Source organism: Glycine soja, chromosome 15 (assembly GCF_004193775.1).
Source record: "Glycine soja cultivar W05 chromosome 15, ASM419377v2, whole genome shotgun sequence".
In the NCBI taxonomy this organism is placed as follows: Eukaryota; Viridiplantae; Streptophyta; class Magnoliopsida; order Fabales; family Fabaceae; genus Glycine; species Glycine soja.
Window position 1 is genome coordinate 3,855,769 of NC_041016.1, and position 65,049 is coordinate 3,920,817.

At 30.2% G+C, this 65,049-nt stretch overlaps 6 protein-coding genes, 1 long non-coding RNA gene, 1 other non-coding gene and 1 pseudogene across 9 annotated transcripts in view; 3 read left to right on the plus strand and 6 right to left on the minus strand.

Annotated features, from left to right (window-relative positions):
* The first annotated feature begins 1,260 nt into the window (after positions 1-1,260).
* On the plus strand, positions 1,261-2,910 carry LOC114387409 (G-box-binding factor 4-like). The gene is made up of 4 exons (XM_028347598.1): positions 1,261-1,609; positions 1,673-1,744; positions 1,818-1,847; positions 2,380-2,910. Exons 1-4 carry the CDS (start codon positions 1,394-1,396, stop codon positions 2,458-2,460), a joined length of 399 nt encoding a protein of 132 aa, XP_028203399.1. The 5' UTR covers positions 1,261-1,393; the 3' UTR covers positions 2,461-2,910.
* A 1,711-nt stretch (positions 2,911-4,621) lies between these two features.
* Positions 4,622-6,092, plus strand: LOC114387321 (BAHD acyltransferase BIA1-like). The gene has a single exon (XM_028347479.1). It carries the CDS (start codon positions 4,639-4,641, stop codon positions 5,953-5,955), a length of 1,317 nt encoding a protein of 438 aa, XP_028203280.1. The 5' UTR covers positions 4,622-4,638; the 3' UTR covers positions 5,956-6,092.
* A 3,914-nt stretch (positions 6,093-10,006) lies between these two features.
* LOC114387602 (bidirectional sugar transporter SWEET15-like) lies at positions 10,007-11,866 on the minus strand. Its single transcript, XM_028347806.1, has 6 exons — positions 11,613-11,866; positions 11,316-11,352; positions 11,015-11,231; positions 10,779-10,937; positions 10,526-10,645; positions 10,007-10,427 (listed from the first exon to the last, which is right to left on the minus strand). Exons 1-6 carry the CDS (start codon positions 11,653-11,655, stop codon positions 10,197-10,199), a joined length of 807 nt encoding a protein of 268 aa, XP_028203607.1. The 5' UTR covers positions 11,656-11,866; the 3' UTR covers positions 10,007-10,196.
* Positions 11,867-22,120: 10,254 nt separating this feature from the next.
* Positions 22,121-28,512, plus strand: LOC114388437 (protein FAM135B-like). 2 transcript variants are annotated; one of them, XM_028348929.1, is made up of 15 exons: positions 22,121-22,618; positions 22,703-22,788; positions 23,561-23,715; positions 23,830-23,891; positions 24,026-24,220; positions 24,343-24,397; positions 24,567-24,782; positions 24,882-25,015; positions 25,393-25,585; positions 25,717-25,776; positions 25,866-26,111; positions 26,574-26,832; positions 26,924-27,129; positions 27,381-27,431; positions 27,922-28,512. In XM_028348929.1, the coding sequence occupies exons 1-15, from the start codon at positions 22,437-22,439 to the stop codon at positions 28,210-28,212; spliced, it is 2,391 nt and encodes a 796-aa protein (XP_028204730.1). In that variant the 5' UTR covers positions 22,121-22,436; the 3' UTR covers positions 28,213-28,512. The 2 variants fall into 2 exon arrangements, with proteins under 2 accessions (XP_028204730.1, XP_028204731.1); XM_028348930.1 differs by lacking the exon at positions 24,343-24,397 and having other exon boundaries at positions 22,123-22,618; positions 24,026-24,212.
* A 1,937-nt stretch (positions 28,513-30,449) lies between these two features.
* LOC114386886 lies at positions 30,450-31,449 on the minus strand. The gene is made up of 3 exons (XR_003661195.1): positions 31,320-31,449; positions 31,012-31,098; positions 30,450-30,881 (listed from the first exon to the last, which is right to left on the minus strand). It is a non-coding gene; the product is annotated as an uncharacterized LOC114386886 (long non-coding RNA).
* Positions 31,450-34,690: 3,241 nt separating this feature from the next.
* LOC114387683 (tubby-like F-box protein 8) lies at positions 34,691-39,139 on the minus strand. Its single transcript, XM_028347891.1, has 6 exons — positions 38,902-39,139; positions 38,521-38,583; positions 37,562-37,993; positions 37,338-37,425; positions 36,281-36,413; positions 34,691-35,821 (listed from the first exon to the last, which is right to left on the minus strand). The coding sequence occupies exons 3-6, from the start codon at positions 37,907-37,909 to the stop codon at positions 35,107-35,109; spliced, it is 1,284 nt and encodes a 427-aa protein (XP_028203692.1). The 5' UTR covers positions 37,910-37,993; positions 38,521-38,583; positions 38,902-39,139; the 3' UTR covers positions 34,691-35,106.
* Positions 39,140-45,051: 5,912 nt separating this feature from the next.
* On the minus strand, positions 45,052-45,125 carry TRNAV-CAC. The gene has a single exon. It is a non-coding gene; the product is annotated as a tRNA-Val (tRNA).
* Positions 45,126-50,966: 5,841 nt separating this feature from the next.
* On the minus strand, positions 50,967-53,405 carry LOC114387525 (annotated as a pseudogene).
* Positions 53,406-62,701: 9,296 nt separating this feature from the next.
* The window catches only part of LOC114386852 (WAT1-related protein At1g68170-like), a 5,704-nt gene continuing 3,356 nt past the window's right edge, over positions 62,702-65,049 (minus strand). The window contains exons 4-7 of the mRNA XM_028346905.1: positions 64,715-64,970; positions 64,352-64,510; positions 63,936-64,087; positions 62,702-63,274 (exon numbers count right to left, since the gene is read on the minus strand). Of these exons, the coding sequence (XP_028202706.1) occupies positions 62,968-63,274; positions 63,936-64,087; positions 64,352-64,510; positions 64,715-64,970 (874 nt within the window). The 3' untranslated portion in view covers positions 62,702-62,967. The remainder of the gene's footprint in view (positions 63,275-63,935; positions 64,088-64,351; positions 64,511-64,714; positions 64,971-65,049) is intronic.

Below are 65,049 nucleotides of genomic sequence, written 5' to 3' on the forward strand. Positions count from 1 at the left end.
TGAAAAAACAAAAAAAAATATGATAGCATCAATTCGCAGCCTTTAAAAGCGCGTCGTGTCGTACGGGAACGACAAAAGGAAAAAGAAGCAACGAAAGAGTGAACACCAAAGTCAAAGAAGAAAGAAGGGTTAAATTCCCCCTTGGCATCGTCTATTCAGCTTTTGGTCGCAACCAAAATGCATTTTCAATTTCATCTACTTTAAATGCACTTTTCATCTACAATATTTTCTTTTCCCTTTACCTTGAATACGACCTAACACTAATAATTTGTTGCATCCCTTTGGACATTTATAAACTAGTAAAATATTAGTTGGTTTCTGCCGACTCTCTTGCTCCACCAAGGATTTATATAGCTATCAAAGTTGTCAAGATTTCAAAAATTAATAGCTTAATTGGACAGGAATCTTTTGTGCTGTCCATGATGCACCTTTTCTTCAGGAGTATTTTGTGAAAAGAAACTTCATTATTCCACCAATCAGCTTAATTAAATGGACCAATTATTGGCTTTAGACAAATAATAGCTCCATGCACCCCCCCCCCCCCCCATTACTCAAATTATACTTTAAATTTTAAATTTTCATCATTATCATAAATATAAATTAAATGCAATTCTTTCTTTTATTACTTAATAGTAAATACTTTATTGACCTTAGAAAATACATTATTATTAGTAAATGATTCTAATCCAATGTTCTTTGATAAATAAATGAGTCCAAATCTAATTGTTTTAGGTAAGTATGAGTATATATAATTAAAGAAATTTAATTGTTTTAGGTAAGTATGAGTATATATAAATTAAATGCAATTCTTTCTTCGTATGGAATTTTATGGATTTAATCAAGTAAATAATTTTTTTGAATTAAACAGTTTAATGAATAAATTTAATGTTTTGTTACACACGCGTATATAATATAAAAACACACGTGCAATCTTTTTTTTTTAATTATCACAATTTTTTTCATTGAATTGATCACAATGACAGTTAGTATTTGGTATTATTTTCTCCCTGAAATTCCTACTGTTTTTAAGGAAATTTTTCTCTCCCCACTCTCTATCTCTCTCTTAAAATTTACATAATTTACATTCATTGGATATATTTTTTTTTCTCTATAGAAACTAATATTCAAGGTTAATTTGAAAAGTAAAATATCTATCAATTTTTTTTTATCATTATCTATCATGGCTTTAAATAACAATATACTGATCAGTGTTAAATTCGAAACAATATAATACTAAATGCATGAATTTAATGAGAAAAGAAAAAAAAAAGTAGATGAATAAAATGAAAGTTTGAAGATAAAAAATTGGTTGTGGTGTGGTTAGGGGAAGTGAAGAGGGTGATGATGTGGTGACTATAATAAGAGGAAGCAGTGAGTGAAATGAGAAGAAGACATGGCAGAGGTTGTGGCAGGCACAGAGTCTGAAGACAACATGAGCATGAGCATGAGCCTCCAGGATTTGTTGGGCTCTCATAGTCATGGAGGAAGAAGGGTAAAGAGAAAGAGCGTAGTGGAAGAACCCCTCGTTGTCGATAAGGTCACTCTTCAGAAACAGAGAAGGATGATCAAAAACAGAGAATCTGCCGCTAGGTCCAGGGAACGCAAGCAGGTTTGTTTTATTTGATTCTCTATTTCCCATTTTTCACAATTCAAACCACTTTCCACTTTGCAGGCATACACAGTTGAGCTAGAATCTTTGGTTACACATCTGGAGGAAGAGAATGCCGTATTGTTACAACTAGCGGTATGTATGTATGTATCTATCTATGCCTTTTCCGTCTTGTCTTGTCTTTATAATATATTTTTTTCTCTTGTAGGCTGATAGGAAAAGGCTGAGGTTGAACCAGGTATGCTCCTTTTCTCATTTTCTCATTCGATCTAACTCAATTCAATAAAATAAAATTTTCCTTTTTAACTGCCATTCATTCAAACAACTGGGTTAGGTTTATCCACCAATCCATATAATTGATCTGGTTAGGTTTTATCTCAACTTTGGGATGAGTTCCTTCGAATACCAACTACCACTTCCTCGTTGCCTTATTCTTGTTCACACTAATAAATTCTCTTCCGTAACCATTAATTCTTGATGGATTATTCAATCTCACTTGCACAATACTTTTATATACTCTTGAATTTGTCACTTATACCATTATCCTTCAAGACCTGTTATATATGATGCATCACTTCAGTACCCAGATTTTATAATTTTTGGTTATATTGGATATGAGGAGTAAATTTTTTTGTTTCTATACTTTAGAGGGTCAAGTGGACTTCCTCTTTTCTTACAATTGTACTGAGCATGACTTCAATAAATGATAATTGTGCACTCTGGCTTTAGCTTATAATTTCATCCCTCTCTCCTATACTCTTTCCCTGCAGCTCATGGAGTGCCTTATTCCAGTTGAGGAGAAGCGTAAACCAAAACGAATGCTTCGGAGAGTGAATTCATCCCAATGGTGATGTAATATGTTCCTTGTCCTAATGGAGGACAAGTTTTCAAGTCCTGGTGTATAGATACCAAACAAATGATGCATGAAATTGTTAAAGGATAATAAATATGAAAAAGAGAGGAAAAGATTTCCAAGGTTTTTTTATATACATATAACTTTGCTGATTATTTTCCAGGATATCACTTGGAGTTACATTGCTGTATAGAGAAATAATGCAGCTAAATAATTCAACTAATTTGATTCAAGCTGAAGCTTATTATTGGTTCACTAGGTGGAGGATCCCTGAATTGATGGATATTGCGGGGATAGGTCTATATTGGGGGAAGGGAGTTGAAATTAGAATGTATGGTTAATGTTAGATTGTCTCCTTTTTTTATATTTCAGGAGGGAACTATGTGTAAGTATCGTTGAGTGTTATATGTGTTATTTTCACTCCAATTTTTATTTTCTTTTTGTTGAATCTTTACTGCTAATTGTCCTGTCCAACTTACGATTTATCTAGAGATAATTAAATTATATAATATCAGCAAGCTTTCGTTTACTATACGGATATTTTTAAACTAATAAAATTTTAAAATTATAAATAAATAAAAATTTCAGTGTTATAAAATAACATTGAAATTAAACATCTTATTGAGGAAATATAAAATATAATAGGAAATATATTTATTGTTAATATTATTTTATTTTACTAGATGTAAATAAATTGCAGATATATTTTTTTTAAAATTAAACAATAATTATAAAAATATTTTTTTAATCAAAATATATCATCATCTCCATACTTTTTAATTTTATATACTGTTAAAAATTAAAAATTAATTTAAAAAGTACTAATTAAGATTATTATATTCATAAAATTCAGTTTTTATATTAAAAATATAAAAATAAAATAAAATGTTTAATACAACAAACTTCATGTATCTTAATAAGGAAAAGAATATTTCTTAAAAATATGTTCTTTTAAAGATAGTTGAATAGTAGAAGTATGATATCGTGGTGAAGTGGTTTTCGTCCTTTTGGACTACATTTAATGCTTGTTATGATAGGTTGACCTGATGCTTAATTGCTTATATATCGACATCAGCCACCGCTTACAAATCAGTTATTATTATTAAAATATTAATACAACGTTCTAGTATTTGATTTTAGCAAATCCTTTATTATCTTACCTTATGGTACATAAATTTTACTAGTGTAATATACACTCTATCAAATTCCACTACTCTTCTTAAAGCTTTTAGAAATCTGTATTAATTTTAACTTTTGAATTAGTCTTTAGAACAGTTAATTTTATTTTATTTTGTAGTGATTCCTATCTTTTAAGAATTAGATAGATAGCGGTTTCTTAGTTAATATTCATGTTAGCAATTTCGTGAAATCGTGGACTCCAACTGTTTTGATATTATTGTAAGATTGGTGAAGTCCAATAAAATTTTCTGCAACTTTTCTTAGTTTGAATTATACAGCTATACCAGTAGTCCAATAAAATTGGTGAAGTATTATTCCGTTACTAGTAAGTAGAGTAACAGATAATAGGTTGGTTTTAGCATAAAGAGGAACTTTTGGTCAGTTGCGTAGCCTGGTTGAAGAGTTTAACTCGGGCAATCATGACTGAGGAGGCATGATGCACACACTAGGGTAACAACCTTTAAGAATGAAAAGATAAAAATTTTACTCGATTTCTCGTATCCAATATAAGATTTTGGAGTACCTTTAATAACCTAGATCAAGATAAAGGATAAGGAAAGATTCTTAAACCGTGCAAAACAAAAGGAAAGATTCATAAACAAGAAAATAAAAATAAAAATAAGTAAAAGCATAATTAGTAAAGTCTGGAACCATGAAGGGCAATTACTCTTACGCTTGTGCTTTAATTAATATGGTGGAGATGAGATTTCGATTGTATTTGTAGGTGTTGGATCTAAAGAAGGTGAGCTGGTATGGGGAAAGAGTTACTGTCTGGGTACGTGGAATTGATGGGGACATATGTCATAAGTCATATGTGATATGTTACCTCAAAGTTATTAACTTATAACTATTGTCTTCTTTTGTTAGTCTCACCTTTCTTTCTAATATGTTTTTAATATTTTACATTTAATTTAGACAATTATTTTCCCACGAGTGTAAAAAGACAAAAATGTCTTATATAATGGGCAGCAAACATTGATGGAAGCAAATTAAGAAGATGAGTAGGGAGATGAAATTTGAGGTGGAAAACAGAACATGCATAAAGCCCTCCACAGCCACAGCCACAGAACTGAAAACATTGAAACTCTCTTTACTAGACCAGCTTTCCCCTAACATCCATGGCAACATGACCCTCTTCTACCCTCACACCAACACTACTACTCTACCTGACTTCTCCACCAAATCCCAACTCCTTCAAACCTCCCTCTCCCAAACCTTGTCCCGCTTCTACCCCATCGCCGGACGCCTCCATGACGCCGCCACCGTCCACTGCAACGACCACGGCGCCCTCTTCATCGAATCCCTTACCAACGCCTCTCTCTCCGACATCCTCACACCCCCAAACTTCGACACCCTCCAATGTCTCCTCCCCTCCGCCGATACCTCCATGCTCCTCCTCGTCCGCTTCACCTCCTTCCGTTGCGGCGCCACCGCCCTCACCATCTCGCTCTCCCACAAGATCGCCGACATAGCTACCGTCATTGCACTCCTCAAAACCTGGACCGCCGCATGCGCCGGAGCCACCCCGCCGGAGCTCCCCGAACTCGCCCTCGGCGCCGCTCTCTTTCCTCCTAGAGAGATTAATCCCGGCATGTCCGCTTCCGTGAACACCGTGTCGTCGGAGAAGTTCACGTCGAGAAGGTTCGTTTTCGACGCGTCCAAGGTTAGAGAGCTTAAGGAAAAAGTAAAGGGCGCACTCGGAGAAGGAGAAGGTTCGGTGGTGTTTGAACCTTCGAGGGTGGAGGTGGTGCTGGCGCTCATATGGAAATGCGCATTGTCGGCTTCTCGCTCGAAAACGGCGGAGTTTAAGCGTTCTGTTTTGTTCCAAGCCGTGAACCTCCGTCCACGGATGGAGCCGGCGGTGCCGGACGTGGCTATGGGGAACTTTGTGTGGGCGTTGGCAGTGACGGCGGAGGAAGAGAGTGACGTGGAGTTGCACGTGCTGGTGAGGAGGATGAGGGAGGGAATGAGGGAGTTTGTGGAGACAAAGGCGGAGAGGTTCAAAGAGGATGGTGCGTTTGGAGTGGTGATGGAAAGTCTGAAGGAGAGGGGTGAAGTAATTAGCAATAGTGTTGTCGTTTATAAGTGCTCGAGTTGGTGTAAGTTTCCACTGCTTAAGGTTGACTTTGGTTGGGGGGAGGCTGTGTGGCTGTGCAGTGTGAATAAGATGGTGAGTAATACCATTGCCTTGATGGATACTAGGGATGGTCATGGGGTTGAAGCTTTTGTCACTCTTGATCATCAAGACATGACTTTTTTTGAACAACATCAGGAGCTCCTACACTATGCTTTGCTTAATCCTACTGTTATATAGTTGGGGGAGATCATTATAAAATCCATAAATAAACTCACATTTGCTTATGTTCCTACCTACGTAGTATCATCATGGATTTCACTTTATTCTTGTATCAATTATTGGTTTGTCAGTGTTATATGTTCCTCTTAAGACAACCTTGCATTTGCTTATATATGTAAATCTTTTTCCACAAACCTTGTAGTATATAACGTATCATGAATTTTATACTTGTTTCAATAAAAAAACTCATGTGTGTGTGTATATATATATATATATATAAATGCAACCAAATGTATACTACATAACTTGTCAACTCTCCAGAAACCCTAATTAAGCAGGGGTAAATCAAGAAAATAAGTCAGCTGGTACATGACAGATTAAGAAGCAGAGTATTAAAGTTCTTAATCTAAAAAATAAGAATAAATGTTTAAATTTAAAACGTAAGAATTGACAATTAAACTAATGGAAATTAATATATATATATATATATATATATAGAATTTGAAAGGAACTTTTGAGGGGGGCGTTGAAGTACTCACTCTTATCCCCAGTTGCGTACGTTCTCGCCTATAAATTTGAAAATGTAGCTGGTTCAAAACTCCAAGCTTACTCACAAGTCACAACTTTGGATGATTAGTTAAATCACACAAGAAACCTATCCACGATATATACTGGTCTGGTAGCTAGCTTGTTTGATTTTCCGTGGTAGGTTATATCTGGATGGATAAGCAAGCACTAAAATATATTTTTTTCCCATTAGTGTAAGTTTCACTGCATTTTATAAAAATAGTTTAGGTAGGATAACAAATAATTGCTCACGAGGAATTGACTTGATAAAGCTGAACAACTTTAACCTACGTATGTTCAACATTTGTATAGGAAATGGAGACGATCTGAACTCCAATTGTTACCAAATATCACTTTATTATCAACATATAATATGAAAATATAATAAATGATTTTGTTTCATGTTTGATCATTAATTCTTTATCGGGGGAAAATTAGGATTCGGTACACACAGTTGTCCTTTAGACAACTTAAAATTTATCTTACCATAAATATTTATTAAAGAAAATAAATAAAAATAAAAGTAAAATAAACTTATTCATAAACTGAAATCAACTTTTACATGAGTTAAAAATAAGCTTTTGAAGAAATTAATATGAGAGAACTTTTACAATATATTTATGAGTTAATTTTAATTTAAAATTAAAATAACCTAATTTTTTTTATTTTTTTCCTATAAATTGTGGAGAAATTTAAAACCAAAACCAGCCTTCAAAGAAGGTCAAAGACTAGCGGACCAAATACGTGCTTACTTTTTGTTTGTTTGATAGGCCGATCCCATACTGAAACTGAAACGGATATGCTTCTATCACACTCTTCTTAATGAATTAGGGTTGCAGAGTGGGTCAATCCTTGGAGCTTTCTCACAGCACAGCACCTGGTGCATTTCCCCAAGGGTGTCCTAAACTTCCTCGATCGGCCAAATTGGAGACAAACTCTTATTCAAACTTTGTATAAGAAAAATTGAGTGGTATAATGTAGATTTTTCTTTTTTATTTTTTTAAACAACAGAAGCTAGATAAATTCTTATAGTTAGGGTGGAAGGTCCAGAGTTCACACAAAGTTGCTAACTCAATTTAATCAAACCCAAACTTAACCCGCCGTTTGAAAATCTAACCCACTCCTAATATGTTATGGGTTAAGCTAGATTGACTCACTAAAAATATATAAGAAAAAGTTATAAAAAATATGACATGAGTTAACCTACCAAATAAATAAAATGTATATGAATTGATCAAACATAAAACATAATTCCACAATAGAAAAAGGGGCATAATGTATTTTTAGTCCTCTATATTTTAGATTGTATTGGTCATTTATGTTTTAAATTTTTTTATTTAGTCCTTTAAATTTATAAAATAAGTTAAAATGATCTTTTGGAAGTAATGGTCATTTTTATTTTGGAACACAATTTTCAATCTTATTGTGACTAATTCTAAAGGTGAAACTTGTCTCATTTAATTCACTTATATGAAAACTATAGAACTTAACTAATATTTGAATTTAAAAAGGTGATAAGCATAGTAAAAATCGTGTGAAAAGTAAATTCAATGAGCAATTGAAAAATTAAAAAAATTAATATTGATTTTTTTTAATTATTACCGCCCAGACTCATTTTCATGGATTGGTTTTGATTTGAGTAATATTGAAAAATTAAAAAAATTAATATAGAATTCAATGAGTAATTATCATGTTTTGTCCTTTTTGATTTGAACATCAATTGGGTCCAATAATATTCATGCAAGTGATAAGTTTTATGTTTTGAATTAGTAAAAAAAGTATTTAAATAAAATACTTTTTTTTTCTAAAATATCTTTTCTTAGAACTTAGTATCATAAATAAATAAAATCATTAAACATAAAATCTCAATTAAAAAAATGATTTTTTAGTTATAATTTTAGAATAAAACTAGTTAGATTATTTTAAGTTTGTTGTATACAACAATTTTTTCACTGATACTAATATTATTGGAACAACTTTAGCAGTAGGATTATTCTTGGATTCTTGAATAACTTGTGTGTCTCATTATGTCACATATGACACTTTGGATTCTTGAATTACTTTCGTGAATCTCAATTAAATTTAAGTAAATAATTTTTTAGAGTTCCTGATGATAAAAAATAATTTTTTTTGAAAAAAAGAAATTTTTTTGATAGTTCATCCCTTAAAATCCAATCTCTATGCTAGAGCTCTTTGGTGACAGTCTAATGATGAAACTGGTATAGAGGAGTTCTTGAACTTAGGATCTAGCTCAAAAACTCTGGTTAAAGATACTCTTAGATTTGAGAAGTTCATGAATTGACACTAATAAAAGAAGAAGAAAAAGCAGCATCGGCGGAAACACATGCATTCTCTTTTTCTTGCACAATCCACCTTTTGGGTGGTAACGGCGACCATAAAAGGTTAGTAAAGTATGTACGATAATAAAAAGTGCTTTAGTAATGACAAAAATGTTTGCTCTGTTTCTGTTTTGCTCCATCCTTTAATTTTGCATATAACGCCAACTCTTGGGAGTAATGAATTTTGAAGTTCGAATTGCGTTCATAAGGCTAACCAGAATATCTGGGCCAAAGTGGTTTTTTCTAACAATAAATGTCAGCTTTTTCTTCTTTTATAATGTGTTTTGGACTATGTGTGTTGTATATATCGGGAAGTTCTTTTCACGATTTAGCCTATGTTTAAATTAACGTTCTGAGCTGCTCAATGTACTTTTATATACGGCGATTCTTTGTGTATATATTTCGTTTCAAACATATTTTTAGGTGCTTTTAAACGGTAGTCCAAATATGCTATTAATAGTTGAAAATTTAGTTATTGGTGGTATTTTTAAGTATAATTATTTGTAAAAGCAATTATATAAAATCAACAAATTCATTATATACAATATAACGATTTAGTTCAATTAAATTAACTTTTTGGTTTTATGAAAAATATTACAATCATAAAAAGGAAATTCAATTAACAAAAATTATCTTAATTAAAAGTGTGCATATATAATTAAGTTAACGATTGACATATATACATTTGGATGACTTTCTTTTCATACACACACAAAAAAAATATTTCTTAGTTTTTGTGATGAATGAATGTTTTGATGTTTTATAAGACATTTCCGTAAATTAATTTACTTTCTTTTCACTAATATTTCTTAATTTTTTAGACAAAGGAAGTAAAGTAATGCATTTAGAGATGATGGTAGGTTTGATGCCAAACCATCTCCAATGTTTTTTAAGTTAATTATTTTTTTTTTTGTTTTCACGGTATTTTTTCCAATGTTTTTTAAATGAATTTTTTAAGTTAATTATTTTCTTTTTGTAATTTCTGCAGTATCTTATTGTTATAATTATAAAAAAATTATATATAATTTTACTTTAATGTTACTGGTATGTGTAAGATAAATATTATTTTTTATTATTAAAAAATAATTTCTTTCAAAAGATATAAATCTTATTTCTAAGAAATTCTGTGAATTTGTTCCAATGAAAAAAACATTTTTTTTTTCACAAAGTCTTGGAGAAACCCATGTTGAAAATGGTCTTATAGATAACAATTAAATAATTGATACTCCATTGAGGTAGTAACTGACACACACAATGATGGCTAACTTAGGCAGCAAGCAACAAACATAGAGGAAAAGCAGAGTATGATCTGGCGGCCTTAAGCAATTAAAATATGACAATGACACTTGGCAATTAATCCTTGGCATCCTTCTCTTGATCAACTACAAGCCCTTCTTTGACTTTGTCATCATCCACTTCCACTGCGATTGGGAAGACTTCAGCAGGTCCCAAGGGGTTCACAACAACAATGTTTATCACTCCTTCAGCTAAAGCTTGCTCCTTCTCACTCTCACCGCCGTTCCTGTAAATGCCATATAGCACCATCTGAACTAGCCCCAGTCCAAACCCCCCCACATTTGGAACCTGCAGGCAATATTAATCAAAGTCTCATCATTTAATTAATTGATATATATCATGCTAGCTAGTATAGTAGTAGATGGTATAAATGATTGAGTACTTACATAAATGCATTTGTCTTGGATAGATAAACCATATACAAACCACGTTATGGCATTCAGTGTGAGGAAAAATGACAAATAGAAGGGCATAAACTGTACACTCTTTGTTCTAATAACTTTTGCCTGCAAACAAGGTGAGAGTTAGCTTGCTAGTGACACAATATATATATATATATATATATATATATATATATGTGCATGAGAATTTGGGATCGATAGATAGATAATTAATTAAGGAATGGAATTTTTGACTCACCATAATGCTTAGAGGTGATGCAAAGACACTGAGCGAAACGGCGTCACAAATCCATCCAATGACTTTGACACGGTGGGAACCATGTAGAGCAAAATGCGAGGAAAGGACCAAGGTCAAGAAGGCAATATTCATGGCCGCGAATAGCGTATAGGTTAAGTTCTGTAATTAAATTAAGTTAATTTGATGATCGAAGTAGTAGGTTAGAATTTATATATTATTCATAGAAATATTTATACCCTTGCATCCTTGTGCGCATACTTAATGTAGGTGAGAATGTAGATGAGCTCTATGACACATCCGATCGAGTTGATCGTAATAAGGGGAACAACGCCGTCATGAATTTTGAGGAAGGCGTAGTATAACCAAAGCATAGAACTCATTAATGACAACAAGTATGGCAGCGAGTGGAAACCGTCCGTGCATTTCTTTTTGTATATCTGGTAAAACGTTGGCCTGCAATTAATTAATTAATTAATCATCAACTTCATTTTAATAATTTAAACCAAATTAGTTAAGGAAAATTTATATAGAACTTACACCGGAGCCAAGTACACCATCACAGAAATCATGTTACCTGACCATATCAAAAGGAAATAAATATTAGCTAGTAAGAAATGAACATTGAACACACAAAAAAATCATGAATTAAAATTGCATGACCCGAGAATTGCAAATGCACAGGAGTGCGCTGAGAGGAGATAAGGCAGCACATGCACATGAACATGAAGGAACATTTACTTAATTAGAGTAAAGTGGTGCATGCATATATATATGCTAGCTAGAAATGAAGAAGCAAAGAAACAAGAAGATGAGCATGTGTCGTTAATTAATTACCTATAATACCAAAAATGGCGGCGGAAGCATGGTGAGTGGGCATGATGGATCCTCTGAAGCTATTAGGTTTGGTTAGGGGCCCCCTCAATCTTGTGAATGAATGGGGGATGTGATGAGCAACTCCCTCCTCCTATTTATACACAAACGGGAATGTACTGCGTAATCAACTCATTCAGCCTTCGTGAGGGATTAATCTTTTTTAGTAGGTAGCGTAGCGAAAACCCATTTTGCCTAGTTGCAACTCAGGGCTCTCCACGTCCCCACTTCATTTCTCTATATGTAAGAATTTTTTGAATGCCAATCTCTAGTACTGGAATATTGCAACGTCTCTTGCCATGTGTCTAATTGCTTTCATTTATTTCTGTTGTGACCAGAAATCAAAAAGAAACAAGGTAAAGTTAAAATGGAATTAAACAGTTTAGTTTTATCATGTTATTTGTGTAATTTTTTTAAAAATTGTACCAATTATTTTTAAGTACATAGAAACTTTTCATTTTTTTAGGAGGATAAGTTTGAGAACTTTAAGAATATATGTAATTAGGATTAGGATTCATAGCATTTGCATGCAATTCTTGCCATTAATTGTACAACTTGGTAAGATAATTTTTACGTTATTGAGATACGGGGAATGTGTTAGAGGTAGGGGTAGGGATCGATTCACGTGACCCTTGCAAACATCCCCTCGGAAGCAGGGTTGTTTATCCAATCTAACGTGGCTTAATAAAGTCGATCCCAAAAATTAATAATCAAATAAATTGAAAATTAAACGGATCAAAAAATTGAAAAATTAAATTTTATTAGACTGGATTTTGGATTTGAATTTCAAAATCAATTCAATCTAATTCAAATAAAATTTATGCACATGCATATATTTTTATTCATAAATTTATAATATACTTATATTTTATTTTTATTTCCTATATATATGTTTGTAAAATTATCATATAATTTATCCTTATTTATCAAAAATACATTTAGTTAGAAAAAAATTTTATTACCTATTTGAGTTAAGATGTGTAAATATATTATCATTAATTATATAATGACATAAAAATAAAATATTTGATGTTTTGAATTATTTTTATTATATATATCTTATTTCTTATTTAAGATTTTCTAAAAAAATAAAATAAAACTGAAAATCGAAATAGTTTTAAATTAGATTGAATTTGATCGAATTATATTAAAATTTAAAATTAATGATTTTTCATTTTAAAATAGACTGAATCACCAACTTTAGTGGAAAGGTCTATGCATGGAATCCCAAAAGGCCATGATGATGGTGCGTCTTGGTGTGAATGTGACACACTTTCTATGCCGTTCTGTTACTCGTTTGTCTCATAGTGTGAGCTAGTTGATTTTTTGTGTGCAAATTGAAGGTTTTTCGTGCGTCAAAGGCATCTCGTTTTTTCCATTTCTTCTAGTTATGCAATAGGTAGGAGTAGGAGTACGACAAGATAAGATACACCATCAACAATATTTGTTATTATTTGAATTTGTTCTTCTTTATGTACCGCCACCTCCTGCTGTAATTCGTTTATTGCTGGAGTCCAAAGCCAGACCACGCCGTATTCCTTTGCCATTTTCATCCAATCCCTTTTTTCTCAATGATTGGGATTGCTTTCATTACTTGAGCTCGTCTACTATTTCCATTTCAGGATCCTATATGTCATGTTGGGTAACTGTATACTATGGTACTATATTCAAATTTTAGTTATAAAAGTTAATTAGATGGTAACAAAATAATATTCTCTTAACAAATGTATTCTCATAGTTTTAATGCGAATAATTTACCTTTTGACTAAATCAATAAAAAAGTTTGTCAAAATATGTGTAGCATCATCACCATCCGTTACATAGATGGAAGTGAAAAGTTAGCTTTGTTTTAGACTAATTTTTGGATGATAATGGAAACAAAATTAAAGAAAGAACCTTTTTGATGGATTCATATTATACATGAACAGTATAAACATGAGGGTGTAATAGCCTTCTTATTATTATCTTGGTCGAAATAATTCAGTCAAACCTGTCTTGACGCTTAATTAAAGAACAAATAAAATATGGGGTCACAAATTAATGTATCCGATCTCGTGACACTAGTAAGAAAAAGTGTCCACAAAAAATTGCAAAGGTTTAGCTTTCGGGGAATCTTGCATCGAGCACTGTCCCACAGGGTTCCACTAACACGGATTTTCAATTAATCAATATCTAACCTCGTACAAATTGACATATCCTGAAGTGAGCGAAAGTCCATTGCATTTGTATATCTAAGTTATGTTTTATTAGCACTGGATGGTGTTACTTAGTACGTACCCCCATGGCCCAGACTCTAATAATTATTTGAATGGATTGGATAACTTTCGCACTGAAGATTGTACATTAATGCTATAATCAATTAACTGGATTAGCTTACAAATGTACAACATCATGAACCATCCAATCCATTGGCGGAACTGATTGGGAGCTTGCTATTTGTGTTATGTGCATGAGATTTGAATGCAATATGTGTTAATTTTAATATAGACTCATCTCTCTTGTATAATTGTGAATACTGTTTTAATGATAAGAGATAAAAGATGAGTGATTGGATTCAAACGTTACTCTCCCTGTTGCAGAGTACTGTTCTTGATCGCCAATGCAATATTAAATTTGTGTCCTTTTGATGAATTGCTTAAGAGACAAAACAATTCTGTAACCGTGGCAAAATCTCTCAGAAGAAGGTATCAAGAAGCAGTTTTGAAGATTTATATGAGCTTAGTTTAGTTTTCTTCACTGAGGTATAATTAGCACACATTCATTCAATTGCATTGCAGGATGAAGTAAATATATCCTGATGTACGTTGTGGTTTGTTTCACGATGATACAAGTGGAAGTGGCTTTCAGTGTTTTGGTTCTCATCCCTCTTTGTTAATTGTTGGTGGAAGAAAGAAAGAAAGAAACTATTCTGATCTTCTTTTTGGTGGAAAACTTCAAATGGTGGGACCGTGGGAGGAATATCCCGCCGCGTATATAATTGTTTCTATAGGTCAATTTTTATCATTTTCCCAGGATATGCACACGTTTTAAAAATACACTCAAAATCAAAGAAACAACTTTTTACTAAAGCAAATTACATTCGTCCTGTGTGTTTTTTTTTTTAATTACATTCCATATCCTCTTTTTCTCCTTTCTAAAAACTCCTTAATTATTTAATATTATAAGTAGATTCATTTTTCTTAAACACCGTTTAATAATTTAACATAAAATATACACATATTGATCACATGACTTTTAATGAAAATTTATGTCTAAAATACTCTTATTTTATTTCTCTTAAATCCATAAAAAATATCACATCATTTTTAACCATAAATTATTTTAACACTTTTCCTTTTTTTATCTAATTGAAAGTGAACTTAGTTTTTTTTTATACATAAATCCACATTTTTTATACGCATCTGTTAATATCTTTTTTCTTTTTCTTTCTTTTGGTTCACTTTTTGTGTGTGGGTTGGATCATTTGGTTGCTTGTGTTTTTGTTAAACATGTAATGTGTATTGATTAAATATGATCATTTGTTTCAAATTTTAGTGTTTTGCTCCTGCATTTATGTTTTTAACTCTCTTTTTTGAAATATTTATTTTTTATGATTAGGAATTTGATATAATATCCCAGTCAAGAACTACATCTTCAAGTATTATCAACAATGAAACAAGAGTCAAATATTAAAGGAGAAACCGTTAGTGCCTTAAGAAAATTCTATTCACAGGATCAATTATTAATTTGTTATTGAGTATTTAACAAAGATATTAGGATAATTTCACCTGCTTATATATTTCAACTGACATTAATTAATGATGTTAGCAAAAAGGAATAAAAGTAATGTAAAAAAATAGAGGGACATCAAATACAATTTAAGAAAAACATAGGAGTGCGAGTATAATTTACTCTTTTTACTATCCTATTTTTGTTTTCAAAAAACATTTTGCTACTTACAATTACAAAATAAAATGTCATTTCTCTTAGAAAAATGTTTTAACATTAATATTTTGTCATAAGGCCCTCTTTAAAATGGTAACAGAGCTGCTTAATGTTCGGCATACAGTATCTAGCGCTGAGGCAAAATATTTAAGAATCCCCCATTAGAATCGTATTGTAATAAGGTTCAAGCAAATAATTGAGTTAGTCTTTTTTCTTAAAAAAATATTAAGCTATTGTCATAGATATTGCTATGAGACTTACATATCAATTGCTATCATTATTAAGAAACCTTGCCAAGCCGTTTCGGAAAAGAAAAAAAACAAAAACGTTGCCAACATTATCTCATTAAGTATTCTAACTTTTGGCCCTATTGTCTTCTTTCCCTCGAAGAGTGTAACTTACTAATCAAATATCCTTGGTGATCGTCTGAGTCAGTCTTAGTTTGTATTTACTTTATAGTCTTAAAAAACAAAAAGTTGAAGAATCCCCATATTGATTATGAAAATCCATGGCATTTTAGGTTTCAAGTATATGGTAGGCATAGGGTAGGTTTAATCGTGTAAGCTTCAAACAAATATCGCTATTTTTTTCCTAAGCATATTGATTTTATTATTAATTGATAAACAAATATTGCTAATTAATAAAATTACTTTGATTTTCGTTTCGTAGAAGTGCATGATGCCTTGATTAAACATTGAGAGCTTATCGTGTAAATTATAAGTAAAACCACTTATATATGTTATTTCGTTATATTGCATTTGACTGAGTTGATATGGGAACTATGGTTAATTATTCTAGTCAATGGTGCATACTACCTTCACTAGATGGAGCCAAACAAACATGCCATGGAGAGAAGGGGTAAAGATATACTGATAAAAGACATTTTGATGGTCTGGTCTAATGATTTTAGTGTGATTAAGATTGAAGGAATGTATCTAATTAAAAGGAGCTCTTTATATAAGATTTAAACAAAACTCATTCACAGCACAAGTGAGGTTGGAGCAATTGGAAGTAACAAATGGGTTTGAGGATGTGGGAGATTTAACTTTGTATTGTGTGATCTCAAATCTTTTTACGCTGTGAAATCCATTATATATATATATATAAAGAGTTGTTTATACAATGTGTTGTTATTGGGATTTTAACATACGAATAAAAAAATTGTCATTAATTTTATAATAATTGAAAATATTTTTTACTAGTATTTTAGAAAGAATTATTTGAGAAGTAGGAGTATATTCTATAGCTAATTAAAGACAACCATGCCACCTTAATTCAATACATTAACGGTATTCATTGAAGATAGATAATGCTACCTTAATTAATACATTAATGTTATTTTAATATAATATATTAATGGTATGCGTTAAAGATAGATAATTCCACCTTAATTAATACTACATTAATGTTATGCATTGAAGACAAACAATTAATTACTACGATTGATACTGTATTCAGTTTTTTAGAATTGGTTTCTTCTTAGAAATATTATTTTATTATTCATTGTAACTAGGATGGAAATGAGTTAAGTTAAGCAAAGTTTTAACCGGTTTGAGTTCGACTTGAGTTGGATACGCAAGCTTCAACTTGACTCATTATCTATTATAGGCTTTTCTAAAGGCTCGGCTCGACTTATATTTAGTCTACTAACCTATTTAAAAGTATGTTTAAAATGTCTTTGACCAATTAATTATTTCAAAACCTAGTGAAATACTAACTAAAAAAAGAAACTTATAAAATTTCGTATAAGTAATGTACAAATTCAAAAATAATTGATAAACAAAATCATATTGAATTCAAGTTGTTAAAACACAAAGTATATAAAAAATGAAAAAAAAATATAATATTAAAAAATATATGAATTAAAGATGATTTATACTAATATAGTCAAATAAAAATATTTAAATTGTCTGAAAATGTCTTTACAAAACATTTTTTTTCTTTGGAAGTATTAATCTATTTGTTTTATCCTTTTAACTTAAGTTTTTTTCTTTTGAAAATTTTCAACATGCAACTGAACTCTCCAAGTATTTTATGTCACTTCATCTTGTCATTCATAATGTCATAAAAATGGTATAGATAATAGTTATTATTATTATTATCTAAACAAATCGGTTTAACAACCTTTTTTTATAGTTTGACTTTGGTCTTTTTATCTAAAAAAACTTTTTAAAAAATTTGAGTTTGACATTTATGATAAACAAGCCGAGTCAAGCCTTGAATAGGCCGAGTTAAAGGCTTTGACAAGCAACTCGACTCATTTTTATCCTAAATTATAATGTGACACTATTAATTGAGTGCTAATTGAAACTTTAAATTTTAAAATTTTAAAATCCCGTATTCAAATATTATACTCCACAATGACAAATTTAATATTATGATATTACAATTTATATTGAATAAAGAACATATAAATATAAAGTCATATTATTTAACTATTTAAACTTTAAATTGAAATTTTCAAATATATTCATTTTAATAAAAATAATCTTGCATTATGTTTCCTCCCGATTATTTTTTATTATTATTTGAGACATTATCCCATCTCCAATAGTACTTCCATACAATTCCTTTTTGTGTTTTTTTTATTATAATCTACAATTTTGAGATAGTATAAGAAGAATTGTTTTTTGAAATCATTTCAATTTTAATATGCTTATTTTATTTATTTATTTGTTGTTTAAAAAAATATCATCGGGTTAATTTTATTTCTCATTTTTTGTTATTTTTATTTTTTGTTATATCACATTAAATTAATTTAAATATATAAAGCATAACTTATGATCTAATAAAAATGTTAATATTGATATTTAAACATAAAATCTGTTTAGTTTAATTTATTATCAATTAAAGAATTTATGATCTCAAAATGAATAATTTAATAAATATATTACGATTTATATTAAAAAAAAGTTAGTTTACTTCCTTATTTAATTTTTAAAATTTTTATTTTTAAAATATCATGTTACAGGCTCTAGGTGAAAAAAATCCAATAACTTTGATTTGTTTAGACATGATTTTTTTAATAATTGTGTTTTATAACGGATAATACTCTTATGTTTTTCTTCCAAAAAAAATTAGATTCATTTATTAATATATAAATTTATGAAAACATGTTTTTATATTATATATTTGATTAATTTTATTTTTAAAAAATATTATTGATTCAAATGTTTTATATTTTTAATTTAGTTTAGCCGTACACGGATGTTATACTAGTGGGCAATAATCAGAATTGCTTAGGTAACGGAGAGGCAATCTTAGAGCCTAAATTGATTAAAAAGCCCGCGGTTAGTTTGTTAGGACATTACATAGCTTCGAAACGAAATTTGTTAATAAAATTCTATATGTGCTAGCTAGTTACCATAATTGCCCATTCGACGTCAATGGCATAGATAATTAAAAAGAAACCTAATCCAACTTGGAACCATTTTCATCTTAAAAAGGATGTTTTGTGCACGTTGAGTGTGTTTTTCTCCCACCCCGTCCCATCCTATATACAAGACAAAATTCTATGAGATCCTTGTACATTTTTGGTTTAACAAACTTTATAGTCTACCTTTTATTTTAAGATTATGATGATAGCCTACGTTCATTTTTTTTTATTTTATACATCAATACATCACGTTCTGTTTGGCATTTATATACTTTATATGAGAGTTTCACAAGCAATAAAAGAAATGGCAGTGTACGTATAAATCAAAATGAAATTTCGTCTCTAATGTTGTTAATACGTTTATATATGTTTCTAGTACTCTAAAATAATAGAAAATTAATTTTAGTCATTTAAGAAATTGTTGGTATGATTAATAGAATGGCATCCCCTGACAAGTGACTTGACATCTATGTCATCCTGTGACAAGTGAATTTTTCTTTTGTCTAAAAAAAATAAAAGTTCAATGTTTTTTTTATAAAATTAAAAATCTTAATTTTAGTATAAAGTTTAATTTTATTCCTTATAGAATTAAAAAACTTAATTTTTGTTATCGTAAAATATCATATTTTCATTTTTAATATAATATATTAGGCATAACTAAACAAAAATAACATAAGAAGATTTAATTTAATTGATTGAATAAGAAGCATAATTTGATATAATTATTCTAGTACTCAATTTATACGAATTGGCAAAACAAAAAAATCATGTAATATTTATAACCTAATAACTGTGACATGTTTGTTTATTTTTTAAGCATAGTTTTAATAAAATAAGCACTTTTTTTTAATCTTTTTATGTGTTTGTTTAAGTTATTTTTAAAGAAGCACTTTGTTTTAAAATTATTTTGTTAAGAAATAAAGTCGATTAAAAGGGTTCCAATTAGGCAAATATCCACTCTCCTTTTTTTTTTTTCTCTATTTTATCTTGGCTATAACTTAAATGACATTTTTTCAAATCTTATTCTTTCTCTCACATGGTCACACATTCTTCTTCTTTTTTATTAGAATTGTTGCTCTCTTTTACTTCCTTTATAACCTCCAATTCAATATCTTGTTCCCGTCTTTCTTGTTTGATTGGTATCTTTGTCTAACATTAGGATTTTTTTATCTTTCAAACGCTCAACACATGATAGGTTTTGTTCTTTTTTCTGAAATGTTGTTCCATATTTGCATTCCGAAAATTACTTTTTGAAATTGAATAAATTAAAACATCATTTTAAAAATTACTTTTCGAAATATTAATGGTAGTAAAAAATTTAAATTAAAATAAAATGGAAGTGTACTTAAAAAAAAAATAGAGTGAATATAACATTTGTCTTCCAATTATTGGTGTAAACCAAGTTGTGATACTCCCTTGCGGTGGAATTTGAGTCATTACTTAGTTCTTGGCCCCAAATAGAAGGACAAAAAGCCTCAACTTAATTGCCCGAAGGCAAATTTCATGGATCCGTTCATCTAAGAGATTCTCTCACATTATTGCGTAGCAATATGAAATCCTTAGCAAAAGATATTTGTTTTAAATTAGGTTCAAAGTGAATCATCCTCACATGATGATATTTAACTTTCAAATTAGGTCCGTAGAAAGAAAACTTCTTAGACTATTGTAAATATTGATATTTTACATTACTAAAACGAGTTAACCCAATATTGTTCCATATATCAATGTCTTGATTGAAATGTGTTTGGATCCACATAAATTATCATAAATAAAATTCGGGTAGAAACAAAGATAAATCTACTGGAACACGTCCCATGTTCTTTCCTACTAATAATATTATTAAGTTATGAATATTATATTATTTTTTAAATATTACTTAATATATTAAATTCAAAATGAAAATAGTATATTACTTTATGATGAACAAAATTAAACTTTTGAATTTTACTACAATTGGAATCAAACAAATAAATTTTATAGGGATGAGCATCAATTTTTTTTTATTTTTTTAGAAACAAAAAAGATTCACTTGACGTGTAACAATCATGTAAGTGACATAGATAACACGTCATTAATTTGCTAACTGTGTTAGTTGAAAAGAGAAAAATTAAAATATTGTTTTTTAAATTATGTATTTTAATTTACAAGTATAAAATAGCCAAATAAATTAAATATTTGTTGAAAAAAAAGAAGAAAGAAAGCCTTCAGCACAGCAATGGGAAGCCAGAGCAAAGTAACAGGGTAAGTAAAAATGGGTACATAAAAAAAGTAACGGGGTATACCAAAATGAACACTAACCTCACTCAACGACCAACGTTATTAATATCAAAACATGAACTCTTTCCGCCTCCGTAACAACTAGAAGTCCCTTAAGAATAGGAACAGAATAAAAACTACTTTTCCAAGTTCAGGGAATATAGATACTGAATTAGTTGAAAGAATGAGGAAAATAAGAATCCTATTTTTTTAAAACTGCGTATTATAATGCATATGTATTAAAATAGATTAAATAAATTAAAGATACATTTAAAGTTATCGATATGACACTTTAGTCTTTTTTAGATGTCAATTCTTTTCTAAATCTAAAAATTTCAACATAAAAAAATATTCAAATACCATTACTATGAAAAGAAAGCCCATATATAAAAATTTAGTTTAGATACATTAACACAATAAAATTTTATACTATTAACATATATAATACGATTATTAATTTTTATAATAATTACTTAAATAGTCAAGATAATTTTTAATTAATTAAAAATATAGGAGGCTTTACAATACATAAAAAAAAATCAAATCCATTTACAATATCATAATAAATTCAATGACCATCATGCAACAAATAACAAATAACAAATAATAGAGGTTCAAATAATGAAATGAAGCAGAAATGTTGTAGTATGATTTTTCCTAGAAAAAGGGAAAAAAATAGAGGATTTTGGTTTTGCACAAGTAACAGAGTACTACAAAATGGGAAGAGTAAACGGCCCGTGAATTTCGATCTACAGAGTTGAATTGAAGCGAAAAGTAGAAAACAGAAACATGCCATGCCCTGGTACCATTTTCAAAGTTGCCTTTTTTCAATCGTTTTTGGGATTAAAAAACCACCTGCGAATTACGATAAAGGGTTGACGAAAATGATGCTCTTTGCCTTTGCCTCTGGGGCCCTCCTTTGTGCCAACCGAAACCATCAATTATTAATTATTAATCCAAAAACAAAAACAAAACTATTACTTACTACTATGCCTTTCTTCTTGTTGTTTCCACGCCTACACTCCATTATTTCCCTTTTCCATTTTCCTCCCAACTTTTCCTAACTCCGCCCACATTGCTATTCTCTTCTCAACCTTTACATTTTCCATGTGGGGATGACAAAGTCGCTTCCTTTCTTTGTTCTGAACTTGTGGGCTTTTGCTCAATGCTAAGGGATGATCATTTGGGCATTCATTCATTATTTCTGTGTCTTCTAGCACTACACACTACATATGTTTCGGAGATTAGGATGGTTCGTGGGTCTGAATCAAAACAATTTAGCAACCAAAAGGTTGCTCAATGCCGACCAAACTGCCTCTGCTAGGCCAAATCACCAACTTCCTATGCTCGATGCTGTTCACGAAGTTGCCGTTTACATTCATAGGTTTCACAATCTCGACCTTTTTGAACAAGGGTAAGCTTTCATTTCTGCTGTTCGGGTGGTTTTATTTTTTATACATTTTAAAACTTCTTTTTTATTCTCGTTATTGCTGTGCAGATGGTACAGAATCAAGGTTACCTTGAGATGGGAGGACGGTGAAGACTCCTATCCCGGGATTCCTGCACGGGTTGTTCAGTATGAAGGTGAAATTAGTATATTCCTAATATTTTGATGTGTTAGTGTTTCATGTAACTGACCTTACCTTTTGTTGTTGTTGACTTTATGTTTGCTGGAATAACCTAATTTAGTTTACTGAAACATTAAATTTTTTGGTTCTGAGATCCTGTTAAGGGCTCTCTGCCGTGAGTGTGTTTGGGACTTCCGCGCAAGCATATATCATTCATCGTGCTATGCTGAAGTTGCGGAAATTATTTATTTAGTTTGGAAACAAAGGACTGAATTTTTTTAAAGAAAATAAGCGTTAAATTGTTGTTTATATCCATTTTCAGCTTAGGGAACATAGAATAGAAGTTATTTCCCTTTTTTTTTCTTCCTTTTTATTTTTATTTTTACTATACGAACAAATAAGGTTTGAGACTTTGAGCTTCTCATAATTTTTATTTAACCATTTCAAACTTATTCTTTTTTTTTCCCGAAACGAGTTTTCCAATTTTGTTCACCATTTCCTCAGATAAGTTCAGTGTGCAAAACAAATGCAGAATGGGGATTCCAGTGCCTGTGTATTTCTCTGTTTTCAACCTCATATTAGCCTTGATTGAATGGTTGGGATATGTTCTCAAAATCTTTATGCCTACTATTTTGAACTTCCTTACTGTTTGATTTTAGTGAGACACTAGCACTAGCATGCTGGATATGCTGAGCATTTACTTTTTTGCCCAGTTAATTTGCCGTCGTGCATGGTATTGTTTCTTAGATCGATAAAATCTTTGAATCTGTCTTTCCTTTGAGCTGCAGCTCCTGAAGTGGGTGCTGACAATTTATGTGGAGTTTGGATGATTGATGATAAAGACAACAGTTTTTCAACACCATCATTCCGGATTAGATATGCAAGGCAGGACGTATTTCTTGCTATCATGATCTCATTCTATCTATCTTATGGTGGATACGAGGTCACTTCTACTCTCTCTCTCTCTCTGTTACTTTATGTATAAACCATAACATTTCTACCTTTTTTTCTTCATCTAGGTCACAATATCTTTGCTAATGATTATTTTTATCCACAGGGGAAATCCTCTGCTGTTATCTTGAAGTTTGAGCTCTTTCACACTCCAACACCTGAAATGCGGTTAGTTAATGTTACTCTTTCTCTTTTTCTGTTCATTGAGTAAAAGTTCCATGCTGGGATACTGATTGAACTGGAGTTAATGATGATGATGATTAGAGGTTGTGACTTCTGAAACTGTTTATGTAATTGAGCAGGCCTGAGTTACAAAGTTCGTTGGATGGATGTGCAGCTTCAGTTCATGAGTATAGAATCCCTCCTAAAGCTCTTTTGGGATTGCATTCGTATTGTCCTGTACATTTTGATGCTTTCCATGCTGTCCTTGTTGATACTAGTGTTCATATCAGTCTACTAAAATCTGGTTATCACACACCACAACTGAAGGTACCAAGGTTTGTCAGAATTCATATTTTATGGTTCAAATGGATACCCTAGTAACCGTTGCTTTGCCATAACTTATGTTAGATTGTTTCATACTATTCTGTTCTGAAAGGCGATAATTTAAATGTAATAGTTATTCTTTGGCTTCTAAAGGAACATATGGTGAAGACTATGTTAGGTCAAACAAGGTGTGTTCTGTTACAGTAGAAAATCTTTTGTAACTTCATAGCAGTGCTTCTTATTTTATTTAAGTGTTAATAAATCATGATTTACATTATTGGCTAAGATTCCTAATTTCTTACAACTTTTTTCTCAACACATTTTTGCTTACTGTTGTATCTTATTCTTTCAAATCAGGCTGCACTCATCAAAGCATTGATCGCTGCCCATGATATCCTGCTTGATGACCTGAGAAGAATAAGCAAAGGAATTAACCAAGCTATTGATTTGACTGGAATTACTTTTGAACCTTATGTTACTAAGTCACTCAATTCTACTTCACCAGCACATGAAAAAAGTGCTGATGATGAAGCATCACTTCAACTGTCTGATGGGACACAAATCAGTGCTGAGGTTCTTAATTCTGGCAATGTGAATGCTTCATTATCTGTTATGCCTTTTTGATGTTTTAGATTTATTGCTCACACAATAATTTTGTCTTACCTTCAACAGAAAGTTATTCAATACATCAATCATGTTACTGAGGAATTGTGTCAATCTTTTTCTTGGGATGATATGTTAAACTTCTTCCAGTTCATTGGGAATCAGCTCTTATATCTCTGGAATACATTTCTGAAATTCCATAGGTATACTTAAATTTATTTATGTAGTAGTTACACATCCAAATTAGCATGAGTTCAGAAACTGTACAGGTCATTATAGCCCCATTTTCAATAAACTCATGCCAGTGTCTGTGTATCCATTATGGCCATTATGGTATCTGGAAAAGGCTGCTTTCTGTGTTCATTTTTGCATAATATAATTAGGCATACAGGAGCCTGGTCTACAGGCTTTTAAATATTCTAAACATTCATTGTTAGCATCTACCTGTAACATTAAGGTTGTTATGTATCTTATGAGAAAAGATGCACTCAGTTAAATATCTTTTGAGCATAATATTAAGCATTCCTTCTAGTCAACGACATGGTTTTTCTCTTCCTTTTTATTCTCATCGCTTCATCAGGGAAAATAAAACAAACATACTGGAATTTCTCCGTAACTCATGGGCAAACGATCGAAGAACTGAGTGCTCAATATGGATGGTGTACTCCAAGGTTGATATGCCTCACCAGTACGTGAGTAATGGAGTTGAGGGGACATCATTGTACCGTAGCTTGCGTTGGAGATCGTCAAGTACAAGGAGTTCTAATGATGATGTAATTATCCAGTATACACTATATAAGATCCATAAACTTCTTCTGAGTTTGAAGTTAATCATTTTATTGCCTTCATATGAATTGGCTTAACAAATTCTTCAAGTATGTTATGTCTCTCTTTTCCTTTTCAGCCTGTTCAAACTGCAACAATGCGAGCCGAACTTCACAGGCGTGGTATAGCACAAATGAGGGTAATAGTTGTTTACATATGGAATGCTTATAATTATAACTTTTGTTTTTCTTGCTGATTTGTATTTTTTGTCATACAAATTCCGTGCAGATCAACGACCGGTCACTTCAGGACATGTATATATTTGGAGATCCTTTGCGTGTTCCTATTATTATTGTAGAATGCTTGGAAAACATGCACCGTTCTGCCAGTGTGAAGTCATATTTCCTTCCTTTGGAGGACAAAGCTAGACATATCCTGGAAAATGGATCTAGAGCCATAATAAAGTTGCCTGGGAATAGCCCCCAACAAAATGAGCACGTTTTGAGAGTAGTTGTTTTTGTTCACGGGTTTCAGGCATGACATTCTTGGCATCCTTAATTTCTTTCAGCCTTTCTTTCCTGATTTCTTGTTACTTTGTGCACTTTAATTTTTGGGATTAACAAACTACTTTTTTAATCTTTAAAAGAAAACTACTTCTGCAAACAATGGTAAACATTGGTTTGTTGGCTTTGTTTAGGTTTGAGTGTATATTTAATCGACCAATCCCCAGTTTTCAAAATTCATGAGTAATTGGTAATTTAGATCTGGCCTTCAAAGAGAAGCATGGAGACATGCAATATTACTTCCTTTTTTATTCTAGTTATTGCCGTTTGCTTTGATGATATTGTCTTTTACTTCTACTCTAGCCTGATTTATTTTGGGATTCTGTTTGCCTTTTTACTAGTTACAGAAGTTTATGAAATTCCTTGTTTAATGTTTGTGCTTGTTTTGACTGGATCCTTTGACTAAGACACCCTTTGCTACTCAAACAAACAGGGACATCATTTAGATTTACGGCTTATTAGGAACCAGTGGCTTTTAATAGACCCCAAAATACAGGTTCTTATGTCAGAGACAAACGAAGATAAAACATCTGAAGACTTCAGAGAAATGGGATCACGGCTTGCTCAGGAAGTTATCTCTTTCCTGAAAAAGAAGATGGATAAAGCTTCAAGAGTTGGAAACTTAAAAGATATCAAGCTTAGCTTTGTTGGCCATTCTATTGGGAATCTCATCATCAGAGCTGCTTTGGCAGGTATTTACATATAGTTTTGAACAATGGAGAATAATACCCATCAAAATCTAATATTGGGACAGTAATGTGCCTTTTTTATTTTTAATTTCAGAAAGCATCATGGAGCCATATCTAAGATACTTGTATACATATGTTTCTATATCTGGTCCACACTTGGGTTATATGTATAGTTCGAACTCTATATTCAATTCAGGATTGTGGCTCTTGAAGAAGATCAAGGGCACACAATGCATCCATCAACTAACTTTCACAGATGATCATGATCTTGAGAATACCTTCATCTACAATCTTTCAAAGGTATTGAATGCATATTACCTTACCCCTGTTTATAGCTGGTCCCTCCCTACCCCCCTTCTTCTCTCCTCCCTCATCTCTAAACATTATGAGGCTTTTTGGGGTTTGGATTGGAGGTTATTAGTAGAGAAGGCTGCTGAACAGTTGTCATCTTGAAAATTTCTGTTCAATTCAGGATTTAGGCAGAGGGATACAAGTGCTATTTTGATGTGTTTTTGTTAAAGTATAATAAAGTTCTTTATCTTGTACTGCAGAAGAAGACACTTGCAAACTTCAAGAATGTGATTCTGTTATCCTCTCCTCAGGTAACTTCTTTTATATTCTTATAACACGGAATTAATTAGCATAGCTTGTAAAACTACATTAACAGAACTTTCCTTCCTTTCATTACTTCACAACATATGCCATTCATCTACTGGATCATTTTGTTAGGAGTATAAATTGAAACTTATGTGTCACGAAGAGAAAGAGAAACATAAGCAAGTGAAGGAAATATGAAAGCTAGTAAGATTACATTTATGGGATTTGTACTAATAATGAAAACATGATTGGCAATTTTTTTTCTGATTTTCTTAGAAGTATTTATCTGAACATTTTTCTTGATACATGAATAGGGTATTGCACATGAGTCATAAACATGCATGCCGTTGTTTTAAAGCATCAGATGATATTCACGAGTTTTATAGTTAGATGCAAAATGACTTTAGTTTAGATGAATAAAAAGTGTTATGTCAACAAGTATATAGCCACGTTTCCCTTTTATTTCTAAAGCTTGTATCATAATGCTTCTGTCAGGACGGTTATGTTCCATATCATTCTGCCAAAATAGAACTGTGTCCAGCAGCTACATTGGACTTTTCTAAACAAGGGAAAGTGTTCCTGGAGATGTTAAACAATTGCTTGGACCAAATGAGAACTCACTCTGAGCATCGTATAGTCATGCGCTGTGACATTAACTTCGAAACCTCCTCCTACGGCAGGAGGAGCTTCAACACACTTATTGGACGTGCTGCTCACATTGAATTCTTGGAGTGTGACATTTTTGTCAAGTTCATAATGTGGTCTTTCCCAGAGCTCTTTAGTTAGAATTAGTAAACAAAGGGAATTATTTGCATGAAATTAGACTTACACTGTTACACAACACAGTGACAATACTGCATTGTGATCAAAGCAATCATTAGATGCCAATGTAATTATTTCTTGCACTGGCATGCACAACCAACAGCACGTGTGTACAACATCGGTTAAAAGTTAAATTTTTTTTACAAGTTGTTAGTTCTGTAGGATTAGGAACTTAATTAGGCAAAATGGTGTAAATTGACAATTGGAATTCAAAGAAATTTCTGCTGAAATTCAAAGTTATGTGTTATACACTTTATACTGTAATTTTGCCTTGTTGGTTCAGTGTCGTGTCAACTGTTTGTTTTGATGCCAATTGTTTTGGCGCTGTCTACGGTCTAACACTGATGCTTATTCTATCAACTGCCACAATTAGCGCCCCCTCACCGTTAATTTGTCTTTTTACTCTACACACACGCCTTCATGTGCAATTATATTAAAGATTCCAAAAAGGATAAATAATTCTTCCCTCCTACTTCAGTTTTCAACAATTCATCATCATCCAACAGAGAAAAGCAGAATTGTCTCCACTTAAAAAATTTCTTCCTTGGTTTATTAATTAACAACAAAAAAGGTTGACAATATCACACATTTTCAGCTCATTTTTTAATTTTTAACCGATATCGTCAGCTCCACCTACAATATCTTGCACTTGGTAGGAAAAAGGTTTATTTATACTCGCTGAGTTGCTGTTAATACCTTGCTGGAATAAAATATATAAATTCGCTAGTCAACAACACTTGGTACGAAAAGGTTTATACTAGATCATGCACTACTTTGTACCAAAAAGGAAATATTCTAGAATAAAAGAATAATTTTCCTTTTAATTATTTTAGTTTAAATTTTGTAAAAATTACTCGTTCCTTCAAGTTTTATCAAACTAAAGGATTTTTCTATTTTAAAATTAAATAAAGATGGCCCCTCTAGATATTTTATTCCATTTAAAACTTATTTTAGTCTTTGATGTGATGGCAGGTTGCATAAAATGGTTTTTTTTTCCTGATGACAAGTCAGGCCTGAGATCAAAATAGGTGATATCGAGCATTGTAGGAATAAAAAATAAATAAATAAAAGAACTAAAAAAGTTTGCCGTGTTTGTTGAGACAAAATATATTTAAGTCAAATTGATATTTTGGTTGGTGAGTTTTGCATACAAGGTTTAAAATAATTTAATAAATTCAAATTATTAAGATTGAGTAGAAAATGAAAGTTCAAGAGTTTTAGGTAAAAGAAAATCAATGAATGGACCTAATTTGCTTTTTCATTTTAAAAATAGAGGGACTTAATTGGCTCAAACAAATTTGAAAAACCAAAATCACATGTAATCCAAATTAAAGGGATTAAAAGTATAATAAAGGATAAGAAAAGCAAAAAAGAAACTAAACCGAATTGCAGCATAATAAACCATTTACTCAGACAACTATCCATAGAAATAATCATAGCATCATAATTTTATAGCAGCTAAACGCATCTCTAGTCACTCTTTCTTCTTCCAAAATGGTGGTAAGATTTAAAATGTACATGTTCCAAAAAAATTTACATTTGATGATCAATGATGCCCTGCAAGCATGTATATTTATTGTGGTAAAATTTATACATTACAATAATATCTCTTATTATATATATTGATGTATGTATTATGAACATGTATATTAGTTTTAGTTTTACAGTAACATTTTTTAATATATGTTTACCTATTCCATCAGATAAAATATATGTTTATTTATAAGTATTTTTTAAATTATCGAGAGAGATGAGATTGAGTAGAAATAGAAAAGGAATTAAAGCAGCAAAAATTATTATCGATCAACCACCACTTTCCGATAGTGTCTTAACATCAAAGTAACTAAAGCTTTTGTGGGTGTCATTTAAAATCAAACAAAAAAATAGAAAACATATAAAAGTCAAGTTAATTTTTTTTTTTTTGTATAATTATATGACTAGAAGCATATGGTTGAGGACCCGTTTAGTTTGAGAAAACAAAATGAAAAAAGCGTAGCCTTCTTTCTTTCTATTTTCTATATCTTTTGAAATTTTGTATTTAAATTTTGGTTAAATTATAATTTTCCAGATAGGGCAGTAAAAAAGGCTTAAATTATAAAGAAAAACATTAATTGACAGTAAGAATAATTAAAGAGGTCGGACAAAGAGGATAATTAAAGATTAACATAAATAAAAAATTAACAATAATTAGTTACTTGCAAATGTGATAGTGTTAAAAATGATTGGAACAACAATAATATTAAAAGCAAGATTGAAAACTAATAAAAAAAAAAAGAAGAAGAAAAGAAGCAAGATTGAGATTTGTGAGGGTCATATGAAGCTAGAAACCAGTTCAGTTAAAGTGTGGTTACAATTACCATATATATGCCAATTTCAATTTTTGAACGTTTCTACAAACATAATTTGAAAAATGAAAATTGAATGCATATTATAATTTGGAAAGTAACTAACATGGTGATATACCTCAAAAGCAGTTGTGTAGGCCACTAAAGAAAATGAATGAGATACAAAAGCTTGCAGGGCATACCTCTAAAAACTCCAATCTATAATCTACGAAGCATTATTGCTGCCTGCTTGGCCCCAAGACTCTTTTCAAAACTGTAGAAATATTTGAAATAATTTGGCTCTGCAAACTAAGTTACAGCAAATTAAATAACCATCCGGTCATTGCCAAAAACATAAAATAACTACACTATGATGAAAAGTGTATGATTGTATGAAAATTAAAGAGAGAAAGAGAGGATAAAAGAATAATATACTCACAGACATTGTAATTTTGTTAAACATATAAAGCTTCTTCTTGTGCCATTCACTCGCACTCATCGTTTTCATTTTCGCTGTTGAGAGTAACTGGTATCGCGATCGGAAAAAGGAAGAAAGAGAAGAAGCCAAATGCAAAAAAAGAACCTTCAGAAAATGAATGAATAAAAATCGAAAGAATGTACAGTTACATGTAACAGTTAAAGCCTACAAGATATCCCATGTTGTTCCGAAGATTAATGGGAAATGGAAAAAAAATTAATGGGAGCCGTTTTGTACAGTTTGAAGAAGAAGAAAAAAAAGTCACCAACCGTGTGTAGTTACCGACGACGCATGAAGGAGACTTCACTTACAGGAAGAAAAAAAACGTGAAATTCAACTTTTTGTCTCTACATTTTTCTGAACCACAAAACTCACACGTTGAAGAGAATGCAATTACAAAACTGAAAGTATATTTCTGTCATATTAAAGTCAACATATATTCTCTTTCCTCTTTTTTAAGTGGTACAAACAATAAACAAAAAAAAAAAGAGAAAAAGACATGAAACCCACCGTATAGAGTATGCAATTACAATTGTTTTTGAAGTATTTAAAGGGTGAAATGATCTTTAAAAAGTGGAGACCAAATAGCAATTGGTAGAAATAGTATCCTTTTTATTTATTATTATAGTTCCTCTCTTTTAAGTGGTACAAACAATAAAAAAAAAAAAAGAGAAAAAGACATAAGGCCCACAATATAGAGCATGTAGTTACAATTGAAGTATTTAAAGGACAAAATGTTCTTTAAAAAGTGGAGAACAAAAAATAATTGATGCAAATAATATTTCATTTATCTATTGTTAGAGATGAAAGTGAACATAGATTATTTTTCCTCTGTGTTAAGTGGTACAACAATAAACAAAAAAATATGAGAGAAAGACATGAGGCCCACAATATAGAGTATGCAGTTACAATTGTTTTTGAAGTATTTAAAGGATAAAATAATCTTTAAAAAATCGAGACCAACAAACAGTTGGTACAAATAGTATTTTTTTTTATTATCTATTATTATAGATGTCTAAAAGGAATGAAATAGATAACTCTCTTGATTCCAAAAAAAATAAAGATAATTTTCTTGCATAGAAATATTTAGGCTCATTTTGGTGGTCCAAATTGAATAGAAATAGATATAATAAAAGAACTCCATTAGCAACAAAAAAGAAATATATTAAAAGAGCGTAATAAATTAGAAATGGGAAGAAATAAGAAATGATACGAGAAGGATAAGTTTTATTCCAACCTATTGATTGATTGACTAATGTATGCCCCAAGTTATTGCCCGATATTTGAAGAGGTATTTGAATTTTGAATTAAATATAAAAGCAATATATGATTTAATTTGATTCAATAATATAATTTTAAATTTCAACTAAACCAAACCAATTTTTTCCTAATCGGTTAAGATAAGTTAGGCAGTTTTTATTATTAAAAAAATTACTTTTTTACGATCTTTAAAATTATTTCTAATTTGCTACCCAAAAAAAAAATTAATTTGTTTTTATGTAAATGTTAATATTTGTAAAAGTGTTCTAAGTGCAAAAGCTTTTCTAATCTTAGATTAGGTGTCATCCCTTAATTGTAAAAAAAATATAGTAATTTGAAAACTATCAAAATAAATAAACATTCTAAGACTATATTCAATAAAACTAGTTGAAAGTCTGAAAAAGTTATCTAGTAACTAAAAAATTGGTTTATTAAATTATTAATATTTCGTAAAATTAACTGTTAAAGTAGTGGATAAGTGTAAAAGAAAAAAAATAATAAAATCATAATTTATTTAAAAAAAGATAATTAGAAAATTATATAAATATATTGAGAATAAAAATAAAATAAAATATAAGAAACTAAACTAACATTTTAACAAAAATTATTTTAAATAATGTTTCAAAAAATATTAAAAGTTATTATAAAAAATTTGTTTACCAACCAATCAAACAAATTTTTTAATTAGTAAAAAAAAAACTAAAAATAGATTGAAATGTCTTTGTCAAAACCTAATAGTTAATTAAATTATAATCAGTCGTTGAAAATAACATTTACACTACTATAAGTAACAGAGTAATAAAAAAACCACATGAGAATATATATATATATATATATATATATATATATTAAACCTCTTATAAAATGAAGTATATTAGATATCATTCATACATTAATGTTATAAACTCATAATATAACATAAACAAATGTTCAATACATATGAAATCACGTAGTATCATTAAAAAAACTGAGTTGTGACTAATGATAATGAAATTTTATAAAAAGAAAAATCAATATAATATAATATGCAATTTGATTGAATTTTGTTTGATTTTTACAATAAAAAATAAAAACTAAATATTTTTTTTAACAATTTCACATTTTAATAGTGGTTGATTTGGTTTTGGACACTTCTCTAATATAGAGAGAAATATTATATCTTATTTTTTTATTTTCTTATAAATCAGTTTTTCGATTAATCTTACAAATCATTCTACTACCTTATTAGAAAAGTATTAAGTAAAAAATAAATATATTTAATATCTTAAAAATATGAAACACATTCAATTCTTACCATACAAAACATTGGTGGATTAGTAGAAGGATAAAGTAAAAAGATTTATAATATCAGTAATACAAAAGATTCTAAATCTTTTTACTTTATATTATAAAAGATTTTCCTAATATGATATAATTCAATAGTCAAACCTTATTAAGGTTATAAGATGATAACTAAAATGAAAAGTTATTAAGAATTAATCAAACCATTTAGAATATTTTTTCTCCAAATAACCTTTTGTATTTATTTTTTCTATTAAAACTTTGGTAAATGCTGAGCAATTTTTGTTTGGTCATTACTAATATTACTATGAGCAATGTTACATAGCATAATTATCTGATTTGTAATTCGAATCCATTATTTAGGTAAAAAGAGTTTTTATTTATATATTTGGCTTAAATAACTCTTTAATTTTATAATATATTTTAATCTTAAAAAAAAATTCTGTTTTAGTCCTTATTAAAAAAATCCTTTTTTATTTTAGTTGTTCACTATTAACTATTAAGTGATAGTATGACTAACAAATTGCTATCAAGTGATATTGTTTCTTCAATAACAAGAATTAAAATAAAAAATACTTCAATATAAGAATAAAATGAAAATCTTCTAGAACAAAAGAAACGTATGTTAAAATTTACAATTGTATAAAGGCTGTTAGACATGTAAAAAAAAAAAACAATTTATAAGGTTCCAAAAAATTTAAAACGACAATAACGAAAATATGTTACTTAAGTCTTCTATATTTAGTGCTTTAAAATCATATAAAACCAGTAAAAATAATATTCTTATGATACTTTTTTAATGCAAATATTTAGAAATAAGAATAAGAAATAAAAAAATAGTAACTTCTATTATATTTCTATGAAAAACAAAAAGATAAATGATATTCTCGCAACTCAAATAGATTTTAATAAATCAGTTGGCTAACTTGTTAACTGATTCACGAAAGCCGTTCTAGTCATGTTATGTAGTCATCATCACATCACAATTCACATGAGTACAATAATTTGTTCAGCCATCTTAAACATGATCAGTATCTTCCAAAAACAAGTGAAACATCTCTATTGGCATGGGCACAACATCCAGACCAGGCAAGCATCATTGTTTTCCTGATTCCCAAACAATTCTTAAGATCAATCTATTCAGCACCCACCATACAAGGTACAAGTACATACAATCACCATGTGACAGAATATATATACCTCTCAATTACCAAACATGTACCAGACAATGTAGACTGCAGCAGAGCCTAAAATATGTTAAATGATGGTTTGTTGGTAGAATCAACTGAGAAAGAAACATAGCAACATTGTATGTTAAAAATGCTCTAAAATCCTATTACATCAGAGATGCACTACGGTTACAATTTAGTCATACAAAAGCTGAGTAACAACAATTGCCTACTCCCATGATACTGGTAATGAAAATAGGAAAAGAAAAGAAAAACAAAGGGAAATATACCATCAACATCATTGTTTCATTAGCTCACTTATAACCCTTCTGATTCATGATTTATCTTATTCACAAGCCAATTTGGTGTCAAAGCTGCTCAAGCATATTGCAAAAGCTTGGAATGCAGATAAAGGGTACCGATAATCCATGGTGAACATGTCCTTCCCAACTTTGCCAAACTGAAGAATGATCTTATCGTGCTCCGGTGGAGCTGGTTGAGATGGTGTAGGTGCACCAGCAGCTGGTTGGGTGGCAGCAATCAACTGAAAGTTTTTAACAGACGCAACTGTTACTCGTCCACGGAAATTAAGGCACCAACATTGTAACTGTTCATGCCATCTTGGAGGCTTGTTTTTCAGAACCAAGGGTCTCATCTTGCCATCATCATCTTCGATGCAGGATTCCCCAATCTCAGAAAATCGCGAACTGCTGAACTCAATAGAATGATCTAGAGACTTTGAAAACGAGATGCTCCGAAACGAGTCCTCCAGGGAACGGGGAAGAAGCTCTGGCTGGCCAGGAACAGTGCCACCTGCATCTAGTGCTGAAGCTGGTATTGAATGCATAACGCAGTGCATCTTTCTTGGTCCTCGAGTCCCAAGCACATTTAATTCATATGTTACCTGAGCTATGTTGTAACTCCCAGATGGGACCTTAGGCGAGACCTTTTTGGAATAAAATCTGCGGCTCGTCTTCCCAGTCCCAGGAGGGCATATATGGGCAGAAGAGTATGGAGGCTGTGTATCGTATATAATGAACTTTGTACCAAGAAAATTTGATCTGGTGTATGGAAGTCAAAGAAAATATCACAAGTGAGTAGATAGGGATATAAAACAGAACATAAAAATAAAATACCAAGTAAATAGGCTTGAAGCCTTGATAAGCAAAATAGGATAAATCTACAAGGCATAAGTGGAAATTAATGATGGAATAAGAATCTAAACTATAGCTTGAAATAGATATTTGAAAAAGTATCATCTTCTTTTTGCTAATAACGGTTACAATTCTTTTTCAAAGAATTTCGTATTAAAACATATCAAGGTCAACATGCTTACATCTCTCACCAACTGAAATTGACAGTGAATTCTGCTGTTATACTTCAGAGAGTTAGAAAGCACTCACCTACTCTAAATTTTAAAACATATTTTAACAGTTTTTTTAGAAGACAAACAAAAAGGGGTTTCTTCAATAAAGACAATGTAATCAGAGGATGTTAAAACTTACTAGCAGAAAACTCACCTCAGCTTTCCAATGTAAGTGTTACTTGATCTAGAGATGTTGTCAGCATCCATGGAAATAACGTACTCAGTGTAAGTTGTTCTCCTTGTCCTCTTAGCAGAAAGGAGGAATTTTCCATTTTCAACTAACAAAGCTGCAAAACTCAAAGTAATTAAAAAATAAATGGAAAAGAAAATTAAATGAGCACTGTATGCACTAGAATATGGCAATAAATATCACTATGATTGAGTCCCATATTTACTGCATAACATACAGGCAGATTTAAGCCCTTCCAAGGCAGCAATTAGTAAGATGGGAATGACTCATACACACTTCAAAAAACTGCTAATCAACATCTTGATTTAACAGAATTAAGCAACATTTCAAAATGTAAATAACTCAAGTTTCACCCCCAGCTAGTGCAAAGATCACTTGTACTTTCATCTGGTCAACATCTAAAAATAACTAACCCAACACACCAGGAGAAGCAACAATGCATAAAACAATACAACTGATAAACTTTATCCACCTTATTTAAAGGCAAAAAAAAGTCATTTGCTGACTATATTATTAACAGTTACCTTAATAAATTATGAGGAAGGTAGCCATTATAATTCATATATAACACAACAAAAACAAGGTTTGCTCCCAACTAAATGGCTATCAATTATCAAACAAGATGTTGCTTTCTTCTTAAATCAATCATAAGGGAAATAAATAAACGCACAGAACCAACCATTATACAACTAAGTCAACTAACTGATTTTCATGCCAGGAGTAACAAGTGAAGGCTGATTTGAACAAAGAATGACAAAATATGAGTGGAAACTTGACCCATAAAACCCATTTCCAAAATTTTCCCACAAGACCCTGTAGTAATTGTTTCAAGGGAAAATTACAGTATTGCAAGCGCCATCCCATATAGATCTCAAATCATATCCATGCAAAGATATACACACATGCAGACAGAATCAACATTTGCACAAAAAATCACGTGCTTTTATAGCATGTCAACTGTCAAGATCGATACAACCATACAAAACCAAGTGATAATTTAATGTATAAATAGAAAGCTTACCAGGGCTGAGACAAAGGAATAGGTGGTATGTTAAATTAGATTTATCTCTTTTGATAAAACATTGAATGATTCCATCCCGTGGCCCAGGCTGAAAAGTGAAAGGAGCAAACAATCAGGGTGCTGCTTCAACCCATAACATCAACTATCATTGTTATCACCACATAAATGTAATAGTTTGGTTAATAAAAGTGAAACAGTCTGCTATGAAAAATAATGAACCTAACCTGCTTCAAGGACACAGGGAATGTAAGTTTGCCACAAAACTCTGGGCTCTTAACGATGTCCTTGCACATATTCCTCCAAGACTGGCAAACTGCAGCACATGCAACAACATGCTTTCGAGCAGGCCATGTATTCTCACTCTCCTCTAGCCGTCTAATGATATCAAATAGTAATTCCGGGGGTAAGCTGGCCCAACGGCTATTTTGAATTACTAGAGGTTGGTCATGCAAATCCTGCACTGATCCTTGAGATTTTCCTCTATGATGCCCAGTAAGTCTGACATCAAAACTACGCCTAGATAAGCTCCCGAAACTATCCCTTACATCACGAACTATGCTGCGGAATGACATTCTGCAGGTGGTACCCAAGAATAATTATATATATCTCTTGTGTGAACTTCTGATGTACTATATCCGACCACTGTGAGCATATGGCTGCCATTCAGCAAAGTTACAGTTATTATTCTTCATCTTTCCAACCAAAATATTCTCTAAAAACTATGATCCAAAATAGACACCATCTAATACATCAATCAGTGATGAGATGAACTAAATGCAAGAGGTATTTACAACAATTCAAGTCAATAGGGTGCCACAGAAGATGGTGAAATGTCAGAAGGAACTAGCGTGTCAAAGACTAGATAGATATTTGGTCATCGCTCATCATCGAAAAGGATGGCTCAATATAGCATTATCATGATGAGATGGTAGCAATTACAGAAGCAAAAATGCCATCATTTAGTATCAACCATTTAAAAAAGCCATCATTTAGTTATTTATAGATCATAATTCGAATTTATATGGAAATCGTTAATAGGCACACAAAACCAAATAATTACAATAAATATGGGAAAGCTATCACCAATTCACCGGCCAAATTTGCAGGTACAGAAATAGAAAGCTTTCAATTTTCTTTTCCTTTGGCTATTATTGCCAACACCAAGGACCAGAAGAGAAACTACCTCTTAAAGAGTTAAAATCAAGTCTATCAAAACTCCCAAGCCGGATCAAAAGCAAACCTTCACCTGCAACGCATAAAAAGAGTTAGAACTTAGAAGACAAGTAATCAAAATTCCAAATCCCACAATCTCCTTTAAGATTTGCCTCCCACAAACACTGGAAGCAAAATAACCCTATTTCTAGCCCCACCATTTTCCTTCCAAAAACTTGGAAAAACTGAAAACCCATGAGTTTCGCCCCCAGCATTTTCAACAGAGACCAAGTAGAATAAATAAATAAAAAAATAAAAAGATCCAGATTTGAAGAAACCCTCCTCAGATTGTTTGAATGAAGAGAGAGAGAGAGAGAGAGAGAGTACAGTTTGGATTTGGGAGACAACATACCTAGAATATAGAGATCTGTAGATAAAGTATTAGAACTAGTTTCAGAGATGAAATCTACGGAAGAATCAGAAAAGAATCAACTTTACGCAGCAGAAGATGCAAACGAAGCAGAAAGACACAAGCTTTAGATCAGAATGGCAACAAGACCACCACCTTCTCTTCCCAGTTTCTTACACCTCCCTCCTCATCTTTCTCTCTCATGTCCGGACTCCAAAGTTTCGTTAAATCTAGTTCGTGAGGTAAAAAAGCAAAAGCAATCTACTTCCACTATTTATTTATTTATTTAAAGATAAAATATAGTATTGTATATCTTTTAATAATTATAATCAACGTAATTCTGATGTAGAGAAATTTAATGTAGCCACTTGGTCTCCGTGAATAAATCGTACCATAAAGGTCGCGGCAACCGGCAACTAATGTCATGTGCTCACTCTCTCTTCCATTATCCTATGTTTTATTCGGATGTATTTTAAATAGATTTAATTATTAATTTGTTCTTTAAAATTTAAATAATTTAATTTAATTCTCAAGTTTTTAAAATAAATTAATTTTATTTTTAAATTATTTAATTTGATTCTTAAATTTATAAACTAAATTTATTTGTTTTTAAGAATTTAGGATTAAATTAATTTATTTTTAATAACTTGACAATCAAATTAAATATTTTAAAATTTTAAAACTTAAGAACTTAATTGAATTTTTTTTAAAATTTAATAACCAAATTAAATCACTTAAAATAATTTGAGGATTAAATCAATTATTAAATCTTTTAAATATTAAGAATTTTTTAATCAACATGTTATTTTTTCAATGAAAAAATTTAAATCTATCAAGTCAATCTTATATTCTTTCAAATATTAAAAATTATTTGTTCTGTTGTTTTTTTCGGACATGTTCCTTAAGTAAAGTTGTTTTTCCTTCTACGAATCGTTAACGAAAAATCAAATTAATTAAGAAGGAAAACCCAACGACTTATTAAAACAAAGGATTATATGATGGAATGGATTCAAAGATATTTAAAGGCAGCTGAAATGGAGGTTTCTAGATTATCGATAATGTCTATTCCTATTTTAAACCGTTTGAATTTGATAATATAGTTTGATTCGGTATCGACAATAATTGTGTATTTATTTATTTTGGTAGCTCATATATTTTAATTTTGATTGCTTAATATTTACTCTATTGATTAAAAAATCGCAGATCAGCCCTATCTTATTGAAATGGTAACGTTGTAAAATTTATTACCGCTTTCATCACGGCAAATTCTGCATTGTTGATGTTGTTTCCAGTTTCAACCCCCTTGATTTTTTGTGATCATCTAGCAATAGTGGAAATTATAATTTTGTTTGAAGTTTTTTAGAATATGAACATACTTATTTAATTTACAACATATTGTCATCTTAAGATACTAAAAAAATCAATAATTGGTGTATTTTTATTGACTCGAAATTGTAACTTAAAAAATATTTTTTTTATAAAGAAAAAAAGAATATTGCAATAGTGAATGATAAATTTCCAATGAAAAGTTCAGATAAAATACCATCAAAGATGTAAAACTATTTCGTGTTTTATGTTAATTAATATATAGAATTAAGTCATAATGTGTATACCTACAAGAAAGATCACATTCTTCTCGATCTTTTTGAGAGAATAATTCTACAAGAAACTTAGAATGTGACTTTGAGTGAGAACCTCCTATTGGAATTTTAATAATCTTTATAAAATACAAAATAAGTGCAAAACCCTACAAATTTTAAATTTATAAAGGTACTTAATATTAACAAAAAATAAAAGTAAACATATTTATTAAAATTCAGTATTTATTTTTAAATAATTCAGCAAATACTCTTTAATCAGTGTTCTCGAGATTGACCTTAGCAAGACTCTATTAATAGTAGTAATTTCTAAAATAAAACATAAAAATGATATGGCAGTTATTTCTTTTAATCTTATCCGAGTGTATCATGTCACAGTTTTTAAATTTATTTAAAATAAATAAATAATTAGATACAACTTATTAATATATTAAAATTAAAGTTAAATTATTTAAATAATATTTAAATTTGATTTTCGATAAAAATAATTATTAATCAAATTTTACTTATCCTTTTATCCAACTTCAAATTAATCATTAAATTATTTTTTTAAAAGACTTAATTATCTCCTCCAAAATAATGATTGAAGTTGCTATGATATTTTATTTCTATTCCGAAACAAAAGTTAAAAAGTACAATCATTTTTACATATTTTAACATTATTTAAGTTGTACGTTTTGTAAGCATTTTTAGTTAATGTTTAGTTTTTTCAGTCGTTAAAAAAATTGTTGGGTTATATTAGTAGTACTTGATATATTTTTTTATAGTTTGTAGTGCCTTCCCTTATACATTATTTTTAGCTTTTAGCTTTATATTTTGTATTTTATCTTCTTCTAATTCCCAAAATATTATTAATTACACTTTTACATAGAGTATAATTATATTTAATTTTTTATTTGTCTGCTTTCACTCATTTACATGCATGATGTTGTGATCCATCCACTGGTTGTCATGTTTTTTCTCATTATTTTTTTATTGCTCCAAATAATGTTATTTTTTTGTTATTTATTATTTGTTTTTTTACTCGTACATTTCCAACACAATGTTCTTGATATATTGATGCAGCAATGTCCAATGTCCTGTACTAGCTTTTCTCTTTATAAATATAACAAATATTAATTTAATATTCCATTTATTTTTATTCTCATATATACAAAGGATATAGAGAGAAGAGGGAGAAAAATCCATACTTACCCCGCGAATCTGTCAATGCGCACGCATATATATATATATATATATATATAAACTCTCCACTACTAGCCTATCCTAATGAATTTATATTTTTTATTACAATGCCATGCATCTTAAGTCATTTTTCATTTCGCTGTTGTTTATTCTACTACATGCGAATATAATAAGGTGTGTTTTTAGTATTTTTAAAAATAAAATAAAGTATGGTAATGATAATGTAGTAGTCTCCTATCTGTTTATTTACTCTATCCTGAACTGTGATTGCAAGGAAAGTCCCCTACAGTAATAACAATAAACACGTAGGTAGAAGCCCCGAAATTACGCATGCATTGTATAGTTTATAGGTTGACAATGATTTCAATGAGTAGAGACTTTGAGAGCTTTTTATTTGAAGCCTCTTTTTTTGATACCTTCCGTTCCATTAATTCCAACCTTCATTCACTGTTTTGTTCTTTGTTCAACTTTATATTAATGATTGATTGTTTTCGGTTGGAGTTTTGGTGTCAAAGTATGTCTTTGACGATGCTCATTCATCATTATTGAAGCTTCGTAGCGTAGGATACGTTGCTTCGTCGCGTACCTTATCATTCTTTTTTTGTTGAGTTGAAGTTGTAACTTGGATAATGTTTTTTATAATTTCTACTTTTACTTTTTTCAGTCACACCAGCAGTCTATTACATGCATATTGATATTACTATTGAGTAAACTCCAATTAAGAATAGCTAATTTTATTCTCTGAATTATGTAAAATTAAAAACTAAAAGTAATGAAAATTAAAAACTAAAACTAATCTACACAAACACACAATAGATTACATTTTCAAAGACCAAATAATTTTACTTTATATAGGTTAAAAATGGTGCTTCGATATCCTCGACCATTAGCATTTTTCTATTTCACTCCCATATGTTTCATCAGTACCGTGGGGTCCTCATTTCCTCTTTCTGAAGCTATTGGGCACCTGCAACTCGTCCCCTCATTATGAGATGAGGAACTCTATAATCTACGCCCAACAACTCTTGGTTTTGGTCAAAATCTTCCTGCTATTCATCATGGGGCTTAAATGACGATGGCTCAATTTTGTTTTTGGAGAAAACTAGAATTCGATCAGTTTTTTAAATATGTATTTTCAATGGAGTATTATTTAATTAAAATAAGATTTTATTTAAAAATTTATGATGATGTTTAATTTAAAATTTTATCACACAAATTATTAATATAAATTTATTTTATCAATAAAAAATACCGAACATATTTTATTGAAATTCTTTCTCTTTATTTTTTTTTTTGCTACTATTAGCATTTTAAGTATAGTTTTATTTGATTTTTAAAGTAAATTAAAATCATTTTAGTTAATTTTTTATATATCATATATAAAATTCAATATAATAAAAAAAATACATGGATACAAATATATTATATTTTTACTTGCATGAAATAAAAATATTTTTTTATTACAATAACATGATTGGATCATTGAATAGTTTTAATAACATGTCTAATGAATAAATATTGTCGTATATTTAAAATTTTCATTTGATAAAGAGTATGTTTTATTTATAAAAAAAATATAATTTTAAAAGGAAAATAAAACATAACTAACAATGAAAATTTAAAGAATGAGAAAGACTATTTGTTCCTATACTTTTAGTTTACATGATAATAACATGATGGATAATAAGTTATTGGCATCTATAGAAATACAAAAAAGCAACTACTTAGAGTTATAATTAACTAGAAGAAAGTGTATATTAGTGAATATGAGTGTTAAAAACCTCATTTCTAAATCATATAAAGTGATTCTTTGAGTTTGTAAATGTAAACATTGAATCATTAAAATATTATATTATTATTAATTATTACTAAAATTAAAAATTGCAAGATATCAAATGACTAGTGTTGTAACTTTAATTATAATTTTATTTCTTTTCTTTGTCATAGTGTACTTTTTTAGATTTTAAGTTTATTTATTAAAAAAAAACGGCTTTTTAACATTTATTTTATTGTAAAAGTTACATTTAACATTTTAATAAATAAAATCAGTTTGTTCCTAATTAATTTTATATAGGTTTAATATGTTTTTAGTCTTTAGTTTAGGGTAAACCAATTTTTGTTCCCAAGTTTTAAAAATAACCCACAATTTTTTTTTTAAAAAAAAAATCATGTTTTAATCCTTATCTCCAAACAAAGTTAGTGTTGTTTTGATAACCTCTAAAATCATGGTAGAATATGGTGAGATGATCTTCATTTTGATCAAAGTTCACATGATTGAATTGTTTTCAAAATTATGATAGAATCAATTATAATACAAAGTTTAAGCAAATAGAAATAACTTTTACTTCTACCAAAATCAATTCTTAAAATCAATTTCATTTAAAATTAATTTTATTGTTGTCAATTCAAATACACACTTAGTAAGATTTCTTAAGAGGTTAATGAAGAATACATCAACTTATGCAACACGAGTTTATTTAATAAGAATAAAATTTATATTTATATTTTTTTGATAACTACTTTTTTTTTCGTCCCTTGATTTTTGGTCAAGTTTTCTTTTGGTCCCCAAACTCAAAACTGATTTTTTAAATAAAAATTCCAAATTTAAAGATGATTTTTATTTTGTTCATCAAATTTAAAAATGTTTTTTTCTTAATTTGAGAGACCAAAAACATATTTATCTTATGTTTCAATTTAACAACCTCAAATAGCTTTCATTCAACCATATGATTAAGCACAAATATCTTAAATTAAAGATAAATTATTTAAATAATACCCAAGTTTAATCCTTAACACAAAATTATTGATCATTTTTTATCTATCTTTTGATTAAATTCTGAACTAATCAGAGTCTCTTTCCCTAAACGAACCAGAAAAGTTAAAAGAAAAAAAAGTATATAAATTATGTCAAAAGCACAAAATCTAGAGAAATATATACTAATCAATATTGTCCTTACTTTTCAAAAACAAATCTTGATAGCACAGATAGTAGTTTCTTGTAGATGTATAGTCACATTGGCAGTGATGTATTTATTGCCATAATGAAACATTCATTCATATCACATTCCTTCAAGTTACAAAGCATCTACCCTAACAAATTTGATCTTAAAAAGCTGTCTATCATCCATGTTTATTTGGATGCTACTACAGCATCGGGAAGACTTTAAAATGTTATATCATATATAAGCAAGGACTAAAAAAGACACGGTGTTGGTCAAGCAGACACTGCTTGCTTGCGCTGTGACTTTACATACTCAACCCATGTCCTCCTTGATTGTGGAATCTGTAAAATTTTATTACAAAGCATTAAAAAAAAACCTAAAAACATATCTCAAAGTAATTTAGAGACATGGGCTACAAAATATTGAAATGTCTGAGCCCGGGTTCGAACCGGGGACCTCTAGTGTGTGAGACTAGCGTGATAACCAACTACACCACCCAGACGAGAATGTCACCTATTGGATTGTCTTTATATCAATAATTTAAACCTGGAGTGTATCTTTGAAGACAAAGAAGATTTTATTTTAAGACAATTATGCTGCTGATTAAATGTTGATGACAGTTATCCTGGGGAATAATACATTGGTTTGATGAACCACCTTATGAATGTAAACATTTGTTGTGGGGTGATTTTGTTGGAGCAACATTCCCACGTATAATTACAATATAAGGCATTGGCCTCCCTTTTATAAAAAAAACAATAAAAAATAACAAGATACAATATTAAAAAATATAAATCAAGGTATAATGATATTGATATGAAAGATTATGTGTCCGATGATATTTTTAACAATAATATATATTCATAAAATATAATGGAAAATATTTAAAAATCAAATATTGTAATAAAAAATAATCAGAATGATAATACAATGTATATAATCATAGTATCACAGATTATTATTATTATTATTATTATTATTATTATTATTATTATTATTATTATTATTATTATAAAAGTTAACCAACTTATTATAATAATAGTTTATAATTATATTTTATTGTAAAATTGTTTTACACATTGGATATATAACCTATTTTTCCAATTTTTTTTATACTAACACGGAAGCAAAACACAAACTTAGCGAAAACCATGAAGTGAACAAGCCAATTAAATAGCCAATCATTGTGCGTAAGGAAGGGGGAAGTTGATAACAAAATATATATTTAGACTTATGGAAACCCAGAAAATGGAAGATGCTGCAGCAAGAGGTTCAAGTTGGAACATGCTTGATTGTATACGTTGAATGATCGTCAATGACATGTGAGAATAGTTTTAGCTTGTAGAAAATACCAAAACCAAACACACATTTAGTGGGTTTAGGTGGTGACCAATGGATTTGGTGCGTGGGTTCATAAAAAAATTCACCGTCAAATCTACATAAGGTGGATGAATTCAAATTTATTTGGCAAATCAAAATTTCACAAAAGGTCTCGTTTTTTATTTGGAGGATCTTACATCATGATAGGTTACCTATAAAAGATAACCTTCATAAGAGGCACATCCAAGTTCAAGATGAGTATTTAAAATGTGTCATGTGCAATCAAGTTCAAGAAGATGCTTCTCATGTTCTTTTTTTCGTGCAAAATTCACAAGCCATTTGGTGGAAATGGTCCAGTTTATTGGGCACACACACAGTACCCCCTGAAAAGGCTATTGATCATTTAAGGCATATCTCACAGATCACATGGATTACAAGGGGAGAAACCTAAGCTATGATGGCCAGTTGGATGGAGTTCTATAGAGTTTGATTTGGAGAAGCTATGACACAAAATTCTGTTTGCGGGCATGGTTGAAGGCTTACCAGAGCCACTTTGATATCTCCTATCAACAATGGCAAATTGATCCAGCTAGTATTTGTTGATGGCATGCCGATTCTATAGGATTTGAATCTTTTCATATGCATAGACCAAAATTCCTTTTCTAATGTGTATAGGTGGTGCTTTATTCTTCATAGCTCTCGGGTTCTTTGCTTTTTCTCCTATGTTATTGCTTTTTGTACCCCTGGTGCTTTTATATAATATGATTATTAGTGGGTTTAGGCGTTTAGCCCTTTAGGTTCCAATGGATAAAAAAGTATAATTCAACAAATTTCAAATAAAAATTAAAATAATTCTGTTTAAATGCTTTTAAATTTAAGAAAAAGTTAGATGAAAAGATATTCAAAATAATGAAATCCATTCTATTTTATTTCATTTTAAATTATTAGCTTAAGATTGTTTTCCTATTGATATGTTATATTTCATTTCTGTTAATCAATTTAAACAACACATCATTGAATTAGTTCAATTGTTCAAACAAACACATATACTAGGTCAAAAGACAAAATATCATTTTGTCTTTTTCTTTTTTTTTATCCATCCATGAAATATCGATATATAGCATTGTAAGTATGAAGAAGAAATATTTGGGATTAGGTTGGTTACCTGGACCGCATCTAATGCTGCACTTGCGATCACACCGTGCTTGAAGCCTCGCTGCATGTGACATTTTCAGCTCGCATTATACATCCAGATCATATTATATCATCTAATTTCATTCTACTAGTTTCCTGTTTTGATTTTGCGAAGCATCACACTTTTTTGGTATAATTTTAGTGAATTAAAAATGTAATAAAAACACGAAAATAGTTTGTATTGCATAATTAAAGAGCAATAAAAGTTAAATTCAAAGTAAATGAATGAATTAAGATGTTTTTTTATATTAAAAAAGAACATTTAATATATATAAAAAAAAAACAGTGAAGAGGAAAATCATGTTGAAGAAACCATAATGATAATCACTTACAGTCGCTTTGAACACAGGCAGTAGTGCAACCATCCAAGCAATCTGCAGCATCGGGCTCAACGCTCTCCATTTGCGTAGAAATTAGAAGAAGTATAAGCATCATTGCAACCACCATCTTCTTCATCTTATCTTAACTTACTCGTAAAACACTAAACTAGTTCTGTCTTGATGATATTTATCAACTCTATGCTAAAGAAATGACCATGATTACTCGATCAAATTACGGAAATGGCAAGCCATATCTCAACATAACATAAAGAAGCACATGTACGCTTCTTATCAATTAGCCACCAACTTTGACCTATGATGAGTATCCATCCCGTTTTCTCTCTTTTGGGCCTAACACTGTTGGAGGATATGCCAATTTTTATGTACTATAAAAAGAGATAGACATTCTTAAGAAATTTGTATATAAGTGGTTTGATTGAATTCAAAATTATTACTAGTTGCTATGATTGCATTTAAAATTTAATCACAGCCGTTGAAAGCAATACTTGATCTAATGTGTTTTTTTTTATAACAAAATTTCCTTGAATGCCCAGACAACATTTTTGACGGTTGTCCGTATTTGCGTGGATGGATTTCTATCCATTCAGAATTTCATATTCATATTATGTGGACCCTCATATTAATATGAGTAAATTTTTTCAGGCATATGTGTCAGTTATATTATTATCTCTGTGCCAAAATATGTATCAGAATTCATATGTAAATAAACAAAATTATTTTTATTTTTATTTCAATATAAACAAACTTAACTAATTTCATTCCTATGATATTATTTTTAAAATATTTTTCATTCAATTAAAACTCTATTTCCAAGAATTTTATTTTATTTATAATATTAAATTTTAATGAAAATCATTTTAAAAATACTTTTATCTTTTACTTGAGATTAATAAAATTAAATAATTTTAACTAATTTTTTAATTAACAAAAAGATAGTTATTTTTATTTATATATAAATTAAGAAGCAATATCACATTTGGGAAGAATTTATCTCAAAAATAAGTATTACATTTGATTTTTTAAGATAATATTAATTATTTTTTTCTACTAATATTTTTAAAAAATATTACTTTTAATTTTTGAATCTAATATCAATACTACTCTATTTGATCTATTCAATAAAATTAGATTTAGAAAATTATCGTTCTTTTCATTTTATTTATTAATTGGACAAATACTTATTTTGGGAAACGGAGGGAGTAATCAAATTATCAATGCTAATTTCGGGCACCCTAAACATTGCGTGTGATTAATATCGAGCCACGTGGATTTGACAAAGTTCGGTTCTGGCGGTGACCGCATCCAGAAAACTCGGGGCTGATATTTTGGTGAAATTTTCCACTCTTTGTACACGATATATATATATATATATATATATATATATATATATATATTTATTTATTTATTTATTTATAGTCATTTTTCAATTTAATTTTCTAGAAAAATATATTATAAAAGTTATATCTGCAGTAAATAAAAAGGTATTATAAAAATATAAAAAGTTTGCTCCAAATGGGCCAGTCCAGTACTCCAGTTTGTTCCAAAAGCAAATTGATAGCATCAGCAGCAAAGAGAACAAGGATGACATCTCACGTAAAGCGCTGCATGCATGACCTTAGTTAGTTATCAAGATTGTTAGTTAGTTACAAGCTATTAGTTAGTTAGGTTTTTCAACTGTTAGAGAATTAGTTGCACGATATGTAGCAACGTAAACTCCATTGTATAAAAGGATACTGCGTGCATGAATAAGAGAGTAGAGAAAAGCAATTTTCAAAGTAAAAGCTTAGTGTAGTTGGGAGAGACCTTACCCTCGAATCAAGGATATCTCTATCTTCTCCTCTCACTCATAACAATTGATCCGACCTGCAGCCTATGACTGCCTTCCGCTACTCGCCTTACGAAACTTCAATGGCTGCCTTCCACTCGCCAAACAAAGCTTCCATGGTTGTCGAGGACTGCCTTGAGGCCGCCTTGGCCAACCTTGTCGCCGCTCAACGCCACCTCAAATCCTCACTGGATGCCTTTCTCCTAAGATTGCCTCGGCGATCCGGCCACCACTACCTTTCTTCCTCCCTGCAATCACCACTGTCGCTGCCCTCGCCGTTCAAGCCAACTTCGTCACCCACGCTTGTCACACCCACGAACATGCCAACTCCGCCGTTGCCCCCGCCGCTCACGACAGCTCCATCCTCTTCCACATAACCACTACCACCAACAACACTCACGTCAACTCCGTCCTCCTCCGCACAACCCCCACCAACAATAGCACCCACGTCAGCTCCACCTCCCTTGAATGTTTTCCACCATCCCAAACTCAAAACAGTCGCACCCATAGCTCCGCTGCCACCTCCCCGCTTTCATTTGAACAACCGCCACATCCGACTCAGTCGTCCGTTACCTCTATCACTCCGCATCACCCACTGTCGTTACCTTCACGACCCTTGCTGCAAAATCCCTTACGGTAATAACACCATCATGCTCAGCGACGATGTCGTAAAGCATCATATTCATTTGCGCTTGGTTTGGATTCTTTTCGTCGTCAAGACTTGGCTTTGCTCCGTCTGTCATCGGCAACGACGTCCACCGCCACACCCGCCACCACATCCACCACCACCACCGAAGCCACCAAATCCAAAATACACCCTCACCATGTTCCACGACTCCATGTTACGACCTCACCGTTCTTTGTCTTAGTGCAATGGGTGGGTCTTGTGCCAGAAGAGTCCACTTAGGAGAAGTTGGGATAATTTTTGTCACTCCTATCACCTTGAGGACAAGCTGATTTTCCCAGGGTGGGATAATGATAGCACCAACAATAGAGAGAACAAGGAAGACATCTCACATAAAGTTGCATGCATGACCATTAGTTAGTTAGCAAGGTTGTTAGTTAGTTACAAGCTGTTAGTTAGCTAGGCTTTTCAACGGTTAGAGAGTTAGTTGCAGGATATGTAGCAACGTAAACTCCATTGTATAAAAGGATACTGCGTGCATGAATAAGAGAGTAGAGAAAAATCATTTTCAAAATAAAAGCTTAGTGTAGTTAGGAGGGACCTTGCCCTCGAAGAGACTCTAGACAATTTACTTTGTCCAACTCCCAAATAATATAATTAGAAGCATATTTCCTTTGGTGATATGGTCACTATTTTTTTAAAAAAGTGTTGGTTTAATAATTTTTTTTAAAAAAAGTTAACACTATCATTTAATAATACAAAGAAAGTCTTTTGTTACTTTTTCTAAATTTTTCTTTTCTCTCTAAATTAATGTTCAGAAAGTACTTTTTATTTAAGAGAAAATTAATGATCAGAATTATTGATTTTCAAGAAAATTACTAATATTATAAGTTTTCTCTTAGAATTAAGGTTTTTCTTAATTCTTTTGCGATATTCTCAAACGACATTTATTTCAAAATAAAGTAAGAGTGTCGGTTGAACTGAATTATTACATCATAAAATAAATATTAATTTATATTAATAATTTCAAAATCAATGTCACAGTGAAAAGTATGTTTATTTATTTATTTTGATTGATAAATAAAAAATCTACCCCCCATGCATACATATTTATGGGCTAAAAGCCCAAATTTGAAAAGGGTCACCCTAGAGGCCCATAGCAATTTACTTCGGTACAAAAGGTCCTTAGCATCTTGAAGAGCCAGAAGTTGGGCCGATTGGCAGTGGAAATTCATGAAGCTGTATTGAAATCTAATTGTTAAACTTTTTTTTATGGTACAAAATTAGAAAAATCATGAATAAACTGTAGTTCATTGACTTGTGGAATAAAAGAATCGAAGACAAAAGCATAGACAACTATTAAGGTAGGACATGCAATGCAATCATCATCTTCGGCCCCTATATGCGAATATCATCTTCCTTGTTTTTTGTCAAATCGTCACAATGTTCTTTGTCAACATTCCTTTCTCCTTGGTTGTTTTGGTCACATTTTTCATAATCTATTGGTGTGGACATGGGCATGACGACAACTTCTATGGCTTCAGCTTCTCGGATGGTTTCTGATGGCACCAACTGAGTAATATTTTTCATCTCTTTACTTTTACCCCACAGAACCATGTACAGCCCACACACAATCAGCACTGCTCCAACCACACTGCATATGTTGTGCAAAACCAAACCATGTTAAGGACATGTATGCATAATTAAGGCCAAAAATATATAATTCATCAAAGTCAACATTTAGTGCATACCTTCCTACGTATAAGTTCTAATTCAACATCAAAGAACCGGTAATAGCCACAAGCACAAGCATTAGAGGGTTGAAAACAGACGCAAACAGAGGCCCTCTCATCTGTATGCACCATGCAGTAATAATAACCACTATTCCAGAGGCCACGATTCCCTGCAATAATAAAATTTAACTCACATGAAAACTTTCTTATCTAATTTACATATAAAAATAAATGAAGTTACAACTCAACAACCATGGTGATTATGATTAACATAAGAATACAATACCGAATAAGCCACAGCCAGTAGCCTAATATTCCAACCCAACTTCCATTGAGTCAAATCCCTCTCAAAACAGAAACCAAAAGCAGTGGCCTGTATTGCTCCCGCTGTAGACATCAGAGCCGTGCTTGAGTAGTGACAAGGGTATTCTTTGCTCATCTTAGCCTGTGCCACAAGAGCCAACGTCAATAAAGAGAAAAAAAATGCTAAATTAAGAAATCTCGAGCTGGTGTTGTGAAAAATAAATATAACTAATTAATTAAGCTGACCTGAATGATGAGCCACAAAGCAAAAGAGAAGCAGCTTGCTAGGGAGCAAATTGCCCCCAACAATTTATTATTCCCAGAGTCAGCATTTAATGACGCCACTTGGCCGTTTTGGTGCTGATGTGGATGCATAAGGTTGATGTGGAAAGGCCAGATATTAATTTCTGCCCCTTTGATAAAGGTCAACAACATTGCGCCTCCAATTCCAAGTAAAGTTCCCAACACCTTGGCCTTTCCTGCTGCTGCCTTCAAATTTAGCCTTTCGAAACTACAGAAAATTCAAGGAAAAATTAAACAAAATTACTGAAGTTATTACTGATACTTCGATTTCCACTAATCAGTAGTACTGTTTAATATTTTATTGCATGAGTGATGAACATTTTACAAAGAAGAAAAGGCACAGTGTTGATGATTAATTACCCGCAGGAGATGGCCAAGACAAAGGTAATGGCTGGAATGAGGTTGTAGAGAGCGGACGCAAACGTTGCTGATGTTAAAGCCAAGGACTCATAGAAAAGGTTTTGAAATAAACTTCCCCTGTAACACCATTACATAACCATATATATAAGATTGGTTAATTAATTAATTAACTACCATTGACAAAATATAACGTAAGTACACATATTTTCATTGACAATTTCGATACTAATGAGTTTACATAACATACCCGAATAAGCCACAAAGACATGCCATGAAAAGCACCCTCCAAGTCATCTTTGGTCTTTTGTTCCTGTATAGAAGAAAAGACAAGAAAAACCATTTTAATTAGCCCGCCAAATAAGTTAATCTATATTGCCCTGTGCTATAATATCTGGTCCAAAAAAGCTAAATAAAGTGTATTTATTGCTTGAGTTTGAAAGTAACAATAATGAGAAACAGAAGAAGGAGGAAGTGATTAATATGATGGACCTTTCAGAAATGAGTGCGAGAGGAACAGTGAAAGCAGATCCAAAAGCGAGGCGATATGCTGTGGCAACCTTTACGCTCATTCCGTCGTTTATGGCGAGCTTGAAAAGCACATTGACAGCAGTATATGCAATTTGCACTAACACCATCAGCAACACTGGTTTCAACCCATGCAACACATTACATATGCCCCTCATTTCTACCATTGTGTTTGCAGATCGATAACAAAGAAATATATATATATATATAGAGAGAGAGAGAGCGATATGAAATGAAAGAACTTAGAAGATGTAGCGAGCAATAGCAGCAAAGGGCTATTTATACTTATAGGGGGACTGAAGAATGAAGATGCAGATTCCAAATAGTGTTTGTCATCCAGGGACCTCGGCAATTATTTACGCACTACTATTTTATATTATTTTTAGTACAACTTTAACTGAGAAATCGATAATTAAATATACCCAACCATGTGTTCTTATTTTAAACAAATCTCTACCGAGTTTCTTTTTGCCACGCTGCATTATCCTTCAAAATTTTGGCTCAAACAAACTACTCTTGTAAATGTTTTAATGCATGCAATACAAGTATATATGTTTAGAGAACTAAAATAATTTTATTATTTTAAAATGGTATAAAATAATTCAAGCCGTATGGCACAAATATCATAAACGTGACAATATTATGTTTCCGTGGATATTTTTATATATGACTGCTTTGATATCAAGGTTTGACTTGTATCTTCAAACCTTTCAAAGTACAAATTTGTTTGTTTATATTGAAAGAATCAATATCATAACTTATATATGTAAATTTTAAAGAGTTTAATATATATATATATATATATATATATATATATATATATATATATATATATTGTACAAGCAATATATATAAAATAAATTATTTTTTAAATTTAATTAATATTTAATAAAATTTCAAGTTATTAAAGTCAAACAATAATACGATGATGGTGAAAACTAAATAAATATCAATTATATTAAAAACTGAATCAAGAAATATAATCCCATCTGAAACTGTGTAAGATGGGATTAAAAGAATATATAACATATGGAGGAGATTATTGTTATTATTTGGTGGTCTAAGTCAGTCTTTTACATAAGACTGGCAAGGAAGCATTGGGACACTCATAGTTTTATTGGCACGTGCAAACCATAATATATAATAAGATTCACAGGTCAATCGAGACGTCTTGCCAATTGGACCTTACGCTTTTGGCTTGGCGTTGCTTTGCTTGTCGTTGAAGCTGATAGATAGATACACTGGACAGTGGAAGACAAACTGGACCAGTTCCTGTGGGGAGATTACTTGAACCCTTTGAACAGATTCAATTAATTAGCTACTCAGCCATGCCCTACTACCACCATCATATATTTATCCTACTAGTCTTTCAATGTTTGTCGTTCTTTTGTTATATCATGTTTTAGAATATGCTACATTCATAGTCATTGGTTGTTATATCATGTTTTAGAATATGTTACATTTAAAGCGATTTGTGCGTTCATTCAAAGAAAGAAAGGGAATAATTATAATTATTCATCACAAACAAAAGTATGGTAATTTATCATATATTTGTGCATTTTTCAATTTTAAATTAATTTTTCATCAATGATTGTAACTTTATTTTTTATTTTTTAAATTCACTGCTCAGGCAAATCGCTTTTTTTTATTGCTTTACGAAAATTTTCATGTATCTTCACGTCTTTTGAAAAGTCTTGGTATGCTTGTCTTATTTTGGCTATATCTTGTTTTATAGCTTTATGGAAATTTCCATGTATCTTTTTGGCTTTCTAAAATGATTTTGCCTACTATATTTTAAGGAATAACTTGTTTTGCATACCGTTTAATTAATGTTTATATTTAATAATTTTTTGCATAAGTATTTTGAAATTAAGTATTACTCGTATCAAATCCTAGAAAGAGAAGCTTATAATTGATATCTGGCAATATCTTCAGGGTTAATCTGTAGACTTTTAGCAAGTGACAGGACGTGCGAATGAATTCAACTTATATTTGGTACAAAAACGACTTCACTATTATTGGCAAATGAAATATAAGTTTTCATTTTACAATCCACACAAAGTGATAGCTAGCACAAGTTGTTAATAAAAATACACGTTAAACACATTCACTTCATCTGGTACATTTGACTCTGCCTTTTTGAAGGGCAGATTTTTCGCAGTAGTCCGTGGAGCCACGTCCCGATTCCCCCTGCGTCTCTCGCATACAAGTTAACAAAATCCAAGGAACAAAACCTTTTGCCAAGACCAAAACCCTTATCCTATGAGTAATCCAATATATGCCTTGTTAATATTCCAAAATATAACATTTTAAACATTAATACTCCTAAAAAAACATTATAGCATTTGAAACATTTGATTATTACTTAGATAATTAAGTTAACAAATAAATATCTCATTTCAGAGAATCTGCCCAATGGTATAAAGTTTTTAGTTGTTGTTTTTTTAATCGGATATCCTTCGACGGAAAGTTAGGCACACATTTTCTAAGATATTAAAATTTATGAATTGACCTTTTTTAATCAATGTTTTTTCATACACATAAATTATTAATTGAATATCTGATTACATGCTTAAAAAAATAATATTATCTATCAATCATGTCATGTTAATATAAAGTTTGAATTGTATGCATGTTAACAAATAACTAATATATTAGTAATGATTACTTATATAATAAAACTAATGATTAATTACTATAATTAACGATATACAATAATTTTTTTTATAAGATTGTTTTATTTTATGAGGGATTAAAGATAACTTTTCAATAAGAGTTTAAGTAGTTAAAATATTTATCAATTTTATAATTTGAGGTCCAATATGTTAATAGGACTTTGATTTCTTATTAGGTGTATGAAGAAAACTTCATTAAAAGAGATAAAATCAATTTTGATGATCTCTTATTGAAAGAATTAATCTCTAATTATCGATTAAGAATATCCTTGTTAAAAGCTTAATTTTTTGCTTTTTGTTACAAAAAGTTTAGTGAGTTAGGTCCTAGGGACTTATTAGAGTCAAAATAGATCTCAAGGCTCAATGAACTTATAAAAATACTTGCATATTATCCATCAAAAAAGAGTCTTCATATCAACCATAAAAATCAAACTCGCATCTTTTTTGAGACATGAGATTGTTTTTTACCAACCAACTTTTGTTGGTCATTAAATAAATAACCAATCAAACTCATTCATTTATATGATTAAATAAATAAGTTTAAGCATAAAATTAGAGTCAATTATTTAAATGAGTCATTTAAGTTTTACAAAATTGTTAACTAATTAATAACTACCAACATTCAGTTGCTTTATGTAAAACTAAACTCAATTCATTTAAGTAAGATCCCATGTTCAAGACTTAGAAACTTATGAATAAACACACATAATTGATAAATAAGAATGTTTACAATAAATCATAGAGTTTGTTCTTGTTCAACCAAAGTGAGATCCCTTCTTATTCTTATCTTATATATACCATGTAGTTAATTTTAATTTTTAATAATTGTATTTTAAATAGATAGTTGTAATTTTTCACAAAGAAATATACCATGTTGGTTGTTTTTTTTTTAAAAAATTTAAGTAATTTTTATGAATATAAAATTATATTGCATTATAATTTTACTTTATCTTTTAATAAAAATACGCTAAATATAGATTAATAAATAACAAACTATTAAAAATATTAATTAAATCATAAACATTTCAAACAAATATGAAGTTTAAATTTTAAATTTGACTAATTTAATTAAAATTGAGCAACATTTTTTTACAAATCAAATTTTAGCTTTAATTAAGTACTCATTTTTTATTGACTAGTTTATGACTGGTCAAGCAGGACATGATGTTTCAAAAGTGTTTTACAACTAAATTCTTAGTGTACTCACTAAGCGTGCATTGCAAAGCCTGTAGAGTTGTCGGCACACTTGAAATAATTAAATTAACATAACAGAACGCTGTGATCCGTGAATAATAATAATAATAATGTTTTAACTTAATTAGTAGTAGGCGTTTAATTTAACAAACTTTTTTTTTTGAAGAATCTTAAAATCTCCTGTGCATGTAATATGTTCTTGTTTAGTTATGAGTTTTCTTTGGGATTTTGAGAGACTTAACCAGAGCATTTAAATTTGTTGTGTTGCTTTTTGGTTTGAAATATATCCCTTTTGGTGCCTACTTAATTAAGAGATCACAAGCAGTTGTGACTAAGGAGTTAGTCGACCATCAAGCTTAAGGCTCAGTCGCTACATGGGATACAGTCCCTCTATCGTGATTAATTAATAATATAATTTGTTTCTACTCACCATGTATAAAATTAAAAATTTCCCCTTAATCGTTACATATTTCAAAGAACTGTTGATCATTGATCGATAAACTGTTTTTATTTTTCACCAAAATTTACCATAAAATAAAATAAAATGGTAAGCTGCTCAAATGTATCCCTCAAAGGGCAAGGATGTAACCACTATGATTCAATGTATCAAAGTCATGATTTGATAAGGGAATAACTTTTAGTTACAACAATGTGTCAATGTTCATGTTCTATCTAAATGTAAACAGGAGTTCCACTGCCACTGCTAAAATTAAATAAGTCCCAATGGTGATATGAACATGTTCTACTTCCGAATTGCACAGTACCCTCCTCTAGAAAAAAATTCTCAAGCGATATCATTATATAAAAATATCTATATAGAAAAAAAGTTGTTATGTTAAATTTATCTATATTATATAGTTTTTATTTAATAAAATTAAATGATTAGTATAAATATTATGAGTTTAAAAAATAATACATATTCAAGCAAAAATATTAAATTATATAAAATTTTTTATTTTTAAATACATTTTTTTAAGGAAAATATATTGTTTCTAACATATTATTGACAATACTTGTATTATTTTTCAGGGTAAATTATATTTTAGGCTCTCCTAACATTAGTAAAGTTTAAATTTGATCTTCTTAATTGTTTTTTATTATTATTTTGAAACCTACTTTTTTCCGCCCAGTTTATTAACTTTGTTTGAGTCTTAGCCTAAATGGCTAACGGTATGACACGTCGCTTTTGAAAATTAAAGTTTTATTTAATTTGAAATTTGTAAATTTTAAAATGAAAATAAAAAACAATTGGGAATGGTGGATCATTTCTAAATCGTTGGATTGATCTCGTAATAGCATGTTATTCTACATCCACCACACCAGATCATTTCTAAATCCTTGCCACCAACCATCGCTCGCCGTCACCAAAGGTGATTTCAGGCGAAAGTGCATCCTCCACACTAATGATTTCTGAAACAACAACAATATTTTTATGATTCGATTGTTTCACTACTTTAATTCGCTTCATGATTCTTCCTTACCACACTAATGATTTCTGAAATGACAACAATATTTTTATGATTCGATTGTTTCACTACTTCAATTCGCTTCATGATTCTTCCTTACCCCAACAATGTCCTTTCCTTCACCCTTCTCTTTCACTTACAGTTCTCGCCAAAGAGAGGGGAGTCGCTGTCGAAAATCACCTCCAACAGCCACGAATGACGGTCAAAGAGGTTTATTGGCGAACGAACAACGAACATGATTTTATAAAACTTTAATTGTCGAATGACATGTGTCTTACGGTTAGCCACGTAGGCTAATTCTCAGATGGAGTTGGCAAGTTGGACCTAATAATTAGGTTTCAATTTTAGAGGCACCAAAATAATAAAAAAAATTTAAGAGGACCAAATCTGAGTTTTACTAATTTTAAGAGGACCTAAAATATAATTTATTTTACTTTTTTATTGTTGAATGTCATTTGTTTAAAATTAAAATATTTAAATTTTATTTGATATTAACTATGTTAAAGGATAAATAGAATGAATGTCATGTTATGTATTGAAAGTGAAATGTTAAAACACTTAATTATAAAACTTTCAACAATACTTTCATAGTTGATAAAAATATAAAGTGAGATTTGATAAATATATTAAATTAAATTTTATATATTTTGTGTAGGTAATAAGTAACCGGTATGAATATGGGTATATAAATATTTAATGAATATGATCAAAAAGATTAAAGTTGCTACCTATATTTGAATGTGATTGGATTTATGTATTTTTTTTCGAAACAAAGTTTTAGGATGAATAATATAATATCTTATATGAAGTCTACACAATCATTAAATAGGATCATAGTAAAATTATTTTTGTAAGCATTATTTGTTGAGATTTACTTTCAAATATAGGGATTCAATCAATTAGCCAAATTTTATTCTAATAGATCATTGTTAATTCTAAGCACATGCTTTTCTATTGAAAATTACTGTACACAGATATAAATAGAACTAGAACTCCTTTGTGTTCACATATTCAAACTCATGATGAAAACTAGATGCGGAAGCGTAACTGGATTAGTCATGATGGAATGATGATGATGAAAGGTTGATCAGGAAATTATTTTTTATGATCTTCCAATTGTAGAGAGTCTTTCTCTTTTCTTCTCTGTATTAGAAACTGGACGGATTATGTTGCGTTAAGTTGCTCTCTACTAATGGGAACCATAACCCACGGGCATCAATTACTCCAAATTTGATAATTATAATTTAACCCCTCATCAAATTATAATATCACTAGTATCTACATAATTATCTTTTCATAACATATATGTCCTTAGTTATACTTTTATATTGATTAGACCATTTTAATATTTTGATTAATTATATAATGACCTTAACTCATTTAATTATGTGATATATATATATATATATATATATATATATATATATATATGACTGAAAACTGCTAACATTACTGGTCCTTAATTATTAGGGACGACTACACAATCTTGGCTTAACAATGATTTTGTTGCAGTGTTGATTGATAATAAAAAATGATTTGCAAATATCAAAATGAATACGTAATCTTCCTAAAACTTTGGTACTCAAATCTTTAGTCTTTTAACAAAAGCTGCTTTAGACTTAAAAGAAACCAATTATATATGAGATACATTAACGGACAATAGTCGTAAAATTTGACATGGAAACTATACCTGAAAACTTGGCTAGTAACCATTACCTTGTCCTATTCGGCACTACCAACCAATTCACCACTAATTTTATGGTGCAACGATTGTATAACTCATGCTAGAAATGAGGGGGAAATTATTTCAATGCTACCAATAGGTCAGTGTCGTGTATAAAATCAGCAGAATATTTTTTATCCAAAAAAAAAAAGTAGAGTTCGACTAATAAATTTCATTGTCGAGTATTCAATTTTTTTAGAGCTATCATATTCATATTCAATGAATGCTAATTAACAAATAAAAAATGTTAATTAAGTTCGGTTTAATCAATATAATCATCATCTAAGATTGAACCTTTTTTTTTTTACAGTAGCAAGACAAAGTTTCCCATTAAATTGACCATAATGAATTTAAATTTGACCAATTGATATAGACACTTTTTAGTCTATGCTAATATATAGTGTGTTGAACACAGATGATAATCATGATACTACTATATACTTTTGTATACTAACAAACTATTTATTAGTATCATAGATTATATTATCAGCTTAAACTATTTATATTTTTTGTTTTAGTAGTTCTCACTTCTCACTATGTATCGAATTTTAGAGAGATGCGATTTTATATTTGGTAATTAATAGTCAACGAATGATATTCTAAACTGATCACTAATAACTAATGATTATTGATATTTGATAGTAGCTCATAGCTCATAGCCGACGACCAACTATTGATAATCTGACGACTAATGACAGGCTCCAGAATTATTGGGATCAAATTAGGATCCATTAAAATTGTGTCAGTGATTCCAGAGTATAGAGAAACCAAATCGTGTTGACACAAATAAATATTTATAAAAACTATTCATACAGATTGGTCCAGTGATTCAAGAGTTCGAAAAGGATCAGTTATATATATATATCAGATTTTAAACTTTTCATATATTTATAAATAAAAAATGTAATTGTAGAAATTTATTTTTATATTTTAAGTATAGATAGTATATTATGCACGTTAGATAGTTCATGGCCATATAATTGTTGATGAACACATTAGATAGTTCATAATAAAGAATTTTTATCAATCACTCTATATATTTATTTTACTGGCTTGACTTGTATATAACAAATAAGCATTGTTCTAATATTACAATATCATATAAAAATTAACAATGTGATATCTAATATTGGACTAACTTCTAATAATTTAAATATGTGTGGTTAAATTTACATTGTCTCATTCATTCACTCAATAATTTTGGTTTCAATCTTTTTTATAGGATTTTTAATTAATGAGCTCCGTAAAAATAATATTAATAATGGAATAATTTGTGAGTTGTGTTGGTTAAAAATAATTTTCTTATTATTTTTATTTAATCTTTGTTACAGAGTTTGATTTGTTTATAAAAACTCCTCTGACTTCAAGAAAATAATATTGTGAAATTTAAATTACAGTTGTATTAAAAAATAAGCATATTTAATTATCTTGTATTATTTAATTTTTCATCAATGAAATTTATATTGTAAAACATTGAATTGATTTTGGATTTTTTAATAATATAAGAATTTAAAAAAATTGTCAATGTATATTTTTATACATAAAATTTCTTTCTCCAAATTTGCCTGTATATTTCGCACGGTTAACAATCTAGTATTAATAAAATATATCAAGTATCACCTAAATAGTTATTTTCAAAAAAATATTAAATAATTTTAAAAAATTATTTGATAAAATAAAAAATTTATTTATGATTACTGATCTTTTTTTACGTTGATTATTGATATTGTTAATTGTAGATAAATTTTTAGCTCTAATTATACATTTTGTAGGTTCATTATTCGGTAAAATAAAAAAATTATATATATTTTAAATAATAGATACATTTTTAGCTCTAATTATAATAATATAAATTCATTTTCAAATGTATTAATTGTATGAAGATAATATTAATTTGATAAAGAATTAAAATTATAGATTTTATAAAAGTAGAAAGCTAAATACCTCTATTTTAAAATAGAACACTAAAATTATAAATTTTATAAAATAGAAAGATTAAATAATTTTATTTTAAAATAAGAAAAATCAAAATTACGATATTTTTTGAAAAATAAAAGAATTAAAATTGCATTTAAATCTATTATAAATAAGGAAGGAGAGCTTCCACAAAATAATGATTAAGCATCACAAATCCTATTAATTCTAATCAGAGTATTTCACTCGTTCAACGTACTCATTTAGACTTTATCTTTAAAAAAAAAAAACTCATTTAGACTTTATCTTTCAAAAAAAAAAAAAAAAACTCATTTAGAATGCAAATTCAAATTTGCATCATAAAGCACTAACCCCAAACTTTAAATTGATAAACAATTTAAATCAAACCTCGAGATCTATAAATAAAAAACAACCTTAAACCAATGAGTTGATGTAAAATGTGATAAGCCTTGAATGGAGGCTTCACTTAAAATTCTCAAAAGGAAGAAAAAACTGAAACAATAGTGATGGAAAAAGGAGATACAGAAAACCCTCAAACTGTGATACGTGATATATATAATGAGAGAGAAAAAGATGAAACTAAAGATGGCGTTCTCAGCAGATCCATTTTTAAGTTGAACTTGAATACAACCTTTGTTTTTGCAATTTGGGTTTAAGCACCCAATTACAACATATAGGAAGGACCAAGAGAAAAGAAGACATTCTAGTCGTGCCTTACCTTCTCCAACAATACAAAAAAATGCCCACAGCATGTTGGGGCGGTTGGAAAAGGATGGCAAGCTATCTACATTGTGCAATTAGTGCCTTACATGCATGCAATGTTTAGGTACGTGAGCCATTCTGAGATGTTACTTCTTCTTCTCGCTCCTTGCAGCAGTGTATATGTGTTACATTGTTTTCACATCTATTTTCCCATGAATCTTTATTATCCGCAGTCGCATTTACAGAATTAACGAGGGTATTGCTCTTATTGTTGCTTTTATCTTCTACGCGAGATTTGACCATTATTTCAACTGTGTCAGATTTATGGATGCTTTCTGGCGGAACAGATTGATTCTTCTTCATCTCTTTGCTCTTACCCCAAAGAACCGCGTATAATCCGCAAATAATTAACATTGATCCAATAAAGCTGAAATTAAAAGAAGTAAATAATTATAGTTAAAGCAAATCATAAACAGTATGTGACTACAAATTTTGACCACAAAAAAAAACAAAAATTATGATATGCTTGACACCACATGTTATTAATAACTTGACAAGGGAAAAGCCTTGGCAAAGATTTACATGCATGTATGTCATGAAGTTTTCCCACTGCATCAACCATTCATGGTATATATATATATATATATATATATAAACTATACTTTACTACCATAATCCAACCATTCTACCTAAACAGTAAAAAACATAAATAGGGGAAATAGCTGCATTATTGTTGTTTTTTAGCATAGACTCTGAGAGCACAAAACATGCTTACTCTGAAATTGGAAAAGAAGAAAAATAAAAATATAAGATAGATTGAATGATTAATAAATTTGGGTTCAATCCCTTTATTAATAAATTTTTTATTATAATAAATTAATATTTATTGATAAAAAAAGTTGAGAGAAAACAATTACATTCTTAACCACATGTAAGTCAACTACGTTTGATATTGTAAAGTAAACTTATGTAAAATTCATTTTGTAGTGAAAGATTAGACTCTATGTGTTTTATTACAAAAGCATTAGTTATTGTAAAGATGAAGCAAAGGACAACAACAATAACAATTAAGGCAGATATATATATACCTTCCAAGGTATAGTTTCTCGTCCAAAATAGTGGATCCAGCAAAGGCCACAACGACAAGCATTAGAGGGCTAAAAACGGAGACAAACAGTGGACCTCTCGTGCGTACACACCACGAAATCACGGCTACCATCACTCCAGAAACTACTATACCCTACATCAATAATTCACATATTATTTTTCTTAAGCCATCAATTATATAATCAAGATCGATGTAACCTTAGTATGTGGTCTCAATTGGCCAAATTATGGTCATATATATTCAATGACAGATCATTAAAGTCAATGCAAAGAACACCAGACACGATTGATCTATGGGTTCCCATGTTCCCATCTAAGAAAATATGCTATTATATACATCTAGAATGTCCAAAGAAAAAAAATAAAAAAAGTGAATACAAAGAATGGAGTACCATACCGCATAAGCCACAGTCAATAGTCTGACATTCCAATCCAACCTCCACTGACTCAAATCCCTTTCAACACAAAAAGCAAATGAAATGGATAAGAGTGCCCCCATTAGGGACATCAACGCTGTGCTCGAATAAGGACACGGGTATCTTTCACTCATCTTTGCCTGCACTACAGTAACAATCGACAATTAATGAAATACTATAATATAATTGATGTTTTTTTTATCGATAAATATTAACGGTTAATTTATTAGTTTTTAATTAATAAAAAAAAAATCAAATTATTGATTTTTTTAATCATCCAATCAACCTTCCATTCTCTAGACCACAGTAGCTGGCTGGCTGCAACATAAAATGAATAACCTGACCTGAATGATAAGCCACATGGCATAAGAGACGTTGCTTGCGACAGAGGCGAGAGCACCAAATATGGTCATAAGGCCTGAAGAAGCGTGTGAATGTACGACATGGCCGTTTTGGTGGTTGAAAAGGTTTACATGGAAAGACAACATCTTAACTTCTGGGCCTTTAATAAATGTCAGTATCATTGCCCCACTAATTCCAGTTATCGTTCCAATTATCTTTGCTTTCCCTCCTTTTGTTTTTAAATTTAATCTCTCCAATCTGAATTGAAGAGATTCAACGAAATAAAAACAAAGACATTATTATAACAGTTAGCACAACTGCAACATACCTTATTGTC

Bases quoted from the DNA above. Each gene is read 5' to 3' on its own strand.
- LOC114388437 (XM_028348929.1), top strand. From the start codon at position 22,437: ATGTTTCGGAGATTAGGATGGTTCGTGGGTCTGAATCAAAACAATTTA. The intron at 23,892-24,025 runs GTTAGTTAATGT...GTAATTGAGCAG, and splicing joins ACTCCAACACCTGAAATGCG to GCCTGAGTTACAAAGTTCGT. The intron at 27,130-27,380 runs GTATTGAATGCA...CTTGTACTGCAG, and splicing joins TCATCTACAATCTTTCAAAG to AAGAAGACACTTGCAAACTT.
- LOC114387409 (XM_028347598.1), top strand. From the start codon at position 1,394: ATGGCAGAGGTTGTGGCAGGCACAGAGTCTGAAGACAACATGAGCATG. The intron at 1,610-1,672 runs GTTTGTTTTATT...TCCACTTTGCAG, and splicing joins GGTCCAGGGAACGCAAGCAG to GCATACACAGTTGAGCTAGA. The intron at 1,745-1,817 runs GTATGTATGTAT...TTTCTCTTGTAG, and splicing joins CCGTATTGTTACAACTAGCG to GCTGATAGGAAAAGGCTGAG.
- LOC114387683 (XM_028347891.1), bottom strand. From the start codon at position 37,909: ATGTCATTCCGCAGCATAGTTCGTGATGTAAGGGATAGTTTCGGGAGC. The intron at 37,426-37,561 runs GTTAGGTTCATT...TTCACTTTTCAG, and splicing joins TCCCTGTGTCCTTGAAGCAG to CCTGGGCCACGGGATGGAAT. The intron at 36,414-37,337 runs GTAAGCTTTCTA...TGAGTTTTGCAG, and splicing joins ATTCCTTTGTCTCAGCCCTG to CTTTGTTAGTTGAAAATGGA.
- LOC114387602 (XM_028347806.1), bottom strand. From the start codon at position 11,655: ATGCCCACTCACCATGCTTCCGCCGCCATTTTTGGTATTATAG. The intron at 11,353-11,612 runs GTAATTAATTAA...TGATATGGTCAG, and splicing joins CGCCATTTTTGGTATTATAG to GTAACATGATTTCTGTGATG. The intron at 11,232-11,315 runs GTAAGTTCTATA...AATTAATTGCAG, and splicing joins ATGGTGTACTTGGCTCCGGT to GCCAACGTTTTACCAGATAT.
- LOC114387321 (XM_028347479.1), top strand. From the start codon at position 4,639: ATGAGTAGGGAGATGAAATTTGAGGTGGAAAACAGAACATGCATAAAG.